Source organism: Psammomys obesus, unplaced genomic scaffold, assembly GCF_907164565.1.
Source record: "Psammomys obesus unplaced genomic scaffold, mPsaObe1.curated_primary_1811, whole genome shotgun sequence".
NCBI lineage: Eukaryota > Metazoa > Chordata > Mammalia > Rodentia > Muridae > Psammomys > Psammomys obesus.
The window spans coordinates 15,677,733-15,749,821 of NW_026592548.1; the positions used below are offsets into that span (position 1 = coordinate 15,677,733).

The 72,089-nt window shown below is 41.8% G+C and overlaps 2 protein-coding genes across 2 annotated transcripts in view; both read left to right on the forward strand.

Moving 5' to 3' along the window:
- The window catches only part of Clca2 (chloride channel accessory 2), a 25,332-nt gene extending 13,165 nt beyond the window's left edge, over positions 1-12,167 (forward strand). The window contains 6 exon segments of the mRNA XM_055614268.1: positions 724-830; positions 4,177-4,401; positions 6,557-6,827; positions 7,797-7,967; positions 10,352-10,582; positions 11,002-12,167. Of these exon segments, the coding sequence (XP_055470243.1) occupies positions 724-830; positions 4,177-4,401; positions 6,557-6,827; positions 7,797-7,967; positions 10,352-10,582; positions 11,002-11,453 (1,457 nt within the window). The 3' untranslated portion in view covers positions 11,454-12,167.
- Positions 12,168-36,020: 23,853 nt separating this feature from the next.
- Positions 36,021-59,338, forward strand: Clca1 (chloride channel accessory 1). Its single transcript, XM_055614409.1, has 14 exons — positions 36,021-36,185; positions 41,537-41,677; positions 41,856-42,003; positions 44,154-44,259; positions 45,314-45,494; positions 47,257-47,475; positions 48,209-48,436; positions 50,166-50,340; positions 52,293-52,399; positions 54,109-54,324; positions 54,865-55,126; positions 56,117-56,287; positions 57,980-58,213; positions 58,965-59,338. Exons 1-14 carry the CDS (start codon positions 36,021-36,023, stop codon positions 59,336-59,338), a joined length of 2,727 nt encoding a protein of 908 aa, XP_055470384.1.
- The last annotated feature ends 12,751 nt before the right edge of the window (positions 59,339-72,089 follow it).

Below are 72,089 nucleotides of genomic sequence, written 5' to 3' on the forward strand. Positions count from 1 at the left end.
TGGAACCCAGGATACATGTCTTAATTGGAAAAAAATAGGAAATATTTCTTTTGAAACACATAAATCACTGCTAAAATTAGCTAAAAATATTCCCAATTATTGAATGTTTTCTCTCGAGTTGAAGTTTTGTACATCTTACAAAAACAGTAATTTTATGATTTGTCAAACCAGCCTGAAGATGCATATTTATGACGCTGAAATCATATTGAGTAACTGCAACAAATTCTAGATTAGACACACAAGCAGCAATGTAAGATACACATCCACTTTTTTTCTAAATGAGGCGAAGAATAATTTATCTTAAGTTCCATAAAAATTAATGCACCAAATTGACCATTGAAAGTTAATAATTTATTGGATTATTTTTAAAATTAATGTTCTCAGAATACAAATGCAAATACACAGCAATGCAACTGCTAGCAATTAATCTAGATTATTTGGGAATTCTTTTGGATCTAAAATCTACCTGGTAAGTATTTACTGTGCTCTGCAGTAGGCAGAGTAGTAGAGCCTGAGAAAACAGCCAAGAATTAACAGTCAAAATCACCTCCTTAAGGCCCCTTGCCTCATAGTTACGTCAGATGTCATTCAAAATGAGCCAAGCACACCTCCCACTAATTCAAGACTAATGCTCCGGTGCAGACACAGATTGTCAGAAAAGATTTAATCTTTTGTTATTATTTTATCTATCTTAATGGTTGACATTCAAATCATGTGTTTCAGGTGGTTTGAAGTTCTTCATCCCAGATACATTTAATTCCAACCAACTGACTGAAGCTTTCAGTAGAATCTCTTCTGGAACGGGAGATATTTTCCAGCAAAGCTTACAGGTCAGGATGTCAGTCTCCTCCATGTCGGTGGAGGGGTGGCACCAGCACCAGTACAGTGGGCTGTGCTACCTGCATATGTCCCCCTCTGTGTGCAGAAGGCTCTACTGAGCTTCTTGGTGTCCCGAGAGCCAAGTGTCACTCTACGTCACGTCTGTGCAGCTCATTTCCAGGAGCTGTTTCTGTAATTATCACTTCAGCTTTCAAGGTTTACGAAAGACTTCTCTATGACGGAAAATACAGCTAGAAGCAGAGGATAGCAAGGTGTGTAAGGGAGGGTGGGAGGGGCAAGATCCAAAACAACAGGAAGCTGTGTTTGCTCCAGTTCCGTTACTTTCCCTCAGCCACACTGTGCTCATTCCCGCTGCTTCAAGGTCTTTACAGCTCCTTACCTTTACGGAGAATATTAATTATTTCATGAAATTCTAGAAATGTCTAGATCTCTACCCTCATTCATGGTGGTGGTGGTGGTGGTGGTGGTGTGTGTATCTTCTTTTGAGACAGGGTTCATATGGCTCAGACTGTATGCAGCCCAGACTGGCCTTCAACTCCTGGTCGTTCTGATTCTACCTTCTCACTAAAGGAATCACAGGCATAAGCCACCAGCCTCAGTTTTATATTGCCTCTTTAATTAGCACAACTTATTTGTTTGGGGACACAAAAGCTTCCTCTAATCAAGCTACCTTTAAAGGGCCCATTTTTCAGCCTAAGAACGTTAAAGAGTTTGAACATAGTTGAATCATGTTTCTAAAAGAATTTCACCTGCAGCTTCCTCACAGATGGTAAGTAAACCCACCAAGTTTTGCATGATGTTAATAGTGAACTTGCTGAATGATTGCCAGGAAACATTTAACATGCAGATTATATATGCACAGTAAAGATGGTAATAGTCCCATTACTAGGAATTAAACAAATGAGAGATAGTGTAATCAAGTTTTCAAATATCAAAAATTAAAGTGAAGCTTCATAAAAAAAAAAAAAAAGAAGAAGAAGCAAACATAACATAAGGGTTTCCCACCTTGGCAGACAGCAGACTTCTAGGCAGAAACTCTCTAGGCCTGGAGAGATAGCCAAAGTGCTAAAGGAAAACTCTGCCTGCCAATACTATTCTACTTATCAAAACTGTTCTTTAGGCTACTCCACTACCCCAGGCTAGCCTTAAACTCTCAGCAATTTTCCTGCTTAGTGGGAATACATGGACCACTGTGCTCAGTTAGCTAGTTAAATTTTCATAAATAGGTTGAGAAATGCACTAAAGAAAGAACAATCTTTTCAATAAATGTTGCTACAGAGAGTGAACAAAAGCAGACCCTGATCACTCACCGATTTCAAAGCCAAGCCAACAGATATTAAAGTCTTCCTGGTAAAACATGACATTGAAACTACTAGGAGATACTATAGTAGAAATATGTCAACTCTTTAGGATGAACAAGAATTCTTTGGGATGGGAGCAGGGGCAAGAGGGAAGATCCCCAAAGTATGGGAAATAAAGGCTAAAACTGACTCACAGGATTACATCAAACTGAAACAATGTTTAGCAAAGGAAACACTCTACCCAGCACAGACAGATCCTGTAGAAGGAGGCACAATTTGGAAACTGTAATATGATAAGCAGCCAATATCCAAAATAGGTGAGGAACTCCAACAACTCTACAGCAAAAGTCAAAATATCCCAACTTTAAAAGCTGGGCAATAAGGTAGATAGATGTTCCTTTAATCCTAAGACTGGGGAGCTAGAGGCAGGAAGATTTCTGTGATTACAAGACCAGCCTGGTCTACATAGTAAATTCCAGGACAGCCAGGGCTACACAAAGAGACCCTGGCTCAAAATAGATAGATAGATAGATAGATAGATAGATAGATAGATAGATAGATAGATAGATATTAAGAAAGAAAGAAAGAAAGAAAGAAAGAAAGAAAGAAAGAAAGAAAGAGAAAAAGAAAAAGAAAAACAAATAATAAAAACAAGGGCGGGCTGGAGAGATGGCTCAGTGGATAAGAGCATTGTTCTTCCAGAGGTCCTGAGTTCAATTCCCAGCAACCACATGGTAGCTCACAACCACCTACACTGAAATCTGAAGCCCTCTTCTGGCATGCAGGCACACATGTAGAGGGAGCACTCATATATAAAATAAATAAATAAAATCTTAAAAAAAAAAAAGACCATCTGAAAAACAATTGGGCAACCAATCGAAATGTAGACATTTTTAACAAGGAGACATACAGATAGTTAAGAGGTCAAGTAGACGTTTCCAAATAACCAACATGTGTATGAAGAGATGTTTAAAATAACTAACGTTAGAGAAATAAAAATTAAAACCACATTGAGATATCACCACATTCCAGGAAGAGTAGCTGATATCAAAAAGGTGAAAGGTGGGACACTCATGAAAACCCACACGGTCTGTGAGAAAGCAGGTGCAGCCGTTAAGGAGAAGAACGTTAAGCTTCCCCACAGAGCAATATGCCACCATCATACTATTTATTTATTTATTTATTTATTTATTTATTTATTTATTCATTTATTCATTTATTCATTTATTCATTTATTTATCTAGCTATTTTGGTTTTTAAGGCAGGGTTTCTCTGTGTAGCCTTGTCCTGGACTTGCTTTGTAGATCAGGCTGGCCTCAAACTCACAGAGATGCACCTTCCTCTGCCTCTGCCTCTCCGAGTACTAGGATTACAAGCATTCACCACCACACCCGGCTCCATCATAAAACTTTTTTAAACTCCTTTTTAAAGTTCTTACTAAAACTCATTAAAGCATCTGGATACAGCAATACAAATTAAAACCACTAAAACATATTAAGGAACAAAAATCTTCTAAGAGCTTATTATCATAATTGGGGGCATGGAGCTGTTGGGTATTTTATGAGAGAGAAAATGGGGACAGCTTAATTCCTTTTGCAGTGTAATGGAGTGAACTGAGCTTGTAGCACAATAGTAAAACATTTGGCTAGCGTGCACAAAGCTCTTGGTTTGATCCCCAGCCTTACAAGAAAACTGTCAGACAGGTAAATAGTGAAGCCAGCCACGGTTGCATGCAACTATAATCCCTGTACTTGGAGACAGGAAGATCAGAAATTGAAGGCCAACCTGCGGTACTCAAGACCTTGACGCCAGCAAACAAAAACAATAATGCATTATACTTTTGTTAACTATAAGAAGATAGTCTATAACTAGGTGTGTAATGTAAAATATTTTGCTTTGATTTATATGTGCACGTATACATCTGAATTACATGTATTTTGCTTTTGCCTATTCTCTTTTGTTGTTGTTATAGAAGTAAGGTAAAAGGAGATGTTGTACGTTTACTAGAAACTTTGACATGCATTCTCTTTAACAGCTGGAAAGCGTATGTGAAGTCGTGCAACCCCAGCACCGACTGACGAACCTTGTGACTGTGGATACTGCTGTGGGCAATGACACGATTTTTGTGGTCGCGTGGCAGACTGGTGGTCCCCCTGACATTGTTGTACTGGATCCCAGCGGAAGAAAATACAACACTAGTGACTTTGGCGTCAATCTGGCCTTTCGCACTGCTAGCCTTAGGATTCCAGCCAGGGCTAAGGTCAGTGTGCAAACCTGTCCACGACTAGCAGTGCCCAGCCAAGTGTACAGTTTGCAAATGAGGCACATGCTTAAATGTGTTACAAAAAGGAAATGTGCTGACACATCAACACTTTCTAAAACTCATTTTTGTGGATGTTAAAACTTAAGAGGAGCAGCCAAAGTATGTCTACAGCATTAAGTACTAGAGAAAATCTTGTTACACTCACAAGGGAAATCAGTGTTTCTCTATAGCATTAGTAACTTTTTGATACCTGTATCTTTCTTTACAGGTGATGTCCATATAGATATAGTTTCCTATATGTTTGGGAGCAGCTCTATATAGACTTTATAATATGACCAATAAAATATGTAAGGTGTTCCATAGCAGCTGTGTTCTGGGTCCTGTACTTAGAATAAAATGCCCTGGTTGGGAGGAGGCAACTCCCAACCAGAAGTAAGTTCTTCTAGAACAGACATGAGGATGGGAAGAGAGAAGCTCTCTAGCAATGGGGGTGTATCCTGGAAATACAGGAGACAGAGAGACCTGGAAGATGCTGTGGCCTTCTGGACAGAAGAACTAGAACACCAGCGGCTCAATGACATAGCAGGACTGTTGGTAATAAGAGGGATGAAGCAGAGAAGTGCATATTAACTGAGCATGTAAATAAGTGATGGCAGGAGAGGGGAACACTGAGGCCCAGTGGACAATCAGCAAGGGCTGTTCCAGAGAGCACAGAGAGAGTGTGGGCTGGACCCTGGAGGTTAGGGAAACACTGCAGCCAAGGAGGGTAGCCAGGAATCCCTCAGCCCTGACTGCCTCAGCCAGTGCTACCTGGATCTGTTTTAAGTCAGGGTCTTACCATGTTGCCCAGGTTGGTCTCAAACTCTCAGCCTCAAGCACTCCCACCACTTCAGCTTCCCAAGGTGCCAAGTGCTGGGACTATATTCTGTGCCTCCTGGCCTGGATTCCAAGCAGCCTCTTCACTGGATTCTGAGCTGGCAACAGAATCTACCCATCAATCCCTTCAGCGGACCCTTCCAGAGCCTGCATCCTGCTCAGAACTGGGCAGCATTGCAAGATGAAATGCTAATGGTTGTGGGTGCTACAGAGCCATTCATGTCCGGTGTCTGCCCCAGCTCAGACCCTTCTCCACAACATCTTGATCTCTGCTCCTACTGAACATTATTGGAAATTCATTGTGTTCTTCTCACATTAGGGCTGGGGGTGCTACTTCTCTTTTTCACTCTCTTGCCTGACCCCTTCCTCTGCATTAGAAACGCCACAGAGAACTTTCTTGATCTGGAGGTCCCTGCCATATGTCTGCTAGTGATACCGTTAGTTCAAAGCAAGACAGTGACAGGTGACATTGCTTGACTCAGACCTCCCTGGAAGGAAGAAAGGCTGGCCAGGGGTAGTAGCAACCACACCCTCCTGCCTGAGTCGCACCTAGATCCACTACATTTCTGCATTTCTCTTATTTCCAGGGATTAAGTAGGGCAGCAGAGGAATCCTTTAAAAAAGAGAAAGAGATGTGTATAGCTCAGTCAAAAAAAAAAAAAAAAAAAAACACTCTGTTAGACAAAAATCTTAGTCGGTTTTTTTTCAATTTTTTATTTGCATTGCTTCTTCTGGGTAGCTTTGTGAACAAGAGGGTGACATGCACCAGAATGTATTAGAATTACTCAGCACAGGCTCTGTTCAATTCTGACCTGTCTGTAACAGGAGGTCATGCTCTAGCAGGGTGGGAACTCTTTTGTCCTTTGAAGTTTCTGAGGCTTCAGAGGCAGGGAACCGAAAAAAAGATGTTGTTTTGTTAGTCCAAAGTGTCTATGGAAACCATAGTGGTCTGCTGAGTTTATATAATTTTATTATATAAAAGTTCTAAAAGTGAATTAAAGTATTTAACTTCCTTTCTGTTAAAGGAAAAGTCCTTTGATGCTGTGCACAGTTGTCATGATGTTCTAAAACTGGGAGTCAAAATGTGTCCTCACTGCTCCAAGTAAACTCAAGATGTATTTACCCTCTAAAGCTGCCTAACAGGAAAAGTAGCTGGATATCATTTAACTAAGAATACCTTTCGTAACATCTTTTCTTGTATTTAAGAGAAATGCAGCATCAACGAAGTACTGAGGATTTTGTTTTGATGCTTGACAAAAAACACCTTGTTTTGCAGCATGGACGCTGGACGTATACACTGAATAATACCCACCATTCTCCTCAAGCCCTGAAAGTGACAGTGGCCTCCCGTGCCTCCAGCCTGGCCATGTCCCCAGCCACTGTGGAGGCCTTTGTGGAAAGAGACAGCACATTTTTTCCTCAGCCTGTGATAATTTATGCAAATGTGAGGAAGGGTCTATATCCCATCATTAATGCCACTGTGGTGGCAACAGTTGAGCCAGAGGCCGGAGGTCCTGTCGAGCTGCAGCTTTTGGATGATGGAGCAGGTAACGAGGAGTGGGGTGGTGTCGCACTGTGATGAGGTTGACGAAGTGTTAATAGGCCCCAAGAAATTCCTTCAGTCTCACTGCTTTCCTAGTCAATCTTATCAGATTCCTGAGAGCTTGTTTGAAGGAGAGCCAGCTACTCATATGATCCTTGGTCAAAGGCTGGTCCTCCTCTTGTCGGGGAAAGGTCCCTTGCTTCCATGGAACATGCATCTTTGGGAAGGATGAACATGGAGTGGGGAGGGAGGAAGTGGACACTCGTCCATTTTATAGACGTGAAACCGAGATTCAGAGGCTGTGCTGGTACAGATCCATAACTTAAACCCAACTTGCCTGACTCCCTAGACAAGGCTCTGCCCTATTTCCTTCTGTAACAGTGATTAGAAAAGGTGGCCGGTGGTGGCTGTAGGATGGACAAATCCCTTCCACAATTTCTCAACAAAGACAGAACATCTAAGTGTCATTAAATGCCAAGATTTGTTTTTCTTGCCATTGACAGAATACTACTACTACTAATAATAATAATAATAATCCTCACAGGGTTAAGATGGTTACTACTTATTTTATAGAAACAGGCCTCCAGCTTTCTCATGTTTCAGAGCCTGTCAATGTAGTGGGAAAAGCTGGTTTTAGGGCACTCTAATAACAACACAGTGTCAACATTTGGAGCCTGAGGTGTTTGTAATGTGAGGACTAACATAATCTGAGGGACGCGACAAGCTTCCTGCTCAGTGTGACAAACTGCCTTGAATACATTGTTGTTCTGGGGTCCAGATCTTTCAACCCTAAGCTGTGGACTTGGCCCTGAAATGTGCTCTTCTCTGAGAATCACAGTGGAAGGAAAGGAAGCCAGAGCGAAAGAGCTCTGTGATTACTACAATAAGAGGAATAAATGTTTTAATGACTCATTGAATACTAACAACCAACCTCAATGACATATTAACACTGAATGTTTATCTTAATATCCAGGTGCTGATGTTATAAAAAATGATGGCATTTACTCCAGGTATTTTTTCTCCTTTGCTGTAAGTGGTAGATATAGCTTGACAGTACATGTCCATCACCCTCCCAGCGTAAGCACCCTAGCCCACTCTGCCCCAGGAAACCATGCTCTGTATGTACCAGGTTACATAGTGAACGGTAAGAACCATTTGCACTGAGAATGTGCATAATATTATTTCATGTATGATTTGTTGATAAGTGTGTGTATGTGATAGCCAGATGGTCATGGGAGTGGGTAAGATAAAGGAAGAAGGAGGTAGAAAGAGAAGAAAATGAGAGACAAAAAGGCAGAGTCAGGCCTGAGAGAGATAGAGAGAAGAAGGGAGAAAACTGAGAGAGACGTGGAATTTCCAAACCATACTTACATCTGTGGCTGAAACTCAGTGGTATGCAGTAAGATTCAATCTCTCTCTCTCTCTCTCTCTCTCTCTCTCTCTCTCTCTCTCTCTCACACACACACACACACACACACACACTTTTCAAGCCACTATTAATTGAATGCTTCTTCAATTCTTAGCAATCTGTGGTAGAGAGTAACAGAAAGTAGGTATTTCCTATAGGTTTGATCCTCTCATTATTTTAGTAATTTATTTTGAACCCTGTCTTGTGATTATTTGGTTGCAACAACTAACAGACAAAATGTATTGGGTCTCATATTTCCTTTACAGAGATTTAGGCAAGGGCACCAAGTTGAAAGCATGATGCATACAGCTCCAGTGACCAATACAGGAAACAAGTTCCTAAATAATGGAACTTGGAACTGGACAACTGAGCTGAGGTTTTGCTTTCCTTCATACAAAAGAGCCAAATAAATAGGAGATATACATCCTCTTCATAGAAAAATAGAATTTAGCTCCTGTTAGGAAGCAGTAGTTAAGATAAAACAGAAATCTAATGTGCCATGCTGTCTCTAAAGATAATCTTTAGGAATATTTCCAATAATTTTTATTTCTGAAAATAGAGAATGTTTGAGATAAGTGTTCTCTCGTCTTTCATGGCTTTGATTGGTTTGGTTTGGTTTGGTTTGGTTTTTGTTTGTTTGTTTGTTTTTCAGTGCTGGGAATGGTACCAAGAGATGTGTGCCTACTGGGCATGTGTTCCCTGACTAAACAGCTCCCACCTCTCAGGCTTTTCTTCTCTTCTGGAGTGACACTGGCCTGAAACCCAGATCCCCCACTTACTGCTGTGTAAGGTGGAGCAAGCTGCCTAGCTCTGCATCCCTGTTTCATCATCAGCAAATGTATGGTGCAAAAATTTCATCCTCTCCATTGCCTTGCTAGGGGAATTAAATATTTGATATAGCAAGATAGTTAAAATACCTGGCCATAGTAGAACTCAACTTACTGTAGTTCAAAAAAAATCATCAACTAGTTTCATTAATCCATATGGTTTTGATAATAGTTATGTGCCCATAACCTCCAAATTTATCGCTTTTAAATTATTGAATCTAGCTTAAACCTTTTTCATCTTAAAACCCATATCTAACTAGTTCTATTTTAGAGGAATCACAAACTTTATAACTTAATTGTTGGTCTCTGACTCCGTGGTTCTCTTTCCTATCAAAATGCACCAATTAGAAACTATTTTAGGAACTAGTTTTAAAACATTTATTTGTTTGTTGTTGTGCGTATATGCTAGAGCAAGTGTGTGGGTCTCAGAGGACAACTTGTGAAAACTGGTTCTCTTTCCTCACATGAATGTAGGCGCTTATTTTAAATCAACTTTTCCTTCACTATCCCACACTCAAATCTATCACCAACTTGTGTTGAACCACTCTTTCTTACCTCCCCCTGAAGTCAGCACTGAAAGCTGCCGCCATCTTTCCTCATGGTGACTACTGGATGGCTCTTTACAAATGGCCTCCTGCTTACTGAGGTTTGACCCATTTTCTAAGGACTTGTCAGAAAGCAAAATGATGAATCATGTCCCTCCCTGCTCCACACAGGACTGGGGTTATTCTCTACACTGGTCCTGAGGTCAGTCATTACCTGCTCTCCTGCCTCATCTCACAGTCTTCTGCATTCAGTCTGTAGTGCTGGAGACTGAATGCCAGGGCACTGTGCATGCTAGACAAATGCATTGCTTCTGAGCTGTAGCTACATCCATCTTCCTTGTTAGTTTAGTCTCTCTAATCTGCAGCTTTCTCCTTGCCCAGGATATTTCTTTCTTTGCTTCCTACCTGGCCAACTCAGCCTTTGGGGAACTTAAACATTACTTCCTTGATACCACCCTAAGCAATGTGATCTTGGGAAGCAAGCTGCATTTTTATTGTTCTACATTAGTCACAGTTTATAAATATCTATTTACTGATATGACTGCCATGGCTATAAATCTCATGAGAGAGGCTGGTCTGACTCTTAGCACAGCAATAGGCCCCCAGTGAGCATGTATGGAGGGAATAAATGGATGAATGAACACATTTTTGACTAAGCAAGCTCAGCTATTCTAATGATGTCTCAACAATCTGGAAGGCTGTTCAGGAGATTTGTAATTTGTTATTCGCCTTTTCCTTTGTGCTCCAGATAGTATTAAAATGAATGCACCCAAAAAACCGAGCCACAGACATGTGGAGGAGCAGTGGGGTTTCAATCGAGTAACCTCTGGAGGTGCCTTCTCAGTGCTGGGGGTTCCCGCTGGCCCCCATCCTGACATGTTTCCACCATGCAGAATTACTGACCTGGAAGCTGTACAAGTGGGAGAGGACGTGATGCTCTCTTGGACAGCACCTGGAGAAGACTTTGATCAGGGGCAAAGTAGGCATGCTGATTTTGTTACTTAACTACCTTCCACAGACAGCATTTCTGTGTGTGTGCGCGCGTGTGTGTGTGTGTAGTCATTTTTATTGTTTCCCATGTAAACTTTACAAAAACCTTCACCAGTTAAAGCAAGAACAGGAGACAGCTCAAATAAAACAACAAGAAATTTTCACGATTACTTGTAGGGAGGATAACATCTTGATTTTGCTGTATCTTGCTTTCAGAAAACAAGTCCCCCCAGCTCAGGTTTTAGTAGGAGTCTTTATATATTGTGACTTCATATTTAGTGTGTTTTCTCTTACATATTCCTCGATAGTTTGACTTTTTATGGCTGTTTTCATTACTAATTTTCTATAAACTAAAAAATCTTATTCACAGTAACTAAACTTTCTCTTATGTATTTTTTTTAATTTCAGGTACAAGCTATGAAATAAGAATGAGTAAAAGTCTACAGAGCATTCGAGATGACTTTAAAAATGCCATTTCAGTGGATGCATCAGAGCTAATTCCTCAGCAAGCTGGCGCTTGGGAGATATTTACATTCTCACCCAAGCTTCTCACCAGTGAACTTGAACGTGAACCTGATGAAGAAACACAAGAGACCTACAGAGTGTATGTGGCCATGAGAGCCATAGATCGAAACGCCCTCAAGTCAACTGTGTCAAACATTGCCCTGGTATCGTTTTTTCCCCAAAACTCTGTCCCTGTACATAGCAGAGATGGTCTGATACTGAAAAGAGCTTTCATAGCGGTGGGTTTGATAGCGATCATTTGCCTTATTATAGTTGTAGCACACTGTACTTTAAATAGGAAGAAGAGGGCATTAAAGAGAGAATGGAGCGAAATTTCTATGAACAAATATATATAGCACCTTCTTTCTTAGATAGGATGCCCGTGACATTTATTTAAAAAAAAAAAAGCCAACAACAGCAAATTAGCCTTAACATTTGGGCTTTTACATAATATGGTTCAGGTTTTTATATAGCACATAGATGCCTCTCCCCACCCCAAAAAATAAACTTTTAATACTCATTTTGGGGAAAGGATTAGAAAACAGTCTAAGATTCCAGTTATGGAAAAATAATGAGAAGTACTGTTCAAGAAGGCTTAAAAGGGAAGATAAGGACAAAATCAGTTCCAAGTCAAGAAAAGCTTATTTTATTGAAGTCAGAAAAAAAAAAAAATTCCGGGCCCAGAAAAGGAGGTTGGGTCTGAAGTAGGCAGTGTAACTTTCCTTGTGAAGCAATTGTGGTGCTTTGATTAATTTCTCATCTCTACTTACCTGTGCAGAGCAGGATGTGCGTTTATAACTGACAACTAAGCTGCTCTATAGACGAGGTCCCCACTGCAAGGTTCTTTAAGTCTTGTCTGTGGTTAAATACACTATGGCTCACATCCCGCTGCTAACGCTTGGAGAGATCTTTTCTCAGCATGAGTAGAGACCTTAGCATGTGACTGACTGTTGTCCTTGCTTCTTGATACTGGTCTGTAACAGAGTTTCCTGAGTTTGTTTGTAAGGTCTTAGCACCATTTAAGCAGCTTTCTAAGTTATTGCCTTGGAAATAATTGAATAAAAATGGTTACAGCTCTCATAAGGCTTCAAGTAAAGGGTAAAAGGCATTATTCTGAAATCATTTTAATGTATACACCATGTGGTTTTATGCTATTTCAAAGCGGAAGTCATGGATGGAAAGGCATTTAAAAGCAGCTAGCAAATTCTGTCCTCTAGTTAAATAAGAATTGACAATCTTTTTCTTCATTGAGGGCAGAGAAAGAAGACAGCAGAGATAATGCAGAAACAAAAACCATCTCATGTTAATTCCTCTTTTTAAAAAATGTTATTGGATAGTAATATTTCATTTCTAAATCCAAGGACTTAACATTTTATTCAATAATTATAGTAATGTAGATGAAGTCTTGATTTTTATAACCAGGATCAATTAAGAATGACTTTGTCATGTTTGGGGACATGTTGTCAGGAAAATGTGAGACCTAGAAAGAGAAGAAAGAGAGGACATGAAGTCCAGAATGAGAGATTCAACAGAGTGGGAGAAAAGCATCCAGGGATTCTCTCTTCCCAGCTGCCTCCGTAGAACTCCTGGAACTGTATGTCTGTCATTGCCATCTAAGCTTCCCAGTCCCTAGATCTTCATAAGCTGGGAGCTTGGAGGCTCTGCAGCTCGGGTCAGAGCACAGATATGAATCCTTTGCCCTGTGTGGCTGCTACACTCTATAGCCAGGATTTTGCTTCTCTGTGGTTTCAAGTTGGGCTGGTGAAGTACAGAGATGGGACCATGAATAAGAGGTTCAAGTTTCCATGTGTTTTTCTTAATTTAAAGACAGAAAGGCAGAAAACTGGAGTAGAATTCGAGGCTCTGTGCTGGAGGATATCAGAGCTGTATAAATGTAGGGTTGCGGTTACCAGCTATGCCTTCACTCTTATTTAGGATGGCATGAAGGCTGCCAGGGAATACTTAATCCACTAGCATAATCCACTAGCAGGTGAGAGTCACGTGTAGTGATGGATGCTTGAATCCCAACATTCAAGAGGCTGTGGCAGGAGGATACAGAATTGAGATCAGACTGGACGAGATAGCAAGACTCTGTCTCAGAAAACTAAAGCACAAGACAAGAAAAAGAAAGAACAAAAGAAGTTGCTTTGTTTTCTTGCTTTTCTCCCCTGTTTTGTGAGAGCAGATATAAACAGACAGATTTGACTTCAGTCTAGAAATTAGTGAAATGGCCGAGGCAAAAGCCAAGATGTAATATTAACATACATGTCAGACACAGTGATCTCATGAAGCAGGAGGACCAACAGTACTCAGTATCATGGGGGAACAAAAGCAGAGGCAACAAGAAAGACGCAGTAAACATAGGAAGCACTGAATCAGAGATCCCAGCACCTAACAGAACAGAGCTGTGGTAAAGTTGCTGTTGATTACCAATTGATGGGAAAAAAGTAGAAACAGAAAGTTGAGACAGGAAGAATGATGTGAAATGAAGCATTAATCACTGGCTGTATACCACAGGAATAATGACAGCATTAAAGATGTGACCTGAGATTATAAAACAAGGGAAGAATGCGAGCTAGACACTCAGTTACCTGCCTAGGGCAGAGAGGTCTGAGAAATGAGGTCACCCAGGCCAGCAGCATAGTCCTTAAATGTGAGAATGGCAATCGTTGCACAGTAGATAGAACTGTGCTCCAGACATGAAAGGCTTTCCACTTTCTACCCAGTTTTTAGTACTAGTAAATAAAGATTAAATTCATTCGCAAGACGAACAAAAATAATAGACTTTTTATAGACATATTGAGAGGGTATGCGCATGGCTCTGCTACTGCGTAGGCACTGTTGCGCATGCTCGGTAGTACCAGAAAACTCCACCCACCAGAAAAGGTTTATCTTCTTAGCTTCTCTGCTGTTGAAATCTGTTTATTCTAAAAATACATAAGAATTGCTTATTAAAATAATTGCTACATATAACCTAATTCTATAAACTGCCTTTTTATATAAATGGAGGACAGTGGAGACCTGAAACCAGAGCAGGTTCAAGGACTGTTTGTTAGTCCTCTCATCTTTCCAAGACCTTAGTTACATTGCTAAGACACTTACGATTTTTGTCACGTACCTGATCTCTTTGCTTATTCCTCATGAATAAAACTGGGCACTGCGAAAAAAAAATAATAATTGCTACATCATCCATTTCAAAATTTAGGTTCAATGGCATTAATAATGACGGTGCTCCTTTCAATCTAATTTTCTTGCTGGAAACAATTCAAACTATAGACAAAAATTAAAACAACATTCTTGAAGACACTGGACATTAACACAAGCAGGGAGAAGCCTGAGAATCTGAGCCACGTCGACGGGGAGGTCAGGGAGGTGGAGCTCCCTCGGAACATCCGCACTGTTTGCTTGAAGCATTAGACAACACTTGAGCAGAAAGCAGCAGTTTTATGGGGCGAGTAAACCTGGGAGACCAGTACAGTTTGGGAGAGTAGTGTAGATGGAAACTGAAACGCGAAATCTGAGAGGCAGGCGTCCTGAGGGGAAAGTTTGCAAATCTGCACCTTTTCCTTGTTTGGGTGAGTCTCGTGTTACCGAAGTTTGTGGGAGAAAAAAAAAATCTGAAAGGCAAAGAGAGCTGGATAAATATTTCGCTACTGCCTCACTCTGGGGAACCATACTGAAGGCTCAAGTGCTCTACGTGAGGAAGGTGGCGGGCAATTGGGTTTTCTCTGGCCACAGTACAGACCGTGTTACCAAACTGAACTGTACCTTGGATTTAAGGGCAAAGCTTCAATCGCTGTGAAAAAGCCTGAGACCAAGTCTCCCTGGAATCAAGAAGGTTATTAGTTAAACTACTACCAGAACAGAACACAGAGAAAAATAATACAAACAATTTTTGAATATAAAAATAATATAATTCCTGTTTGTAAAAATAATACATGCAATTCTGCATACAAAAAAAAAAAGGCAAGCATACTAGTAAGGAGCAAATCTGTTGGTAGAACTAAAACAATCATCTATCTGGAAATAGATGACAATGAGATAGTAACTGTTACACAGATGATGCACTATAGGAAAAGAAAAAGAATTCTGAGAAATTTTTCAAACTTTTAAAAATAAAATAGAGATGACCCTAAAAATTCCACCAGGGAGCACCTACAACTGATAAATATTTTTCAGAAGGTAGCTGTATACAAAACTAACTCATAAAAATTAGTAGCCTTCGTATACACAAATGGCAAATGGAATGAAAAAGAAATCAAGGAAAGAGCACCTTTCACAATATCCTCAAATAATATAAGATATCGTGGGGTAACTCTAACCAAGCATGTGAAAAACTTTTATGACTAAAAACTTTTAAGTCTTTGAAAAAGACTGTGGTGGCACGTGCCTGTAATCCCAGCACTCTGGGAGGCAGAGGCAGGTGGAGTTCTTGAGTTCTAAGACAGCCTCGTCTACACAGAGGGTTCCAGGACAGCCAGGGGCTATACAGAGACACTCTGCCTCCAAAAGAAAAAGAAAAAAAAAAAAGAAAAGGAAAAGAAATTGAAGAAGATATCAGAAGATAGAAAGATTTTCCATGCTCGTGGATCAGTAGGATTAACAGAGTAAAAGCAGGCATTCCACCAAAAGCAATCTACACATTCAATGCAATCAAAATTCTAACACAACTCCCCACAGATCTTAAAAGGACAATTCTCAGCTTCATGTGGAAACACACACACACACACACACACACACACACACACATCAAAACAAAACAGGATAGCTAGAACAATCCTGAACAATAAAAGAACTTCTGGAGGTTTCACCATCCTTGATGTCATATTGTACTACAGAGCTATAGTAATACAAAAGACACACTGAACAGCAGAATCAATTGAATACCTAGACATAAATCATCTCATCTACAGACACTTGATTTTGATAAAGTAATCAGAAATAAGCTGGGTGCAGTGGCACAAGCTTTAGTCCCAGCATTCAGGAGGCAGAGGCAGGTGGATCTCTGTGGGTTCGAGGCCAGCCTGGTGTACAGAGTGAGTTCCAGGACAACCAAAGCTACATAGAGAAACATTGTCTGTAAAGCAAACAAACAAACAAATACACACTGTGAAAAAAGCATCTTCAACAAATGGTGCTGGTCAGACTACATGTCTTCATAAAGAAAAATGCCAATAAATCTATATTTATTACCCTACACAAAACTCAAGTTCAAGTTGATCAAAGACCTCAACAGAAAACCAGATACGATGAACCTATTAAAATATTAAGTGAGTAATAGCCTTAAACTCATTGACACAGGAGACAATTTCCGAACAGAACACTGATAGCACCGGCACTAAGCTTAACAATTAACCAATGGGACCTCATGAAACTGAAAACCATTGTGAAGAACTCCATCATTCAAAGAAAGTTCAAGCCTACAGAATGGGAAAACATTTTTATGGACTCCACATTCAATGAAGAACTAATATCCAAAATATTTGAAGAACTCAAGAAACCAAATAATCCAAATTAAAAATGAAGAACAGATCTAATCAGAGAATTGTCAATAGAGGAAACTCAAATGGTTGGAAAACAATTAAAGAAATGTTCAACATCCTTACCCATTAAGGAAACATAAATCAAAACTGCTTTGAGACTGCATCTCACACCACCTGTCAGAATGGCTAAGATCAAGAGCACAAGGGTCAGTTTGTACTGATAAGGATGCAGAATAAGAAGAGCGCCGTCCATCGCTGGCAGGATGAAAACTATGAAGCCACTATAGAAATCAATGTGGCAGTTCCTCAGAAAGATGGGAATCAATCTACCTCATCTACCCTACTCCTGAGTATATACTCAAAGGACACTTGCTCAATCATGTTCATTATCGCTCTATTCATAAAAGCCATAAGTTGGAAACAACCTAGATGTCCCTCAACAGAAAAATAAATAAATGTGATATATTTACACAATAGAGTATTACTCTGCTGTTAAAAAAAATGGCATCATGAAATTTAAGGCTAATGAATAGAACTAGAAAAAAAATCCTAGTGAGTTAACCCAGACCCAGAAAGATGGATATGATACGTATTCACTTACATGTGGATCTTAGCTGTTAAGTAAACAGTAACCAAACTACAATCCACAGACCCGGACAAGTTAGCTATAGAGCAAAGGACCTGCGGGGACACAGGCACGGATATATATCCCTGGGAGGGGAAAATAGAACAGATTTTCTGGGTGAATGGGCATCCCCCCCAAGGGGGAAGGAGTGGGAGAATTAGGTGGAGAGAGGGAAGGAAGACGAGGTCAAAGGAGGAAATATGGGGGGAGACAGCTAAATTTGAGGGGTATTTGAAGGGTGCTATGGTAACCTAGTGCAACGGAAACTTCCTAAAACATATAAAGGCGATCCTAATGAAGGAGACAGAGTCCTAAACGGTCACCTCCTGTCACCAAATGAAGCATTAAAGCTCCATTGCTGACGACAACAGACACACAATTCGTTGAACATGGATAGCTATAGTTGGTGCCAACAGAGAACCATCATCCCTACATTCTAGTGACTTTGATATGGTAAGATATTCTGCAGGCTACCAAAAGAGAAACATAAACACCAACCCAACCATGTACCCTTTGATTTAGAGTGCTGTCTTGCCTACAAAACATGCTAGTGCAATGATGGCACAAAGTTTGTGGAATTAACCAACCAACATTTGGTTTGATCTAAGGCCCACTTTATCCACAAGATAAAACCCATACTGGACACTGCTTGGATGACCAGGAACCAGAGAGTAACTGGCTCAGAGACTTAGGGTAAAACTAAATACCATTAAAAAAAAAAAAAGCTGTGCAGGATCCAAGATGGCGGCAACCAGCAGGCACCTTATCTGAGAGGCAGAGGATCTGAAACTCTGAAATTGGTGAGTGGAGGGGCAGCTGAAGCCAGAACATCAACTTTGAGGTTTCCTGGGCAAGAGGGGACAGCATGTGAGCTGAGACCATTTAGATCCAGGTCACCCGAGGACTTCTCTGGGACAGAAAGTGGAGAACAGCCACCCCCTTGCACTTCCCCTTGTTGGGCGTCCTTCTCTGCAGAGCCTGCCCACAGTGCCCTGGCTCATAGCACAAAACTCCCTGCTCCATGACCGAGACAGCAGAGGTGGGGCTACTAGTTCCTCAGCGGACCAGCCTTCTGGGTCCTGGGTCTGCAAGCAGCTGTATGGGCCCTGCAGGGTCTTCCAGCCAGCAACTGGACCTGCTACGCAGTCCCTCAGTGGGGGTTAGCTGGCTGTCCAGTCCACTCAGGTAGGCCAGGCTCCTCAGATCCCCCAGGGCAGCCAGGTTCGTGGACTACTGTAGGGGCTTCCCAGGATTTCCCAGCAGGCATCTGTACCAGCCCCACAGTTCTGCTGCTGTGGTGGACTCCCAGTGGACCACTCTACAAGTCTCCAAGTTCTGCAGCTGCAGCACCACTGAGCTGATGGAGCTTCTACAGCTGCCTTTGCCCCAGCAGGCCCAAATCTGAGGGTAGAGAACAAGGGAAACCCCTGTGCTTTCCGATTAGACCTGCTAGAGAGTGAGTGTGCCTTCAAGTGAGTGCCTGCAGACCCCAGATCCAGGGTCCCTCTACGTTAGCAGCCAGACATCAGATCCCTCACACCCTCACACCCCCTGTGGGCAACACAGGGATTCTTGGGACAGCGTTCTCAACATTGAAGCCCTGTTCTGCGGTACTACCAGTGGAGTCCAGGCAAACAACTCCTGGAGCCCAGACCGAGCAGAATACCAGTGGCCTGTATTCCCTGGTATTCAGGGAATCTGTGCATGTACGTTTTGCACCCACGAACACCACCAGTGCCCACCACCACTCCTGTGCCTGCATCACTCCCTGCCCTACATTCCAGGCATCTACACTTTCTAGCACCCTATCCTTCAAGGGACACTTCCATGCACACACACATGCACACGCTTGCTCACCCACATTTGTGCTCCTATGCCTGCCGATCTTCCTCCCTTAGGTACAGCTGAAACCCCAACACACACTCTCAAACCAGCGAACTCTCTCATCTTCCTGAAGAATACTCCAGACACCAGAGAAAGACGAACCCAGTCTGAACAACAGAATCCAGGAACAAACAGTGAAGGTTATGAAGAAGCAGATGGCCAGGGATGGGTGTAAGAACACATCAAACAAAAATCAGGACCTCATGGCTTCACCAGCAACCTCCAAAATCAATGGATTCTCCAATTCATCGGAAACACAGGAAAATTATTTTAAAGCTATGTTTATGCAGTTAGTAGAGGCACATAAAAAGGAAACAAACAAAGCTCTCAAAGAAATAGCTACACAAATGGAGGCAAATAAAGAGGAAATGAACAAAGCTCTCAAAGAAATAGCTACACAAATGGAGGCAAATAAAGAGAAAATGAACAAAGCTCCCAAAGAAATACAGGCAAATACAGCCAAACAAATAGAGGCACAAGTAGAGGCAAACTTAGTGCCATCTAGAGAGGAAACAAACAAACAAACAAAAAAAATAGAGACCATCATAGAAAGACAGGAATCCACATTCAAAGAGATGAAGGAAATGTTGCAAGGCATGAAAACAGAATTAGACTCAAAGAAAACACAAACAGAGAAAACCCTGGAGCTGGAGAACTTAGACAAAAGATCAGGAACCACAAAGGTAAGCATCACCAATAGACTACAAGAGATGGAAGAGAGAATCTCAGATGCTGAAGGTATACTTGCAGAAATTGATACTTCTCTCAAAGAAAAAGTAAAATCGGAAAAGTCCCAAACACCAAATATCCAAGAAATTAAGGACTGCATGAAAAGGTGAAGTCTAAGAATAATAAGAATTGATGAAAAAGAAGATTCCAGGCTCCAAGGTCCAAAAAATATTTTCAAGAAAATCATAGAAGAAAATTTTTCCAACTTAAAGAAAGAGATGTCCATAAACATACAGGAGGTATTAGAACACCAAATAGACTAGACCAGAAAAGAAACTCCTCATGTCACATCATACTGAAAACACTAAATCTACAGAACAAAGAAAAGATGTTAAAAGCAGCAAGGGAAAAGGCCAAGGACATATAAAGGTAGACCTATCAGAATCACACCGGACTTCTCAACAGAAACTGTGAAAGCCAGAGGGCCTGGGCTGATGTCATGCAGATGCTAAGGGACCACAGATGCCAACCCAGACTACTACACCCAGCAAAGCTTTCAATCAGCATAGATGGGAAAAAACAAAATATTCCATGAAAAAACTAAATTTAAACAATATCTACACAGCCATCCAGCTCTACAGAAGATACTAGAAGGAAAATTCCAATCCAATGAAAACAACTACACCCAAGAAAACATAGGATACAGATAACTTCACAACAAAAAAATAAAAAAAAACAAGCAATGAAACACAGCAACACCACCAACTCCACAGTAAAAGAAAATAACACTCATTTTTCACTATTATCTATCAACATCAATGGACTCCATTCTCCAATGAAAAGACACAGACTAACAGAATGGTTGCAGAAACAGGATCCAACATTCTGCTGCATCCAAGAAACACACCTGTGCAACAAAGATAAACACTGCCTCAGAGTAAAGGGCTGAAAAAATGTTTTTCAAGCAAATGGACACAGAAAACAAGCTGGGGTAGCTATTCTAATATCTAATAAAATAGACTTTCAACCAAAATTAATCAAAAAAGATGAGGAGGGCATTACATTCTCATCAAAGGAAAAATCCACCAGGAGGACATCACAATTCTGAACATCTATGCCCCAAATACAAAAGCATCTACCTTTGTAAATGAAACATTATGAAAGCTAAAATCACACATTGATCCCAATATCTTAATAGTGGGAGTCTTCTCACCAAGGGATGGATCATCTAAACAGAAGCTAAATAAGGAAATAATGGCACTTACAGAGGTCCTAAATCAAATAGAACTAATAAATGTCTACAGAACTTCTCACCCAAATTCAAAAGAGTATACCTTCTTTACAGCACCTCATGGAACCTTCTCCACAATAGACCATATAGTTGGTCACAAAGCAAGCCTCAGCAGACATAAGAAGATTGAGATAATCTCTTATATCCTATCTGACCACCATGAACTAAGGCTGGACCTCAACAACAGAAATAGCAAAAAGCCTGCACATACATGGAAACTGAACAACTCGCTACTCAATGACAGCTGGGTTAGGGAAGAAATAAAGAAAGAAATTAAAGACTTCCTAGAATTCAATGAAAATGAAGGCACAACATACCAAAACTTATGGGACACAATGAACTCAGTGCTAAGAGGAAAACTCACAGCACTAAGTGCCTTCAAGAAGAAATTTGAAACATCGCATACAAGCAACTTAATGGCTTACCTGAAAGTCCTAGAAAAAAAAAAGCAGACACACCCAAGAGGAGTAGATGGCTGGAAATATTCAAGCTCAGGGCTGTAATCAATAAATTAGAAACAAAGCAATTCAAAGAATCAATGAAACCAAGAGCTGTTTCTTTGAGAAAATTAACAAGATAGAAAAACCCTTAGCCAAACTAACTTAAAAGGCAGAGAAAAACTACCCAAATCAACAAATGAAAATGAAAAGGAGGACATAACAACAGACACTGAGGGAATTCAAACAATCATTAGGTCTTACTACAAAAGCCTATATGCCACAAAATTTGAAAATCTAAATGAAATGGATAATTTTCTTGATAGATACCATTTATCAAAATTAAATCAAGATCAGGTAAATAGATTTAATAGACCTATACCCCCCACAAGGAAATAGAAGCAGTCATCAAAAGTCTCCCTTCCAAAAAAAGAAAAAAGAAAAAGAAAAAAACCAGGGCCAGAATTATACCAGACCTTTAAAGAAGAGCTAATTCCAATTCTCCTCAAACTATCCCACAAAATAGAAGGATCATTACCAAACTCATTCCATGAAGCCAAAGTCACCTTGATACCTAAACCACACAAAGACCCAACAAAAAAAGAGAACTTCAGACCTATCTCTCTTACAAACATTGATGCAAAAATGCTCAATAAAATACTTGCAAACCGAATCCAAGAACACATAAAAGATAACATCCACCATGACCAAGTAGGCTTCATCCCAGGCATGCAAAGATGGTTCAATAAATGGAAATCTATCAATGTAATCTACCCTATAACCAAAATGAAGGATAAAAACCACATGATCATCTCCTTAGATGCTGAAAAAGCATTTGATAAAATCCAATACCCATTCATGTTTAAAGTCTTGGAGAGATCAAGGATACAAAACACATACCTAAACATAGTAAGGACAGTATACAGCAAGCTTATAGCCAACATCAAACTAAATGGAAAGAAACTTAAATCAATCCCAGTCCATGGCCATCATGGGGGAAGCATGGCAGAAGGCAGGTAGGCATGGTGCTGGAGCAGTAACTGAAAGTTTATATGGTAATGAAAAGGCAAGAGACAGAGCAAGAGCGAGACTGGGTCTGGTGTGGACTTTGAAACCTCAAAAACTTAACCCCCAAGGACATACCTCCTAATCCTTCTGAAATGGTTCCACCAGCTGCAGACCAAGGATTTACATATACAGGCATGTGGGGTGCCATTCTCATTCAAAACACCACATATAGTAATCTGTCCGAAACTGTAAGCAAGTCCCTAATTAAACACACTAAGTTGTGTTGGCTGCGGAGTGTCAGCACAGCAATATAACAATAACTGGGACACTGTATGTCTGATAAGAGGTACTCTGGATTAAACATCCTCCCAAAATTATATTGAAATTTAATATCTGCTATGAAGTGCTAAGAAGTAGTAGCAGGTACAGCTACTTTTTTTTTGAGATTTGAAAATATTTTAATTTCTAAACTCTCAAGAGAAATGATGAAGCTTCTAACATAAATGTATATTGAAAGCAAAAAATAAGGGACACTGAGGAAGATTTTTATGAGGTAAGCTATTCTGTATTTCTACAGAGTCTCCACTCTGAGCCATTTTTTTAATTTATGTATTTTTTCTTAATTACAGTTTATTCATTTTTTAACTTTTATTAATTACACTTTATTCATTTTGTATCCCCCCATACACTCCTCCCCTCCTGGTCCCACCCTCCCCCCTTTCTGCATGCATGCCCCTCCCCAAGTCCACTGATAGGGGAGGTCCTCCTCTCCTTCTTTCTGATCTTAGTCTATCAGTTCTCATCAGAAGTGGCTGCATTGTCAGGGTTCTAGGTTATCTCCACGGATAGTCCTTAGTTGGAGTATGAGTCTCTGGGAAGTTCCCTGTGTTCAAATTTTCTTGTTCTGTTGCTCTCCTTGTGGAGTTCCTGTCCTCTCCAGCTCTTACTATTTCCCACTTCTTACATAAAATTCCATTCACTGTGCCCGTCAGTTGGCCATCAGGCTCAGCATCTGCTTTGATAGTCTGCACGACAGAGGCTTTCAGGGGCCCTCTGTGGCAGGTTCCGAGGTTGTTTCCTGTTTTCTTCTTCTGGCTTTCAGAGGCCCTCTGTAGCAGGTTCCTAGGTTGTTTCCTGTTTTCTTTTTCTTCTGATGTCCATCCTCTTTGCCTTTCAGGATGGGGATTGAACATTTTTAGTTAGGGTCCACTCTTTTGCTTAGTTTGTTTAGATGTACAGATTTTAGTGGGTTTATTCTATGTTGTATGTTTATAGGAGTGAGTATATACCATGTGTGTCTTTTTGCTTCTGGGACAACTCACTCAGGATGATCCTTTCCAGGTCCCACCATTTACCTGAAAATTTCATGATTTCCTTATTTTTCATTGCTGAGTAATACTCCATTGTATAGATGTACCACAATTTCTGCATCCATTCTTCAGTTCAGGGGCATCTGGGCTGTTTCCAGCTTCTGGCTATTACAAATAAAGCTGCTACAAACATGGTTGAGCAAATGTCCTTTTTGTGTACTTGAGCCTCTTTTGGGTATATGCCTAGGAGTGGTATGGCTGGATCTTGAGGAAGCGCTATTCCTAGTTGTCTGAGAAAACGCCAGATTGATTTCCAGAGTGGTTGTACAAGTTTACATTCCCACCAGCAGTGGAGAAGGGTTCCCCTTTCTCCACAACCTCTCCAGCATGTGTTGTCACTTGAGTTTTTGATCTTGGCCATTCTGATGGGTGTAAGGTGAAATCTCAGGGTTGTTTTGATTTGCATTTCCCTAATGGCTAATAAGGTTGAACATTTCTTTAAGTGCTTCTCTGCCATTCAATATTGCTATATTGAGAATTCTCTGTTTAGCTCTGTTCCCCATTTTTTAAGTGGTTTACTTGATTTGTTGCTTTTCAGCTTCTTTAGTTCTTTATATATACTGGATATGAGTCCTTTGTCAGATAAAGGGTTGGTGAAGATTCTATTCCAATCTGTAGGCAGTCGCTTTGTTTTGATGACGGTGTCCTTTGCTTTACAGAAGCTTTTCAGTTTCATGAGGTCCCATTTATTGATTGTTGCTCTTAGAGCCTGTGCTGTTGGTGTTCTGTTCAGGAAGTTGTCTCCTGTACCAATGAGTTCTAGGGTATTCCCCACTTTTTTTCTAGCCAATTTAATGTGTCTGGTTTTATGTTGAGGTCTTTGATCCACTTGGACTTTAGTTTTGTGCAGGGTGATAAGTATGGATCTATTTTCATTTTTCTACATGTAGACAATCCAGTTGGACCAGCACCATTTGTTGAAGATGCTGTCTTTTTTCCATTGTATGGTTTTGGCATCTTTGTCAAAAATCAGGTGTCCATAAGTGTGTGGGTTTATTTCTGGGTCCTCTGTTCGGTTCCATTGATCCACCATTCTGTTTCTATGCCAGTACCATGCAGTTTTTATAACTGTTGCTCTATAGTAGAGCCTGAGATCAGGGATGGAGATACCTCCAGAAGATCTTTTATTGTAGAGGATTGTTTTAGCAATTCTCGGTTTCTTGTTATTCCATATGAAGTTGAGAATTTTTCTTTCCAGGTCTGTAAAGAATTGTGTTGGCAATTTGATGGAAATTGCATTAAATCTGTAGATTGCTTTTGGTAAGATGGCCATTTTTACTATGTTAATCCTGCCAAGCCATGAGCATGGGAGATCTTTCCATCTTCTGATATCTTCTTCTAATTCTTTCTTCAGAGACTTGAAATTTTTTTCATACAAGTCTTTGACTTGCTTGGTTAGGGTTACACCAAGGTACTTTATGTCATTTGTGGCTATTGTGAAGGGTGTTGTTTCTCTAATTTCTTTCTCAGCCCTTTTGTCTTTTGTATACAGGAGTGCTACTGATTTTTTTTTGAGTTAATTTTGTATCCGGCCACTTTGCTGAAGGTGTTTATCAGCTGTAGGAGTTCCCTGGTAGAGTTTTTGGGGTCACTCATGTACACTATCATATCATCTGCAAATAGTGATAATTTGACTTCTTCCTTTCCCATCTGTATCCCCTTGATCTCCTTCAACTGTCTTATTGCTCTAGCAAGGACTTCCAGCACTATGTTGAAGAGATATGGAGACAGTGGGCAGCCTTGTCTTGTCCCTGATTTCACTGGTATTGCCTTAAGCTTCTCTCCGTTCAGTTTGATGTTGGCTATAGGCTTGCTGTATATCGCCTTTACTATATTTAGATATGTGCCTTGTATCCCTGATCTCTCAATACTTTAAACATGAATGGATGTTGGATTTTGTCAAATGCTTTTTCAGCATCTAGGGAGATTATCATGTGGTTTTTTTTCTTTCAGTTTGTTAATATGGTGGATCACATTGATGGATTTCCGCATATTGAACCACCCCTGCATACCTGGGATGAAGCCTACTTGGTCATAGTGGATAATATCTTTGATGTGTTCTTGGATTCGGTTTGCAAGTATTTTGTTAAGTATTTTTGCATCAATGTTCATAAGGAAGATTGGCCTGAAATTCTCTTTCTTTGTTGAGTCTTTGTCAGGTTTAGGTACCAAGGTGACTGTGGCTTCATAGAATGAGTTTGGTAATATTCCTTTTGTTTCTATTTTGTGGAATAGTTTGAAGAGAATTGGAGTTAGCTCTTCTTTGAAGGTCTGGTAGAATTCTGTGCTGAAGCCATCTGGTCCTGGGCTTTTTTGGATGGGAGACTTTTGATGACTGCTTCTATTTCTTTGGGGGATATAGGACTATTTAATTGATTTACCTGGTCCTGATTCAGCTTTGGTAAGTCAAATCGATCAAGAAAATTGTCCATTTCATTTAGATTTTCAAATTTTGTGGCATATAGACTTTTGAATTAAGTCCTAATGATTGTTTGGATTTCCTCAGTGTCTGTAGTTATGTCCCCCTTTTCATTTCTGATTTTGTTGATTTGGGTGGTGTCTCTCTGCCTTTTAGTTAGCTTGGCTAAGGGTTTGTCGATCTTGTTGATTTTCTCAAAGAACCAGCTCTTGGTTTCATTGATTCTTTGAATTGTTTTATTTGTTTCTAATTGATTGATTTCAGCCCTGAGTTTGATTATTTCCAGCCGTCTACTCCTTTTTGGTGTGTCTGCTTCTTCTTTTTCTAGGGTTTTTAAGTGGGCCATTAAGTTGCTTGAATGAGCTGTCTCGAATTTCTTCTTGAAGGCACTTAGTGCTATAAACTTTCCTCTTAGCACTGCTTTCATTGTGTCCCACAAGTTTGGGTATGTTGTGTCTTCATTTTCATTGAGTTCTAGGAAGACTTTAATTTCTTTCTTTATTTCTTCCCTGACCCAGCTGTCATTTAGTAACAAGTTGTTCAGTTTCCATGTGTGTGTAGGCTTTTTGCTATTTCTGTTGTTGTTGAAGTCCAGCTTTATTCCATGGTGATCAGACAAGATACAAGGGACTATTTCAATCTTCTTGTATTTGTTGAGGTTTGCTTTGTGACCAACTATATGGTCTATTTTGGAGAAGGTTCCATGAGGTGCTGAGAAGAAGGTAAATTCTGTTGTGTTTGGGTGTAAAGTTCTGTAAATGTCTGTGAGGTCCATTTGATTCATGACCTCTGTCAAAGATATTGTTTCTTTGTTTAATTTCTGTTTTGTTGACCTGTCCTTTGTTGAGAGTGGGGTGTTGAAGTCTCCCACTATTAATGTGTGGGGATCTATATGTGGTTTAAATTTTATCAATGTTTCTTTCACAAATGTGGGTGCTCTTGTATTTGGGGCATAGATGTTCAGGATTGTGATGTCTTCTTGGTGGAATTTTCCCTTGATGAGAATGAAGTGTCCTTCCCCATCTCTTTTTATTAATTTTGGTTGAAAGTCTATTTTATCAGATATTAGAATGGCTAATCCTGCTTGTTTCTTGGGTCCATTTGCTTGGAAAGTTGTCTTCCAATCTTTTACCCTCAGGTAATGTCTATCTTTGTGCCTTAGGAGTGTTTCTTGTATGCAACAGTTTGCTGGGTTTTGTTTACGTATCCATTCTTTTAATTTGTGTCTTTTTACTGGAGAGTTGAGTCCATTGATGTTGAGAGAGATTAATGACCAGTGGCTGTTAGATCCTTTGATTTTGATGTTGGCTGTGGTCATCAGGTTGTGTGCTTGGTTGCTTTTTGTTGTACTGTAGTGAGGTTAACTTTTTCCTATGTTTTCTTGACAGAAGCTAATTTTCTTGGGTTGTATTTTTTCTTCCAGTGTCTTCTGTAATGCTGGATTTGTGTGTAGGTATTGTTGAAATTTGTTTTTGTCATTGAATATCTTTTTTTCTCCATCTATGAGGACTGAGAGTTTTGCAGGGTATAGTAGCCTGGGCTGACATCTGTGTTCTCTTAGGGTCTGCATGATATCTGTCCAGGCCCTTCTGGCTTTCATAGTCTCTGTTGAAAAGTCAAGTGTGGTTCTAATGAGTTTGCCATTATATATTACTTGGCCTTTTCCCCTTGCAGCTTTTAGTATTTTTTCTTTGTTCTGAATACTTACTGTTTTGATTATTATGTGGCGGGAGGATTTTCTTTTCTGGTCAAATTTGTTGGGTGTTCTGTAGGCCTCGTGTATTCTTATTGGCTTCTCCTTTAACTTGGGGAAATTTTCTTCAATGATTTTGTTGAAAATATTTTCTGGGCCTTGGAGAAGAGAGTCTTCTTTTTCCTCTATACTTATTATTCTTAGGTTTTGTCTTTTCATATTGTCTTGGATTTCTTGGACGGTCTATGTCGGGAATTTTTTGGATTTAACATTTTCTTTGACAGATACATTGATTTCTTCCATTGTATCTTCTACACCTGAGATTCTTTCTTCTATCTCTTGTAGTCTGTTGGTTATGCTTACCTCTGTAGTTCCTGTTTTCTTCCCTAAATTCTTCCTCTCCATTATTTCCCCCATTTGTGTTTTCTTTAATTTTTTCAGTTCTATCTTCAGGTCTTGAGTTGTTTTGTTTACTTCCTTCACCTGTCTGATTGTATTTTCCTCTTTTTTCTTTTAGTTTCTTCAACTCTGTTTCTTTTATTTTTTTCAGTGATTTAATTATTTCTTCTCTGAAGGCCACAAGCTGTTTGGCTGCATCTTCCCGTATTTCTTCACGGATGGCCATAATCTGCTTGTCTTTAACTTCCTCCATTTCTTTACGGATAGCCATGATCTGTTTGGTTTTATCTTCCTCTAATTCTTTACGTATTTTATTTGTTTCCTCTATTAACCTCTTCATCAGCATAGATGTAAGGTCATCTTCTTGATTTTCTATTATGCTGCGTTGTCCAGGGCTGTTCGCCCCTGTATGGCTGGGTTCTGGAGATGCCATATTGCTCTTTCTTTTGTTGGTTGAGCTTTTACGCTGACCTCTACCCATTGGGCTGTTTTATGTGTTGGCTATTAGTTTCTGTGCTTCCTGGAGTTGAGGTAGGGAGAATCCCTTTGGCCGGAAGATGATTTTTCCTGAAGGAGTCCTCCTCTGCTTTTTGGTTATGGTCACTGTATGGCCAGTGTTTCTCAGGAATTGTCACTGCTCACCTCAGGTGTATAGCCCTGAGTAGTGGCTGTGGTCTTTGTTAGGCAGAAGGGGTTCTCCTCTTACCCATAGAAGTTCTCAAGACAGCTGCCCCACTGCTGGGTTTCTCGTTATAAATTTAGTGAGCTGCTGCTGTTGTTACAGTTTTCCAGGTATAGTCCTCTTGAAGAACCTGCTGATTCCCTAGCTGTGGGGTTTTCTCCCAACAGGGAAACTCAGTCTGTTATCCTGGGGCACACAGTTCTGTCTGGGAAAGTGAAAGGAGCGCCCAGCAAGTCTCTGGGCCAGAGGCTGAGTGCTCCACTCTGGGCCTGGAGAATGTGCACCTAGGTTGAGTTGGCGCCTCGGGGCGCCTCTCTGGTCTAGAGGCTGGGTGCCTCACTCTGGACCAGAAGCTGTGTCCCTGTCTGGGATGGCGGCTGCAGGCACTGCTCTGGTCCAGACGCTGTGGGTGCAGCCCTCTTGAAGGACCAGGGATTCCCACAGTTTTGTCAGTCTAGCTAGGGATAACTGGTTGATCCTTGGCACAGTATCTGAGGGCTGCTGTAATGGCTCTCTGGCTTTTGTAGGTCTGAGGATGCAGCTGTGTGTCCCAGTGCCCTAGGGGAACTCAATAATGGCGGCTGAGCACAGCGCTTCTGCCTGCATTAGAAAGCTAGAGCCTAGAGTCTGTGTGAATCCAGGAAGTCTTTTGGTGCTGGGTGTCCTGAGCGTTAGACCTGATGATCACCCCGCTGGGGGTTTCCTCCTGCCAGAGACACCCAGTCTTTGCTTTGGGGACCGCTGTTCTGTCTGGGGTGGCAAGTAGAACCCACAGGCACAGACGCCCGCCCGTGGCTCCACCTTTCTGGCCTTTGGGAGCCCGGGCGTCTGCATAAACTGGATAATTTTCCCGAGACCTTTTCGGGGTGGGGGTGTCTCTGAGTGCTCTGAGATCAGACCAGGTGAGCCAGGAAGACCTAGAAGAAATAAAACAAAAGAGGTCACAAAGAAAATGATGGCAGAGATGTTCTTAGGGACTGGAACAAATATGCATAGACAAGACTCCAGTTTATCCCTAGGAAATAAAATAAATTCCTTCTCCATTAAAGCCTGGTTCCTTTGCATTGGAATGCTCTGACCAGGAAGACATTCCTGGGAAGGGTGGAGAGGGACCCAGATGGTTGCTAATTTTACTTCCTTCTTCCAGCTACAGTCTGTTGAGTCTTACCAGGAAGTCGCTTTGCAAGAACAATTGACAGTAGAGCATAAAACATAACAGGGCAGTCAGTTTAGTGGTAAACCACTTTTTATGTTCCTGGTTCTGTGAAACAGATGCAATACAAAGGAACAAAGCTCCATGAGAAATTGGCATGACCTTAGTTTTCCCTGGGAAGAAGAGCATACAGAAAATTACAGATGACGAATGTAAGATGTAGAATAAATAAAATGGAAGACCAGAGCTACTCTCACATCTATTCTTCCAAAACCAAGTTATGGCTAAATTGAAGTAAATGAATGGTATAAAGACAGTTTTTTATTGAATTAACTGAAGATAGCAGGTATTGTGCTAGCTATGTTATATTTGTTTTGATTTTTAAATCTTTCAGTATTAAAAATAATTATGAATATAAATAACATAAAAAATAGTGGGAGTAGAGTTATTATAAATAAAAACATATATCATGGAAATGATTATGTAATACTATTAAATTGGTATGCAAAACCTAACATGAAGGGACAGAGACAGGAAAATCTGCAATTATAAGTTGGTTTTGTTTTTCAACTCTTCTCTCCCATTAACTAAAAGAGCAGGTGGACAACAATAACAACAAAAAAAAAAACCCAGAAGATTTGATTAGTATGATCCTGGCTTAACTGACATATACAGAAAAATATACCCAGCAATTGCATAATACACTTTTTTTTTTCAAATGCATATGAAACATTTTACCAGAATAGACCATGAGCAGATGGAAAATTCAAGTCTCAACAAATTTTAAAAGATTTAAATCTCCATCTGTGGGCTGGAGAGAACAACGATCAGTAAAGGGCTCACCATGCAAACGTGAAGACCAGAGCATGGATTCCCACACAACACCACAGTGGATCATGCTTCTAATCCCAGCACTATATATGTGCGCTGGAGGAACATTGGGATGCTGGGAGATTGCTGCCTAGCCAATCTAGCCAACCTGTAAGCTTCAGATTCAGAAACAGACCCTGCCTCAAAAAACAAAGTGGGCACAATCAAGGAAGACACTCGATGGCAACCTCTGACATCCATATGCACATGAACACACGCAGGCCACAGGTTCATATACACACCTGACAATACACATACATTGACAAACCAATTAAAAAAGCATGTTTTTCAACTATAGTGAAATTAGATTACAAATCAACAAGAGATCAGTTAAAGAAGTCCTGAATGCCTGAAAATTTAAGCAGCACACTTCTATTTAATTCAAAGGCTAAAAATAATTCAAACTTTAAATTAGAAAATATGTGGAAATAAATGATAATTAAAATATGTGATTTCAGAACATGGACATTGAAGGTACAAGAACACCCTGACTGAAACTTACTGAACTAGAAACAGTCATGCAAACTATTCCAGCGAATAGAAGAATAATCATGACTTCTCGAGATATTTGTGGAGTGGGAGCAAGCTTGGTGTTACTAGGTGTTCAGGGCATTGCAGGAAAGAAGAAGCACATGGCAGACTCTCCCTTGAACACTAACGCAAAGATTCTTAATAAAATATTAGTAAGTTTAAGAGGTTACTACATCATGATCAAGTAGAATTTATTCTAAGATGCAAGAGCAGTTTAACACTCAAAAACCAATTAGTGTAAGTCTGTATAACTAGAATAAAGAGGGAAATGATGTCATCATCTTAGTAGACATTTAAAAATATGTGATAGCATTCAGGACATATTCATGGCCCTGTTTTCTTGGTTGGTGGTGGCCCTGTAGCCCAGGCTATCTTGGAACTCATTATGTTGTAAGTCTAGGCTTGTTCAGGTATGGCTAACTACCAAATATTTCTGTTAGCATACCATGTGTGCTTATGATAATGTATGGAATAATTTCTTAGTGCTCACCCTGAGATTGGGCAAAGCAACAAAAAAAAATATTAGTTCTTTCTATACATCTTAATCATTACACTGGAGGTTCTTGCTAGTGCATGAAAATGAAATATCAAGTGATACAAGATTTTAAAATAACTAAACATGTGAGCACTCACCAATGACTTGATCATACACATATTCACCCACAAGAGGTCCATAAATTGCTAGAAACAAGTGAACTTGTCAAGATCCCCAAGTTTGAGGCCAATATATAGAATTGATTATATTTTTGTATAGCAGCAATACGCAATTCTAAAATGAAACTGTAAAAATATCATTGATAATTCCCTCCCCCTGAGACATCCTGGAAATAAAGATTTAAGATGCCATGAGGGGGTGTGTCAATTCATGCAGCCTCCATTTCAACAGAGTGTAGCTCCGAAAAAGAGAGATTATACTTAACCGCTGCTCCAGGAAGGACAAGTAGAGATTTAAAACCAAGGAACAGAGTGAGGACAGTGGATGAACAATGACTAAGAAGAAGCATAAAAGATAAGGAGTTTCTGTTCAAACTGACTTGTCAGGATTACTGCTGAACGCTGGCCAGGGAGATAAGGTATTGGGGCTAACAGCATGCCAAGTAGGAGATCTTCCCAAAACTATCTTTGCTATAGATACACAAGGAACAACCCCTGATCAAAAAGGCTGAAGATTCTGGCTAGAGTGTTGGCTTAAAGGAGAGTTTGGCACTAGATATATTTCACCCTAAGGCTCAGCAGTTCAGATTCTAGAAGGACAGCAATGCTTCTGTGACAATTTCAGTCACATGAGGCCCAGCTGGAGACAAGACAAAAGCTCAGTAACAACAGATAGACACTCAATAACAACAGGAGGACAATGAACTGGGGCACATTTTTACAAAGAATAAGAGAACACATTACTGTCACTTAAAATAACATGGAGAATTTCACATAGAACATGTTGTGTCACAGTAGACAGGCACAAAATCTCGTATTGTAAATTCATGCTCATGAGACGTTCAAAGCCAGGCAAGGTTAACCAATATGGCAATAAAGGTCAGAACAGTGATTATCATATGGTGCTTTTTCCTCAGAGAGGAGAGTCCTGGGAGGCTGCCAATGTCTTTGGAAAAGCATTATCCCCCAGAATGCTAACTCCCTGCACTTGTGATCTGTGCTGTTTGACTCATAGGGCTGGCTTGGAAAGCCAGATCCCAGGTTCTATGTTATAGCTTTTTATCTGAGCTGAGGCCTGTATGCATGGGTACCGCAGAGACTAGGAGAGTAGCCACAGTCCATGTAGTGGTGGCCATGCCAGGTCAGGCCATTTACCTGAGGGAAGCTAAGAAAAGCCTGCTGTGTGTCATAGGTGAGAGAGTTGTGGCAGGAGCCAGCTGTAAGGTCAAGTCAATCTGTGAAGACAAGAGTGAGGTCATCCCACAGAAATGACTTCATCAGCAAATGCAGCAAGGACAGTGTAGCTAAAGGGTCCACCATATCAGAAAAACCAGACCCATGAACTTATTGTGTGTTTCAGATGAACAAGATGCAACATCCTCACCTAAATCCCATAAAATGAGGGACACTGCGATGGTGATCTAACCATTGACCTGCCATCTGATCACCTGGGGCATGTATTAAGGGCCAGATAGGCAGAGAACTCCTGACTATTCCCAAGCAGTTTCAGCTCAGCAATCCCCACTGTTTGACAAGACCCACTTTAATTGCCATCTGTCTATTCATCCATCATTCATTCATCATTCATCAATGCATCACCCACCCATTCATCCATACATCATTCATCCATCCATCCCCCATCCATCATCTATCACCCATCCACCCATCATCCATCCATCTGTCCATCCATCCATCATTCATTCATCATTCATCCATGTATCACCCACCCATTCATCATCCATCATCCATCCATCCATCTATCCATCCGTTTATGCTCTTACACCCAGTCCTGTGATTCACCTCAAACGTCCTCTATTTCATTGTCTCGATCTACAAGCTCATTGCTGGGGTTTGTTAACATCTTGTCTAAGCATCTTCAGTGACTCAGACTCTGTAGCAGCTTTCCAACACTGCCTTGATGTGACTATTTTGTTCTCTGTGTGGCTTCTTTAAACCATTGGGAGCCACTCTGAAATTCATAGCTATGGGTATTTTACTATATGAAAGGCAGCATGTGATCTGAGAGAATCATTCATAATTAAGAGGGACATTACAGAGCTTGTGACTGTTGACAGCCATAGTCTCAAGAAAAATCCAGACAGCTTGATAAATTGTATCCAGTGGAACACTGTAGCCTGTCAATCTAACTCTGATATGTAACTTTTGACATTTCAAAAAGACACAGGAGTATCTGTCTATAGCACACTTAAAACATTCTCCTATTGTAGGAAATTCTGTTAGTCATCAACTTGAGATTCTATGAACAACTGAACTTGCCCTTTCTCTCATCTTGTACATACACATACACACATACACACCTGTAACTTCTTTATTATAGTATTAGAACAAGATATGATGAGAGTGATTAATCCTCAGAGAGACCCTAAACTTACCTTGGGACCTGTTTTCTAGGGAAAATAGGCAAACCTATAGCATGGAGACAGATATTCTAGAATCTATGTTTCCGTGTCTGTGTATGTGTGTGAGAGAGAGAGATGCATGCATGTGCTATGCATGTAGACATGAAAGGATCACTTGCATCAGTCTTTGTTTGTTCTTTCACCACAGGAGTTCCAGGGATCAAACTCAGAGCGTCGGGCTCCACAGCAAGTGCCTGTCTTTACGCACATTCACCTCTCTGGTCGAGACTCTCAACTCTGTACTTGTATGTATGATACATGCATTCATCTTTCCATATGAGCATGTGCTTTGGATCATCCCAACAAGTGCTTTAAACCTCCACTTTAATTCATTTTTTTCATTGTTTAATTTTGTGTTAGCACTAAATACTGACTTAATTGTTATGAGCCAAAGGTCAGAGAGAATGGAAAGAAAAGGTAAAATTGATGTTTTTATCTATGTGAAGACCAAACTAAGTTTGGATAAAAGCTGCTCCTGAGTGATGTGAAGTCAGGAGCATGATGGGCCAGTTTGAACTTTCGCCTGAAGTTTGGTGAGCTTGAAGACTCTATGTGGTAGCCAATCCTTCATAAATTATGTTTCAGGGTGACATTTAATTTCAGCAAAATAAGTTCATGTTGTTGGTTTAAACTTTACTGACTGGTAGAAGATGTCGGATACAGAAGTAAAGGAAGCTTGTTTTGCAAAATAAGATAAAAGCTTTACCTTTTCTCTCCAGTGTGAACTACTTGGTAACATCGGAGTTACTTAGTGCCGCTTTGGGAGTATATGAGTGTGTATGGAGCATGCCAAGGGATGCTGGGCTTGCCCCATTACTGCTGAGGATAACAGTGCCGTTCACCAGGAGGGAGATGTGCTCAGGTGTCTCACAGGGAAACAGAAGCTTACTTAAATGCATCAAAGTCAAGCTGGGAAGGTGGGGTTCAGGGGTGGAGGCGGGTGGGTCAGTGTTCCTGACTAGACAAATATTTGTAAGTAAACAGGTCTTCCAATGGCCAACCTGCTTTTCTGTCATAAGTGTTTCTGGGGAACCGGATGTAGGGTCCTCCACCCTTGCTCAAGGATCTGGCACAGCCCAAGGCAAGCCCAACACTCCTTTTAAATGGAAACACTTAAAAGCACACAGCTTGGCTTTAAACAATAGTTACTTTTTATGTTCTAGACAAATGAGCTTAAGAACCAATTGTGGTCAAGAGGTTAAAGACCTATAATAAATCACCATTAATAAGTTAAGACCTATAATAAATCACCATTGATAACTGTCTTTATCATATATATATATACACTAGAATAAGGACACTTCTGCCACCAACCCTTTGCAGAGGGAAATCTGCATGATGGGATCATTGAAGAATCTGGTCTTCCTCTTGATCTTCCACCTTCTGGAAGGAGTTCTGAGCAGTTCCCTCATCCAGCTGAACAAGAATGGCTACGAACACATTGTCATCACCATTGACCACAATGTGCCAGAAGATGAAGCCCTCATTCAACAGATAAAGGTACATTCTAAGAGGCAATTTAATTACCTGTGCTGTGGCAATTCCTAGCTATTAAATCCTCCATAAGCATAATGTTTTGATAAGGAGAACAAGATTTGTCTTGCTCCGGTTGCTTGGCTTGGAAAGACATTTTTATGTCTGAATCTCAGATTCTTTATCTGTAAAAGAAAACAACAGCTCTTTACCCACTAGGATTTTTACAAGAAACAAGGTGAATGTGACGTGTATAACTCTTGAGTTAGCTCTACTGTTATCACTTAACAAATGGTGTCGGTATTTACTGGCTGTAGGTTGTCACTGAAAAGTATTTTGCTCTATTTAGTGGCAGATTCAGCAGTATTCAGATACTGGTAACTGCACACAGCAGGTAATTCCTTTGCAGGATGCTACCACCAGAAGACCTTAGACCCTCTTTTTATTCTACTTGTAACTAACCCCTGATGCTAAATAGCTATTTAGCAAGTTAGCAAGCTCTAACTTAAAATTCTTCCAAGGGGCAGAGACTGGGGGGGCGGGGGGAATTAGCATCTTTCAACCTGGAAGCAAGGGGTCAGCTCTGGGCTGCCACAGATGTGGGGGAGTGGGAAGGGGCTCACATTGTTACTTCTTCTTATCCTGGAAGAGCTGAAAGAGTCTTCCAAACTGTCATCAGGAAGAGGAATGAGAGGAGGGCCTCCACGACAGTACAGGACTAAAAATAAGGCGGAAACACTTTCTAACAGACCACCCTGGGGTCTTCAGTCTGCCCACTGCACACCCCGGGTCAGCACTGTGGAAGGGGCGAGGGTCCTGCTCTTTTACAAGCAACCCTTTCACAAGAGCCTTGGGAGGAGCACATGAAAAACGCACAACAGCACCCAGGACATGGTAGGAGCTTAATAAACTGTAACTGTTGTCAACGGGTTCCAGTTACCTTTTTGTTTGTATTTGCTTTAGCAAAACTTTTGCTTTACTGTATTTTAAATTTTTATGTTTTTACCGGTTCTCTCTTTCATACATTAGTTTCATTTTCCTTGTTGCATTTCATTACCAGGCAATATGTCCTCTTTAGTTTTTTTATCATTTCTAAAATTAAAATTTTCTTCTTTGACAGTTTCCTCACATAGCTGAGTAGAAGCGATCCCCACTCTCCCTTCTCTCCCCTCCCCATCAGCAACATCCTTTCCCAGATTCATGACTTGTAGTGTTGTTTCTTGTGACACATTTAGTGACTATCTGTTCGACAATTGAACGTAAACTATTCATGGGGCCCTGGTGAGGTCACCAGTGAGCACACAACTGAAGGCAGTGACTCTTCTCTCTCCCCCACCCCCACCCCACCTCCAAATCTATCTAGTAAACAGTGAGGATTAGGGCAGCCAGAACCCCTCCTCCTTCAGTCACTTTCTTATTGTTATAAATTAAAAATAGAAGCAGGGGGACAGCCAGCAATGCTCTATGCTTGTCCTCAGGGAATGCTGGACCCTTCCAATAATCAACGCCCCCACACACACCCTTCCCTCAGGAAGAGTTTAAATGTATGTGTGAATATGATGTCATGCTCTCAGAATGCAGAACAAACGGCCCATGCCACCATTAAATCATGTAGACAAGAGCATTTTTTAATGCTACTTTCACTTCCTCCTGGAAGGCATTAAATAGTCACATTTCATGAGTGGAATCAGAGTAAAGTATTCAAACTTAGGCTTGTAGTTCTCTGCTGCCACGCCCCATCCGCCGCCCCCCAAAGAGCTGCCAGTGCAGTCACTAACAGCATGCGCAAAGCTTGAAACTGTGTGCTGCCAGGGCTGTCAGAGCCCCTCCTTCCCCAGGAGCAGGCAAAATGCCCAGAGCTGTCCATGGTGACCTCTCCTGCTTCCGCCTACTGCCCTCCTGGGAGCTGTGCACAGTGACAGCTCTCTCCTGTCTCTGTCAGGCACGCATTCTGCAGGGAGGGGCTTCCTTGTCGTGGACTCCCTTTATAAACTCAGTAAACGTTAGATGCTTGGTCAATCCTCAAGGCAGAAAGGTGGCCAGACCCCTGTCTGAGGAAGCTCCAACAGCCAGGCCCCCTCCCACAGACCTCTGTAATGGCTGCAAAGGTCATTTCTGGCCCCTCGATAGGACCCATCCCAGATTATGCTACTTTGAGGAGAATAGTCTAGGAAAAAAAAAAATCCCTGAGTTTTCCACAAAAATCCACCAATCCCTGAGCCCTGTAAGCTCAGGACTTGAAATCCCATCAGTTCTCACTCTGGAAATGTCTGCCCTGGAAAACGCCTCCCACTGGGAAATCCTACCTAAAGGCTGTGTCTGCCCAGTTCCCTGCTGCCTCCTCCAGGGAGCAGAGGCAGCCACTCTTGGATCCATCCCTCCTCTCCTGGATTCATCCCTCTAATAAATCTCTTTTAAAAGATTCAGTCCCTGGTCTCTCATCAGAAGAAGAAAAAAAGCAATGCAAAGAAAAAGAGAAGTAGAACAAGTGGAGGCTCCTGAGCGCCTTTGCTCAGCCTGGGGATACCTTCCCTTTGGAGCTGCAATGCTCAGAGCTGTGTGGTTCCTGGGCTCCCATGTCCCAGGATGCCCTTGCAATTATCAGGAAGGCCAGCAACAAGGTTTCTATCAATCGTCAAGTACTTGCTGATTTTATTTATTTGGAAGAATGATATTATGTTAAATCATTCCAGTGACTGTTAAAATCTGGGCTTTCGGGGTAGAAATGTAAAGACTAAACATCTGTTCTCAGTTGCCCAGGAGTCATTGTTGCCACCATCTGAAATGGGGGTGGGGGGCAGCTTGAAGAACAATGAATGAATACCCCAAGTTTATTCTCTGAGAAGGGTATCATTAGCTGAGTAAGGCTTCCCGCACCATGATGGGCTGTCCTCCTCCCATGTCTCTCCGAATGGGCAGTCTCCTCACGAGACTTGCCCCCGCAGCAAGACCTCTTTTTCTTTTTCCATTTCCCACTAGGACCTACACATTCTAATAGTTCCTGTTAAAACAAACAGAACCTGCACCCATTTCCCCGTTCCACTTTAACTTAAATGTCTCTCGTTTGCTTTAATTAATTTATTTAATCACTTCACATCCTAATCTCAGTGCACCCTCTCCTCCAAGTCACCTCCTGCTTTCCCCTCATCTTCTCAGAGAAGGGGAGGCCACCCCCTGGGTACCAACCCACCCTGGTACCCCAAAACACTGTAGGGCTAAATGCATCCTCTCCCACTGAGGCCAGACAAAGGAGCTCAGCTAGGGAGAGGGATCTAGAGGCAAGCGACAGAGTCAGAGACAGCCCCTACTCCAGTTGTTAGGGGACCCACGTGAAAAACAAGCTGCACATCTGCTACATGTGTGTAGGGGGCCTATGTCCAGCCTGTGCTTGCTTGTTGGTGGTTCAGTCTCTGTGAGCCCCCATGGCCCTAAGTTAGTTGGCTCTGTAGGTCTTCTTGTGGTGTTCTTGCTCCCTCTCACTCCCTCTGTCCTTCCTCCCACAAGACTCCCTGAACTCTACCTAATGTTTGGCTGTGGGTCTCTGCATCTGTTTCCATCAGCTGCTGGGTGAAGTCTCTCAGAAGACAGTTATGCTAAGCTTCCATCTGCAAGCAGAGTATCACTAATAGTAGTGTCAGGGTTGGCTCTCTCCCATGGAGTGGGTCTCAATCATCCTTCCTTGGACCCTTCTTGTTACTTAGCTTCTTTGGGTCAGTCGATTGTAATACCCACTTATAAGTGAGTACATACCATCCGTGTCATTCTGGGTCTGGGTTACCTCACTCAGGATGATAATTTCTAGTTCCAACCATTCGCCTGCAAATTTCATGATGTCTTTGTTTTTAAAACAAAAAACTATCCCATTGTGTAAACATACCACAAGTTCTGAATCCATTCTTCAGTTGAGGGACATCTAGGTTGTTTCCAGATTCTGGCTATTACAAATGAAGCTACTATGAACATAGTTGGGCAAATGTCCTTGTGGTATAGTGGGTCATCTTTTGGGTGTATGCTCAGGAGTAGTATAGCTGGGTCTTGAGGTAGATCTATTCCCAATTTTCTGAGAAAATGCCAGATTGATTTCCACAGTGGCTGTGCAAGTTTGCATTCCCACCAGCAATGGAGAAGTGTTTCCCTTGTTCTACGTCCTTTCCAGCATGAGCTGTCACTTGACTTTCTAATTTTAGCCATTCTGACAGGGGAAATAGGGGATAGCAGAGTCACTTTGATTTGCATTTCTCTGATGACTAAGGACATTGAGTATTTCTTTAAGTGCTTCTTGGCCATTAGAGATCCCTCGGTTGAGAATTTTTGTTTAGCCCTGTACCCCGTTTTTAATTGGATTATTTGGTTTGTTGGTGTTTAACTTCTTGAGTTCTTTATATATTCTGGATATTAGCCCTCTGTTAGATGTAGGGTTGGTGAAGATCTTTTCCCAAATAAACGTTTCTTAACCTGCTGTCTGTAGTTACCGTTTCTGGTCTCTCACCTCTCACCCCTCTGCCTCCACTCCCTCAGCACTGCTGTCTCCATTCTGCAGACATGGCTCACCTGTATTGCACACTTGCCAGCCTTCATCCCATTGCTTCTGATTTCCTTCCCATCCACTGATTCTTACCCCCTGGCCACCTCAGAACAGCAGACTTCTCTTCTTTCCTGTCAGCACTGATTCTCCATCCTCGCTGACACACTGGCTTCTTTCTGCAGCATTATCTGAACACTCTCTATGCTCCCTTGGTACAGTGCACCTCAGGGAGCCTGCAGGCACACTAGCTGCTGCTGCTCCCTCACCTCTTAGAAATAAAGCTATGCACAATTTGCAACTACTAAATGATGCTCTTTCCTTAAATCTAACTCTTAATACTATCCTTAAATGAACGCATCCAGTATCAGATCTCACATTCTCTCCAGTGCTGTGTGCTGTGAGACCTGGAGAATTATACCTCAGTCCTCAGTTTTCCTCTCTGAATTTTATTTATGGTCAAGGGATGAAATGTAATGAAGGCATGAAATAACAGCGAATAAATGTTAGTGCTAAGAAAACGTCTTCTTCCGAGGGTCACACGTGTGATGTCATTTGTGAGGTAGTCCTAACAACATCTCCCTTGCTGCAAGTGGTGAGATCAGAGCTTAGAATCGGAGAGTGCCTAATGTCCCACAAGAAGTGGCCGAGCCCGGATTAGCATCTGCCTTCATACAGACAGTGTGTGTTGCTCGGCATTGCTCTGTGGTGTGGCCCACACTCAGGAAGATCCACTGTTACTAAGAAGCAGTGCGCCCTGCCCAGTTGGGCCTTCGAAAGGAGAATACAGAGGCTGTTGAAATGACTCATAGCTCAGTGTGTTTTCAGTGATGTTACACATGTTCTCTCCTGCCAGGACATGGTGACTCAGGCCTCTCCATACCTGTTCAAAGCTACAGGGAAAAGATTTTACTTCAAAAACGTTGCCATTTTGATTCCTGAAAACTGGAAGAGGAAACCAGACTATAAGAGGCCAAAGCTCGAAACCTTCAAAAATGTGAGAACAAGTTCCTTTTGACATCTATTTTCTTCTGTGAGCCAGTGTCTGTCTGGTTGGTTGGTTGGTTGATTGGGGCATTTTGGCACAATTTATTTTCATGCTACACTATTTCCCCTGAAACAACCGGTACTCACTTGTTTGCTGAAATGCTGTGATCATCTTTTTTTTTCCCCAGGCTGATGTCCTCGTGTCAGCAGCTAGCCCTGCAGGTAATGACAAGCCCTACACTGAGCATGTAGGAGCGTGTGGAGAAAAGGGAATCAGGATTCACCTGACGCCCGACTTCTTAGCAGGAAAGAAGCGGCCTCTGTATGGACCACAAGGTATGCACTCAGCTAAAGCACTCAAGAAAATTACACATAATGTACCAACTGAATATTAACTATGCTAGTCTCTTTCTAAGTAAGCCTACAGATGACAAGCTAGAAATGAAGCTAAGGAAATATGGTTTTTCTTTTAAAACAAGGAGTCGGAGAGGTGTGTTTCTGCGCTATAATTTAGCATTTGTTTGTGTTTCTGTATAGGCGTGGCATATTAACTTTATAAACTATTATAGTTCCCGGTGAATACATTAAAATTGTTTGGCACGAAGCATCAGACTTCTAGGATCTACAGGCTTCGCCTGACTCTATTAAATCTCCTTCCTGCAGTTCATATAATGGCCACCACCAGATGGTGAAAGTGTGCTTGGGCGCATCTGAGTTGAGTTCCTGATTCAGCAGGATTTGGTTCCTGATTCTGTAGAATTCGGGAGAGGCTTGGGCGCTGCATTTTTAAACAGGCTTTTAGGTGATGCCGCACCACCACTCTGTGGGTAACAGATGGAGTCATCTCGCTGTCATCTCGCCTAAGCCTGTCACTGCTGTGTGGGGCATACCAGTCATCCCAGTCCGGTACAGCCGAGACAGAAGGATCCTGAGATCAGCCTGGACTACACAGGGAGACCCTGTTACAAAATTAAACTCTATCATGTCAATATGAGCTATGCAGAGCGATCTTTAGATGAAATAGTAAAAGCACACGCATGTGCTTTATACATAAACACAAATGTGGTTAGTTGTTGACTAACTGGTGTTCTTGAATAACTAGTGTTCAAAAATCAATTCCTAAAAAAGACTAGAATTCTCCAGAATTAGTTTGGTTTTCTTAACTTAGGCAAGGCAGAAGAAAAAGGCAAGCCCTGGTGTTGTATGCCCCACCCACACACAGATTAGAAAGGTCTGAACCTTGCCTCTGTGCTGTACAATATTCCATTTCACTTCTATGACCAGAAGACTCTTAACCTATGACTCAATACATATATGTTGAATTAATTGATCGATCTGCACTGTCCCAGTCCTGAGCTCACTGTAGCCACCACAGCTGGATATCACCTTAAATGATTCCTTTATAACCACGACCCCAGTCCTTTGCCCTCCAGATCATCTGGTACCTTTGACAGATAGTCGTTGCCTTTTCAGCACTTGAAAGAAAATTCAGTGCAAATCCTCAGTGAGGGCCCTCTCGCCTAGCTCTCTGAACTCAGCCCACCTTGAACTATAATTCAGAACCACAAGATGTGCATAAGTCACTAAGTCATCCAAATATTACAGATACTTGTTGGGTGCCTAGTAGTATCTAGATATGATATGCCCAGATACAACAGGAGAGAACTCACATTGCCTAACTTCATAGAGGTAAGTATGATGACAGCAAATATTGCAAGGTGCCAAATAATGAAACTGCAGGAGGAGCGCCTAGTCTGCTCTGAGCATGTTAGGGTGTCAGCTGGGTGGATCAAAGCTTGATTCTATTTCTCCCATAATGCTTTGGAGACAGGATTTCAAAAAACAAAAATGTTGTCAAGGCTGGCTTTGAACTAATGATCCTTCTGCTTCAGCCTCTTGAATATCTGGGATTGCAGACACTGACCGCCAGGCCTAGATGGAAGCATTTGAGAGAGGAGCAGTAATTACCACTGCAGACAGTGAGAGATGCCAACAAGAGAAAGTATGTGAAAAAAGAACCAGAGGTGAAAAAGAGCGTGATGCGGCCTACCGCAAAATACTCAGAAAGTTGTGATTACAGAGCCCAGAAGGTGAAGAGCAGGAAGAGGGCTGGAGTTAGCAGGCACTCCCACACTGTGCTAAGGAGTTGAACTTAACTCTTGTTAAGGCATTTTCTCTCTCTGATCCTGCTTGTCTTCCACAAGATCAAGTAGTTGGTGGGGAGGCAGCCGCCTGACCAGTGTGTTTACAGCCTCCTGGCTCTAAGTCATCAGTCCATGAACACATGATAAACCAAAATAAATACGTGTATCCTACAGAACTGCATACTTGTCATTTAAGGCCATGCTCAGGAAATCAAGCTTCTAATTTTACTATTCAGAAATCTATCCTAAAGCAAAGCCAAATAAGCACGGAGAAGAATTTTCTTTCTAGTGTGAGGTTATTTCACATTAAGTATCTTCAGCTGCTTGACTTTTTTCTCACAGAGAGGGTATTTGTCCATTTGTGGGCTACTCTCCGATGGGGCGTCTTCAATGAATACAACAATGAGCAGAAATTCTACTTATCCGAAGGGAAACCCAAAGCAGTGCGGTATGTGTATTTTGACTTCCCTTCACCAAACAATTTTAAAATGTAACCTTTCCTTGAATTGCTTCTAAAACACCAGTTTTCTGTCTTATTTTCTATTTCTAAGGCATTCTTTTTTCACGTTACTACAAAATGACCAATGTTTCTCAGTTCTGTGAACTGAGTTTCCCGCTTTGTAAATCACTGCCAGGCAGTCTGACAGGTGTCTCTGCTTTGTGGCCTCTGTGCCACATAGAGTACATCCTCGACTCATCTTGCTGACCTGACCACATGCTGGTTAGACTTTTCAAATCTCAGCCAGTGGACACTATTCCAACCCTGCTGTCTGTCTCTACTACGTCTCTTTCCTAAGCTTCACACACACACACACACACACACACACGATATTGTGTCCTCCCCTAAGAGAAAAGCTGTTTCATACTCATCGATTTCTAAGATCTAGAGTGTCTGGTCAGCGCCTTCTCCCTCCCACAGCTCTGGTGCACTTTAGGCAACATGACTACCATGGCCAAGATAGGAGAGCTCTGTTATCGTGGGCTTTCTAGGAGGAACACTCATCTGTGTAAGCATTTCCTCTCTTCCCCTCTGGGAGATTTATTTTGTACCACCTCAGTTTTGTGTGTTACTGAATAAACTGAGACAACTGTGATCATGACAGCCACCTTGTCTTCTTGCTGAGACTGCCCCTAGCATGTCTCTATTAAATATGGCACTGACTATTAGATTGCATAGATACTCTACGATACATGAGGAGAATAACTTCTGGACTGCTATCATTTTTTTAATACTTTTGGGCTTACAAATACTTTAAAGACTGTTTTGAAAGACAAAGGATAATAAGTAGTGTGTGTGTGTGTGTTGATACTGTTTCTCTTTAGGGACCACGGTGGTCACGTTGTCTGAATTTAGTGTTTTTGTTATATGATGGTATGTACGTTCTTCTTGGTTTAATGGGGGGGAAAGTCATGCAAAAGGCCAGCAGTCAGAAAGTTCAGGTGAGTGACTGCCCTGTAGAGATGATCACATTGCCTAACACCTAACCTTTATGTGCTTTCAGATGTTCAGCAGCAATTACTGGTAAAAATCAAGTTCGTCGGTGTCAGGGAGGCAGTTGTATCGCTGGCGGAAGGTGCATGATTGACAGATTAACAGGACTGTATAGAAAAGATTGTGCTTTCATACCAGATCCACAACAGACTGTAACAGCATCCATAATGTACAGTCAAAGTATTGATTCTGTAAGTGCCTTGTTGTTCTCCGCATGCCCGTATACATTTAGGGAGGTCAGTTTGGTTTTGGGTTTGCCCAAGCACTCTAAGGGAAGATCAAATTTTAAAAACACTACCTACCAGCTTTAGGGGGAAAGTCAGCAGCTGAATCTCTTTGAGATAAGCTAGTTTGCAGAAACCAAGCATATAGAACTCTTGCCATGTGTCACACTGGGCCAAATCTTGAGGAAGCGGTTTAGTGTGACATTGTCTGTCAGGGTGGCAAAGGACTCTTTTGTGCATTGCACTCTAAGACCACAGAGGAGCGAGTAGACATCTGAATGGACATCCCTCTCTAGGAGAAGGATAGAAAATGAGGAAAATATTTGGGAAGTGGATGAAGACAGGTTTACAAAGCAGGCGGTGGAGAATGAATTCCCTGGTGAAGACACACGAGCAAAGGGAGGGGGTGAAGAAGCCTGGCAGGCCTGAGAACCAACAGGCTAGACTAGAAGACATTACAGACTTGGACCACACAGCCCAGAGGAAGGTGGGGAGTGAAGGGAAAATCTCCAGCTCGTGACTGCTGTTTGCTGGACAAGCCACAAGGCTTGTAGAATGTGGGTCCTCACTAACCACACATAGGGTCTTGTAGGACTAAGGTTCCCATGGTAAAGTGCCTGCTGGCCAAACACAGACCTGAGCTCAGATCCCCAGAACCTATGCAAAAAGCCAGCACTGAGAGAGAGATGGGGCTAGGTTGATGGCTGAAGGTCAATGGCAGCCAGTTTCATCAAATAGATGGATTTCAGACACACTGGGAAAGCCTGTCTCAAAACAAAACAAAACAAAACAAAACAAAACAAAACAAAACAAAAAAACTGAAGATGGGGAGGGAAAAAGGATACCTAACACTGACCTCAGCCCTCCATGTGAACACGCTTGCATGAGGACTGGCACACATACCTGTGCACACAACACACACAGAGCATGCATACAATATAAACACTAAAAGCCTTATTATGAAAGTAAAAGGAAAGTGTTCTCAAACAGCTGTGGGGTGAACAAACTGGAGAAACAGCAGTGCGGAAAAGTCGGATAAGTCATGAGTGACTACAGTCTGAAGGAAGGACCACGAGGACTCAGATGATGGAGAGTTTCTTGGCATGGAGGGGGCGGGTGTGGACTGTAATCAGGAAGGAATGTCTACATCCTGATTGTTTTGGAGAGGAGGGAGAACAGAAACTTCCCTATTTCTTGAGCTGGGTGACTAGGGGCTTAGTGTTGACACCAAATCAGAAATGTACTCGGAGGGAGAAGCTGATGCAGGAAAGCGATGCACTCATTATGAAGACGTGGATGGAGCTGGAGGAAACAAGTTTCCAGATGAATTTTAGAGAGGCCTGGAATGATGCATGTTCAAGGTTGAACGCAGTATGTTGGTTAATGGGGGTTCAGAAAGTGAAGTAGTGGAGTTTGGTGGTGAGGATGGAGAGACAGGATTGCACACTGAGAGGAATACTGGAGTGTGGTGTGAAGAAGGGTGACATCTGGAGAGGAAAGGGAGCCACCTTAGAGCAGGTAGGTTGTTAACTGCAGAACAGTCCAATGAGGCTGAAGACAAGGACCGAGACAGGACTGTAGACTATCATTTTCCCAGTAGTGGTGAGACTGTGAGACTGAGCCATGGTTATAAGCGAGCAGAGGAGCCTGGGAATGGGGAGATGGGGGGGGGGTTCTGCTAAATAGTTTAACAGATATAGTATATGTATTGTTATATTGGCAATTTCAGGTGGTTGAGTTCTGTACAGAAAAAAATCACAATAAAGAAGCCCCAAATGCCCAAAACCAACGATGCAACCTCCGAAGCACATGGGAAGTCATCCAGGAATCTGAGGACTTTAAGCAAACCACTCCCATGACCACTCAGCCACCCACACCCACCTTCTCCTTGCTGCAAGCAGGACAAAGAATTGTGTGTTTAGTTCTCGATAAGTCTGGGAGCATGATGGTATGTTCACTGAGCACCTTTGGGGCTTGGATTGCAGGTGTGTGTGTGTGTGTGTGTGTGTGCGTGTGTGTGTGTGTGTGTGTAACAATCTGGACTGTACTCTGGACTTGGTAGAGAATAAAGACAACAGGAGGACCAGACCACAACAGAAGCTTTGTCATTAGAAATGTTCATCTTGGGATGGAGAGATAGCTCTGCTGTTGAAGTGCTTGTCTTGCAAGCATAAGGGCATGAGTTCAAGGCACAGAACTAGCTTTTGATTCCAGCGCTGGGTAGAGACAGGCAAATCTCAGTGGCTTCTTCACCAGCAAACTCCAGGAGATAAGAAGGATGTGAGCGCGCGATGTTCACATTGCCTCATTCCACAGACTCAGCATCAACTGCCCCTCATGAGCAAAGATCTGATGAATTATACAAGCTTCATATTGTGTGCGTGTTGCTAGCATAACTGGCCTAGAGTTCCATGTAAGCCTTATTTAGGCCTATTACTGATGCACTGGGTTCCCGTGATTATGGAATATAGCTTTTTGCTTTTTGCCATTTATGCAAAAGCTCTACAATTTTACCCAGAGCGGATGCCAAGTCCTAATGGAAAATATCACCCATAAAAGGGCACAGCGTAAGTATACACCTGCTTCGAGGCAGCCCCTTCTAAGTACCTGTTAGCCTGTTACCCTGATACCCTGTTTATTTCAGGGCCAACTTGACTGCTTCTGTCTGTCCACCCTTTCAGGCTGATAACCGTCTTAACCGGCTGAATCAGGCAAGCAAGCTTTTCCTGCTGCAGACCGTGGAGAAGGGAGCCTGGGTCGGCCTGGTGACGTTCGACAGTGCGGCCTACATCCAAAGTGAGCTCACCCAGATAAAGGGTGGTGCTGACAGAAATTCGCTGACTAAGCGCTTGCCCTCGGTCGCTTCTGGAGGAACATCCATATGCTCTGGCCTTCAAGCAGCATTTAGAGTAAGGCGTGGTCCACTGTTGTCATTTGCAATTGTTTGTGAGTTTTGCTCCTATGAAATTTTCATTTCTAGAGTTTCCATACATGGCTGGTGTCAGACTGAATCATATGACCGGGGACAAAGTGACAGGCAGAAGGTACAAAGACACAGGCCTCCAGAGCTATTACTAATTTACTTCTTCATATTCACTCCTTCATGCTCTGTCCTCTTCTGCACCTAGGCATTCAGGCTTTTCTGCATGCATGCCTGCACTGAAAATATGTCTCATGTGCCTCCTCCACCCAGCTCTACAAGGTTACACATTCTTAGACTCAGTGGCAGGGTCATCTGATCTCATCTGATGACACAACTCAGTTACCTTTTGTCTCCCTGAGGGAAACATGGAAACCCCAGCCTAGACTCCATGACACACAGCAATTATTAGAAATTTGACAAAGGGATCCAATCTGGGCCATAGTTTTTACTTCCAAGGCCCTGAAGCACCTTGGTTAGACCAAGGCTGTGACCACAGACCCCGAAGCCCTGGTTCTTTCCCATGTCCATCATCTCAGTCCACTCGGTCAACTCTCTTCTGACATCATCAAGGTCGCCTTATGTTGTGCTCCCCCGTCCGCACTCAAACAGAGAATGCAGTCGGGGGAAGTCTCCTGCCTCCCTCCCCCTCCAGCCTTCTGGCTGTACCATCTGATTCTGACATCTTCACGCAGAGAGCAGAGGCTGCAGGACTTGCTCTTGACTCTGCCCTGGATGTTGATCTCTTTCCATCATTTCAGTGATGTGTGCAGTCTGGTTTTCCTGAATGGATCACATAGGCCTTTATTTCATTGTCTTTTCATCATAATCTCATTTACCATTGGCAGATGTGCACTGTCCTCTATGCTCTGTTAAAAGTGTAACTAGGTATACAACTGGACATAAGAGTGGGAGAGTCAGAAGGTCGGGGTCTTCCTTGTCTACACAGGGAGTTTGATGCCTGTGTAGGCTACATGATACACTGTTTCAAAAAACAAACATCAAAGGTGTGTGTGTGTGTGTGTGTGTGTGTGTGTGTGTGTTTGTGTGTGTGTGGTGTATGTGTGTGTATGTGTATGTGGTATGTGTGTGGGGTGTGTGTGTGTGTGTGTGGTATGTGTATGGTATATGTGTGTGTGTGTGTATGTGGTCGGTGTGTGGGGTGTGGGGGAGGGTGTGTGTGTGTGTGTGTGTGTGTGTGTGTGTGTGTGTGTGTAAAGGAACAAAGTAATACCTTGCTAATCAGAAGGGTATTAGAAGGGAACAATGTCCAGTCAGAATCTATGGTACCAACTTAAAGTTGATATCGCCAGATAGCAAAAAGCTAAAGCTAAGACCTCCTCTGGGTCCGCTATCCCTCAGCTGGTTCCTGGTGTTTTCTGATAGCATCTTGGAACTTCTCAAAGCTTCTCAGGGAGAGAGCAAATGAAGGAAACTCCAAACCCCTGTGTCCTATCCCAGAACTGGCTGTCCCTAGGACTACCCTGCATTGCTCAGCATCCATGCTGGGGCAGGCTAACAACAAAAAAAGATCACTGTTGAGTTCCGTGACAGAAGTGCTACAGCGGTGTCACTGCAAGCCAGGTGCTCCTCCAACGTCCCCAGACATGTGCTTGGTCCCCCCACAGTTGCTCCTTCCTGTCCCATGTGAATTCAGTTTCCACAAACACCCTGGCCACCTCAAAACTGACAGCTGCTGCTCTCGATCGTGTCCTCAGGTGATAAAGAAGAAGTACCCAACGGATGGGTCTGAGATCGTGCTGCTGACAGATGGGGAGGACAATACCATCAGCTCCTGCTTTGACATGGTGAGGAAGAGTGGGGCCATCATCCACACGGTGGCCCTGGGACCGACTGTTGCTAAAGAGCTGGAGCAGCTGTCCAAAATGACAGGTGAGGGACGGCCTGTAGAGGCCATTGTTTCTACCAATGGACCCCATGCTGCGGTCGGTCACCTGGGGAGTCAGGAAAAACGGGGTAAGGAGAGAGGGAGTAATGTCAGCCAAGGAGCTACACTTCTCCCAAAGACCATTACCACTGACTCTACCCATTCTCCTGAAGGTCTTGGCTCCAGGACCAGGCCAGATCACAGAAGATGACACTGTGCTACACCTTAGTGACAACTCGGGGAGCCCTTCCCGGGTACCTTATAAGTGTTTAACTTTACCTGGGAAAGGCAGGAGGGAGACACGGGGGAAAGGTGAAGAGCCTGATGAACAATGCAGAGGCTGCTTCAGTCAAGCAGTATACAGCAGCTTCTCCGCAGAAGCCCAGTGTGCTGTGAATCTAAGTCACACACACACACACACACACACACAGAGAGAGAGAGAGAGAGAGAGAGAGAGAGAGAGAGAGTTCTGAACCTCAGCTTTTGTAGCAGAATATGTGAACATTTCCTTTTACTTAGGGATAATATTAGAAATATAAACTATTACCATTGGAGCCTAATGTATCCACCCATGGATAGTACACATGATTAGAGAAGGTTAGCTCCCAAAAGAAAAGAAATGAAGGGCAGACGGAGCAAAGGGTGGAGGCAGATTTACACACTAGCCTCAGTCTGGCCAAGGGACTTGTAGACTGGAAACACAATACAAACTTGGTCCTCCCTTGGGACGAGAGGGCTCCCTTCTGTACCGCTGCACCCTTCCGCCAACGGGCATTTATTGTCGAAGCAGAGCAGGGTAAGAGCCATTTTTCTGTGAAGAATGGCTCTTTTGGGGTAAGGCCATCCTCTAGAGAACAAGGCAGCCATTAGTCGCTGGTAGCCAACACTTGACACAAAGCACACTTCTCCTTACCTGTAAGAGTCTTAAAACAAGTGGGATGAAGGCAGAACTGCAGAGACCCCGCCCCCAGCTTTGGGTGTGATTTAATACCCAAGGTACTCCAAGGTGCTTTCCACCAAGCTCACAACCCGAGTTCTGTCCCTGGAACCTACGCTGTGTAAAGAGAGAGGCAGCTGCCACACCTCGTCCTTTGCCCTTCACACTGTGACACACACACACACACACACACACACACACACATAATGAATACAAAGAAGATAGTTAAGAGTGACTTCCTCTTTGCTTCTTCAGTTATACTCATTCTCGATACCCAAGCTTCCAGGCCTGCTGTATTCATCTTTCTCTTACTACACACCCCAGTTCTCTGCAAGAGTCCCTTCGTCCACTGTTATTTCTTGATGTCACACACGTATCTCTCTTGGCTTGAGATACAACTTTAAAACCCAGTTTGTTAGATCGGCATTTAAATAAGAGCAAGCCAATCTGTGCAGACTGTGCTTTAATAGACTTTCTCGTGCGGAGACACATGAGGTCTAAAACACAGATGCTCTGGGGGTTTGTGCAGATAGTTTAAATAGCTTCATGACAGCATTTCTGAAGCTATCCACTAACAGAACTGAAAAATCAGTGTCAATGGGACATGATGGTGTAAACCTGTAAGCACATTAGGTAGGGTAGAGGCAGGAAGATCTGGAGTAAAGGTCATCCTTGGATAAATAGAAGTCTTGAAGCTGGCCTGAACTATAGAAGACTCTGTCACAAACATGAATATATACATATATATATATATATATATATGTATATATACATATATATATACTCACAAGCTGATACTGATACATATATATGTAGAGATATATGATATATATGATATCTATATCAATATATATATAAGATATATTGATATCTATATCTGAGTAAGTGTACATGTATGTTTGCTATTCATTTATATTGTTATTCAATTATATTGTGTATCCTGCTATCTTAGCTATAACTAAAATGTTGTAAATGCTTGCTTTCTGGAAAATAACTTCTGATGACGTACTTGCATTTTAGGAGGTTTGCAGACATATGCTTCTGACGAGGCTCAGAACAATGGCCTCGTTGACGCTTTCGCTGCCCTTTCATCAGGAAATGGAGCTATCTCTCAGAATTCCATCCAGGTGGGGGTTCTTACTATTTGGTTTCTCACATTTACTTATAATCACAGACTAAACTGTCGAATGCTTTGTATTCTACATTCCTTTGTGTATTAAAATTTCCAGTCTTCAGCTTGACATCAAACATTATTTTCCAAATGCAGTCTTCCTTACTAAAATGAGGCTGTTGGCATTTACCTATTTTCTAAGAAAATGAAGTGACTTACAAAGACCAGCAACATGAAACATAATGTGTACTAATCTTTTGTAAGCATTTGCTAACACGCACTCATTGCAATATGATTGACTCACATAGTCTTCAAAACAGATCATTTATACATTCTCAAGGACAAATGTTCAAACATGATTTGCATTATTTTTCCATTGCCTCGAGCCCTGAGTCCTTAAGATTTGCCATGATTTTCCTGTAGCAGAGAGACAGCGCTTTACCCTGTGCAAACCCCGTGAAGTCCACTCAGACTCCTAAATCTTGAATCTGAATCTGCCATTAGCTGATGTTGGGAAAAGACCCTCACCTCTCTAAGCATGGGGAGAAAGCTTCTGCAGACTGTCTGGTTCTAAAATGCCAAGAAACTCAAATTATCTTTCAAATATCTTGGGACTGTTTTTGAGAAGGACAAATAGATTTCAAAGTGCTCTGGTAGAATAATTGCAGAAACTGTGTGTGGAATTTTCTCTTTTCTTTCTTTCTTTCTTTCTTTCTTTCTTTCTTTCTTTCTTTCTTTCTTTCTTTCTTTCTTTCTTTCTTCTCTCATACATTACATCCCAACTGCAGGTTCTCCTACATCCCCTGTCTCCCCTCCCTCCCCTCCCTCTTCCTCCTCTTAGAAAAGAGCAGGCCTCCCAGGGATATCAACTAAATATGGCATAACACACTACAATAAGACCTGGCACATACCATCACCTCAAGGCTGGACAAGGCAACCCAGAAGGAGAACAGTGTGAAGCTCAATCTTTCACAGTCAAAGTTTGAGTAAATGTGGAGAAATGGCGGCACATCAAAGCCTGGATAACAGCTTTCTAAACAATAGGCTTTGGGGCTGGCTGATGTCCCCTATTTCCAGTCTAAGGAGATAGCAATGGCTCCTATGTTGGTTGTCCTGCACGAAATTTAATTTAAAACTACACTCAAGGGCCTTGTTTTTTCAAAGAAAGGAATGCACCCCAAAAAGGTAATTCAGCATGGAAAGGTGAGCAGGACTCATTTACTAACCTACCATAAGAACAAGAGGTTCTGTCCTGGGAGGTACTATAATTAGAGATACACTAGCAAAGCACAGGGTGATGTTCATCAAAGGACAGCCACGGAGAAAACTCCATCAAAGCCCACAGGAAGGAGATGATTCATACATCCTAAAAGATAGACATCAGTGAAGGCTTCATGAAGAATGTGACATTTGCACCAAATTCTGGAGGACCAGAAAGGCTCAGACAAGCAGAGGGGAAGTAATGCTGTCTAGGAGAAACAGACAGTGTGAAGTTCGGGATTCATAAATCCTGAGAGGGAGGTGGTCTTTTGGGTGGAGAAAGAAATATCATGGAAACTTGAAGCTGAAATAGTAACTTAGAATTGAATACTAAATGACTCTAAATACCAAACAAAGGACTCAACAACACCTGCAGACCTTTTAGTTTGGGGCTTGGCAGTCAGGTGGTAAGCCCTGAGATGTATACTTCCTGTCTAGGGAGTAAAGTGTTGGTCTTCTCAACAGCTGGAGAGCAGGGGCGCTAGTCTGCAGAATAGCCAGTGGATGAACGGCTCAGTCATCGTGGACAGCACCGTGGGGAAGGACACCTTGTTTCTTGTCACCTGGACAAAAGCTCTTCCCAAGATTCTTCTCTGGGATCCCAGTGGAAAAAGACAAAATGGTTTCAAAACAGACACAGACACCAAGATGGCCTACCTCCAAGTCCCAGGCACTGCCAAGGTACAGAGTCAGCTTTCTTGCAGGCTAGGCAAAATTATTTTTAACAAATAATAGTAGATTTAAAAAAGAAAAAAAAAAAAGAGAGAGAGAGAGAGTGAGTATGACATCAGGAGAAAACAATGACAACTTTGTTCATTGAAGTCAGCCAGCCAGTTAGGACAATAGGTAATTTTATGTCCCCAAATGAAAGGGGAAAAAAATTGATGTATATAGGAGTTGGGAAGACAATGATTCTTGTTGCTTCAGGATAATGAAAACCTGTTTTCCTGTCCCTGAAAACTCATGCCTTGGAAACTCCAGGTAGTGGTCAATAAGGAGACAGCTTTCAGGCCTCATTATCCCGAACTAGGTTGGTCTTGACAGTGGGAGCCATGTAGTTAGTCTAAACACACTCACTGTTGCCTCGACTGAGAGTCAAGGACATCCACATCTTCTTAGACATGCTTATAATGTGCTTTAGTCACATAGGCATTTGTTGTATGTGACAGTGAAGTTAGGCCTTTGTCACTAACTGGAAATACCTGCATCTGTTTTGGTCAGGTTGGCGTTTGGAAATACAGCCTGCAAGCGAGCTTGCAAACCGTCACATTGACCGTCACCTCCCGAGCCTCAAGTGCTAAGCTGCCTCCTATTACATTGACCCCAATAGTGGGCAAAGACACAGGGAAATTCCCCAGCCCTGTGCCAGTGTATACAACCATTCGCCAAGGAGCATCACCCATTCTCAAGGCCAATGTCACAGCCCTGATTGAATCTGTGAACGGAAAAACAGTAACCCTGGAATTACTGGATAATGGAGCAGGTGACGATCAAAGAAACTATAAATTAGGTCTTCTTCTCAGTCACCACCAAGGAATGGCAATGGGCACGGTCTGGGGCAGACCATCGGCTGCAGGGAACCTGGCACTGGGATTGAAAGGGCTATCTGCATCCCTGTACATGGCAGATTCCAAAATGCTGGGAAACATGAGGAAGGGTCCAGGCTCAGCCTCTACAAAGCCAAATTACATTACTGTTTGAGTGCAATAGGGTTAGAGGCTACACAGAACTGTCTGCCTACCAAACTAAGGGAAGGGAATAACAGAGATTTTCTGTTAGGCCCAATGACTACTCAACATGTATGCACATACAGACACACATATCTTCATTTTTATGTTCACCGCACACGTTTAGACACTACTATCCCCGCATTACTGGCGAAGAAACACTGTCACACTTCAAACAACAGAACTGAATTCCAGCACAGGTCTCGATGATTGCTCTCCCCAAGTGAAAAATTCTGCCCATTTTTCCTGAATTTAAAAAATCTGTAAGGAAGTAATGCGAGTCTGTATTTCTTCTGTAGAGGTATCTGTTTACTGTGACAGAGGTATATTTATTAGAATGAATTTTATAAGTGAATTCCAATCACAAACATCTCCTAGGGAAAAATTATGGATTTTTCCTCCCTAATTGTGTACATGGGGCAATCTGATTTGACTTGACAGATAAAGAGTGAGCTGATAGCTCATGACAGCAGTCATGACAGAGACATGTGAAATGACCTCTGATTTAAAAAAAAAAAAAAAAAGGACAGTTCAGGGAGAAAAGACTTACACAGACATACATATGCATTTACATACATATGCATAAACGTCAGGCCTTGGTCTGTACATAATCAAGCCTCATGAGGGTCTCTTGTAGATAATGCTCAGTTTCTCTTTTTGCAAAATGTTGACCCACATACAGATTGGAAATACAGGTTTTCAGTTGCCTTTCCAGTATTCATAAATTCCTTCATCTCCTTGTCAAGGTGCCGATGCTACCAAGAACGACGGTGTGTACTCAAGGTTTTTTACAGCTTTCGATACAAATGGTAGATACAGCATAAAAATACGGGCTCATGGAGGAAATGCTGCAGAGAGACAGAACTCGGCACCTCAGAAGAATGCAGCCATGTACATAGATGGCTGGATTGAGAATGGTGAGTGACCTGGAGAGTTGACTGAAAGACTTGAGTCCAGAAGAACCACTAAGTCTGTGAGGCAGAACGATGCAAGACAACTCTTGGTTTCTGAGTCTTACCTCTGCCTTATTATTGTTTGGAGCTAGGTGACCCTTTGTGCTGAGTTCACTCTCGTGTCCTACAGGCTCCTGCTGTGTCGCTGAAATCCATCCACTAGATGCCAGGAACAGCCCCACCCCCAAGTTATGGCATCCAAAAATGTCCCTAATCATCCCCTGTTTTCCTGTAAGAGGGCAAAATACCCCATCTGAAAACCAACCAGGTCTACGGCCATACCACCCTGAACATGCCCGATCTCATCCGAAAACCAACCAGGCAGATGATAGCTTTTAACCACTTTGATTCCAAACCACATCATCTACAAGATAAAATATATCTCTATTGCTTCACTTTTTCCCACTTCAAAATCATAGTGGTCTTTGAGGTAAACAAATGGGAAAATATGTCTTAAGAAATAAGACATTCCACCCCACTCTGGGTTTACAACACTTGTCTGAGATCAGAGCGAGATTGAGAGCAACAGAGTCTAGAGGATCTCAGGACTTGCTTTGGGAAATTAAAACCACCAAAATATTGTTTTAAAGAAGCAGACTTTATGAGAAATCAAATTCTGAACAATGCCATATCATGAGCAGAACACTGCTATTAAAGACAGGTTCTGAAAGCTCAGATGGCTGAGCGAACCACAGTAGTTTTTGAAGCACCTAATTAGTTTACATAAGAGTGTGACTCAAATTCGGAAACTGCTACATGAATAAATTCCCAGGTGTTGACAGACAGTTGGGCTGGGTGTGGGTGTCACACATCTGCAATCATAGCACTTTGGGGACACACGCAGGAAGACAGTGACACTATCTTCCAAGAGGCCGACTTGGACTACACCGTCAGACACTGTCTCACACTAAAAAGAGACAGGATTGGGATTCTTTCAGGAGCATAAAGGAACATAACATTTACAATTTCCTGAGAAATTGGAGTCAAGTAAGAAAGACAGAACACAAATACAGAAAATGTGAAAACTGCGTAAATTAAACAATCAAGGAAATTCTCGAAAGCCAAGGAGATTAAGTACCAAGTAGGTGGGAGAGAGTATGGCACGCACAATATTATCAAAATGATGCGAGACTTCTTCAGGTGATATCATGCTTAAACAGAGATGGTGTTTAAACTGACACGGTGGAAGACGGGAAAAAACGAGGGGCCAGTGAGATGGCTCAGTAGGTAAGGTGCTTGCTGATGACTCACGGCTAAGCCTAACAGTCCTGGGGTAATTTGCCCTGTGACCTCCACATGCTTTCCTTCAACACAAATAACTAAATAAATAATTTTTAAAATTAAAGACAAAAACAAAAAGAAGAAATACAATTTCAGAAAAAAAATATTAGTTAATTCTAGAGTTTTCTTTTTCCTTTTACAACCAGGAGACACCTGTTAGGTAAAGAAATGTGGGCCTCCCTTTGCTCATTTTCTTCTTATGCAACCCAATTTGGGGGTCTTGTCACCAAACTTTAAGGTGAATTTTATTGGTGAAAGGAGAGGAGAAAAGAAGAGTGGGAAGATCCAGAAAAAAAAAAAAAAAAAAAAAAAAGGGTGGGTAGGCTAGCCCTTCAGTGGTGTTGCTTTTCATACTTTGAATAAATTCTAACACAGGTGAAATAAAAATGAATCCTCCACGTCCTGAAACTAGTTATGTTCAGAAAGAGCAACTGAGCTTCAGCAGGACATCTTCGGGGGGATCGTTTGTGGCCACTAATGTCCCCAAGGCTCCCGTGCCTGACCTCTTTCCACCTTGCCAAATCACCGACCTGAAGGCCAGCATCCAAGGTCACAACCTTGTGACTCTGACTTGGACGGCCCCCGGGGATGACTATGACCAGGGGAGAGGTAAGGCCTTTACGGTGAAGACTATATAAGGAGCAACCAACCAAGCAGGGGCACAGGAGGGGTTTGCAGGTGTGTTGGGTGGAGGAAACCGAAGGCAGGGAGTGAATTAAAGGTGCATATTTTAAAAGACCTTCTTAAGGAATAAGACATCTTATCTAGGGAAAGAAAACTCCAGGAGTTTGTGTTTTGTTTTGAGGTTTGTTGTCATTCCCCCCACCCCCTTGATAAATGAGGCTTTGTAGTGTTTCTAGAGAAACTATGAATAGAGGGTCAATATCTTTGAAAGAAATTTCCCATCCGATTAGAATTTGGCTCTCAAATACAAAAATAAGATCTGGGGTGCAGCCTAAGGTTCTCTGTTTCTTGCACGTGTTTATGAAATGTGTGGGCAGCAGGCTGACCTAGTAAACTAGAACCTGCATTTTAAGATTCTCTGAGCAAGCTAATGTTTGAGCACCAACCCCCCCTCCAAATAATGAAATAATAAGCCGTGATACCCTCCTTCCTCAGCCAAGCCCTACACTCAGAAACTCTGACCAAGGCGTCAAGCCACCATTGAACCAAGTTTATGTTCACTCTGTTAAGAATAACAAGCGCATACAGTAGCTAACAGCTCCTGTGATAAGCAGTTCCCTTTACTCACTGTAGTTCCTGAGATGATGATGTAGTCCCTAGCCGACTTTTTAAAGTTTAATATTTGAGAACTACAAGTCACATTCTCCCTCACTCTTCTTTTTATCTTCTATTCTAGCCTCCAAGTACATCATCAGAATGAGTACCAGTATCGCCGATCTTAGAGACAAGTTCAATACCTCAGTCCAAGTGAGCACTATCGACCTCATCCCCAAAGAAGCCAACTCTCAGGAGACCTTTGAGTTTGAGCTGCAAAACAACGCTTTTGAAAATGGCACTGACATCTTCCTTGCTATCCAGGCTGTGGATAAATCCAATCTAAAATCAGAAATCTCTAACATTGCCCGGGCATCTGTGTTTATCCCCACTCCTGAAGACACATCTTTTCCTTGTCCTGATGTTAGTATCAACAGCACCATTCCTGGCGTCTATGTGTTAAAAATAATGTGGAAGTGGATCAGGGAAATTCAGGTGAAGCTAGGTTTGCACTGAACTTTCAGGCAATGAATAGATCATTCCTTTCATTGTAGAATTTTCTAAAAATGCATTTTAGACTTCCTGTAGGGGGCGATATAGTAATATGGGAAAAACTGATCCAGATGTATTAAAAAATTATCTGTTCAAATTCAAAAGTGTGAATATTCATTGATCAGTCTTTGAATGGTAAGCTTGAATGCTTGCGAGTGTTGCTTGTGCCGAGTAGATTTTAATCTGTCCTAAGGAACTTTGCCAGCTAAAAATAGGACTCAATTGCAGTTAGTCGATCTACTAACTATTAAAACATCAGAAATGCCTAACCCAACTATTTAAATACAAAAGGGCTGGTTTCTTATTTAGGGCCCCAGCCTAGCCTGAGCAAGAATGTGTCTTCTGTTCTCTAGATCTGAATGAGGATGGCACAGTTAGAGAAGGGAGTCTACTTTAGAAAGAAATCCCACACTGGGGCTTCCATGGGAGTAGAAATGCATACCATGTGCCTGAACCTACAAGAGTCAGTGATACTTAAAGCCACAGTGCTATCCAATGAGGAGGAGTAGGAAGATCCAGGCCAAGTGATACAGAAATTTAAAAATTTATTTAATAATTATTTTACAAATTCCTATTAACAGCTGTCCCAGTTACTTTCCTATTGCTGTGAAGAGACATCAAGACCAAGGCAGCTTACAAAAGAAAGTATCTAACTGAGGGCTTGTTTGTAGTCAGAGAGTGAGTCCATAGGCATCATGATAGGGAGTGTGGCTGTAGGCTGGCAAGGAGGTACTGGAGCAGTCGCTCAAGACTTACGTCTTATACACAAGTTGGAAGCACAGAGAGACAGAGACAGAGAAAGAGAGAGATGGGGAGGGGACTGGGCCTGGAAACCTGACATCTCACCCCCAGCGAAACACCTCTTTCAAAAAGGCTGCACCTAATCTGCCCCAAAACAGTTCTACCAACAAGGGACCAAGCCTTCAAGCATGTGAGCCCATGGGCCACTCTTATTCAAACCACTACAACAGCTTACCAACCTAAGCTCCTTTGGTGGTACTCAGTTAAACCCATGGATGTTGTTTGGCTGCTGATACAGTAGGCCATTATTTCTACATCCATCCAAAATGTATTTCTTTACTTTCAGACCTTCCTTATTACAAATTTGAAGTTAAGAACAAGTTAAGATAATTAAAGACACAAGCAATAGTGGGAAGCAGAGAATGGAGATTTATTCAAAGTGGACATATTAGCAAGCAAAAAAAGTCTAGGGATCCCACCCACTCCATATTCAGAGTGAGGTTTCATTTAAATAGAAGACAAGAGGTATGCATAATTAAGCCATCTGGGTCAAGGTATGGCCCTGTCCATCAGTGACCCAGGATTGTCACTCATGCAAAGTGGTCTACAAGTTGTCAAAGCTGGGTTCTAGCAGACAGGTCCTTCTTCTGGCTGGAACCAGGACCCCCGCCTTTTCCTTTTCCAATTCTTTGAAGAGTGTCTTAGTTAGGATTACTATTGCTGTGATGAAACATGACCAAAAAGCAAATTGTGGAGGAAAGGGCTTACATCTCTTACACTTCCTCAGCAGTGCCGTCATCTGAGGAAGTCATAACAGGAACTCAAACAGGGGAGGAACCTGGAGGCAGGAGCTGATGCAGAGGCTATGGAGAGAATGTTGCTCACTCGCTTACTCCTCATAGCTGGCTCAGCCTGCTTTCTTATAGAACCCAGGACCACCAGAGCAGGGATGGCCCCACCCACAATGGGCCAGGCCCTCACACATCATTCACTAAGAAAATGCCTTACAGGCTTGTCTGCAGATGGGTTTTCTGGAGGCGTGTACTCAGTTCAGGCTCCTTCCTCTTCAATGACCATAGCTTGTGTCAAGTTGACATAAAATAGCCAGCACAGGAATCAGTTTCATAGTATACTGGCCAAAGAGAGTAAGGTAGCCAGAAGAATGCAGATGTCTCTTTAAATAACTTGGTTCATGCCAGGATGATTACACTAGACATTCGTATCATCTCTTAAGGGTAATTGCAATTGCTTTGCCAACTCAATGAGCAGAAAGTCAGGAGGCAATTCTCTTGAGCAAAACACAAATACACACCAAGCCACATGCCTGGTGAGAGGGCTGCCTTATGTCCTGGTGAACAAATGAGTCTGAGCTCCCAGGAGAAAAATGGCTGTAATAAGTTTTGCCTGGGAAATTTCTAAGAGATCACTCATGGTGAAATGTTAGCTATCATCCCATGCAGCAACACGGATCCATTTTGCAACAAGCTGCCCAATGATTCAGAGTTCGTAAGAATGGTTTTCTTTTGCTGGGCTCTACTTTCTATCTTATCTGTTTGCTGACATTCATCCCCTTTCTCCTCAGAAGTCAGTTCTCACCTGTCTATGAGGACCCTCACTATTCCACATGGCATTCTCCCAAGAGGCAAATTAAACTCCCAGTGAGTGGCATTTATAAGGAACACTGTATTCTTCCAAATAACAGGATTTTCAAATAAAAGCCTTTGTCCCACCTAGGCTATGTCCTTTAGGACTGTGACTATCTCACCTCTCCTCTGCAATCACTCTCTCCCCTCTTCACTGGCCTCAACTTTCATCAAAAGGGTCCTTCCCTCAGCTGAGTATGGTGGTGCACAGCCTGTGATTCGAGCAGTAGGGGAAGCAGAGGCAGGCAGATCTCTGTGTGTTCAAGGCCAGCCTGCTCTACAGAGTCCAGGGCAGCCAAGGCTACACAGAGAAACCTTGCCCCCACCCCCCAAAAATAAGCAGTTGGATTGGATATTGTTCTATTTAGAGCTGTAGTTAATCTCTGTAAAAAGTCAGTGAAAGATTCATTTGAACCCTGGGTTATCTTTGTAAGTGATTCAGCAGGTCCCTGTTGTTCAACCTTGTCCCAAGCATGTAAGCCTACTGTATGACATTTTTCAAGGACAGTGTCATCAAGGGTGACTCCCATTTCAGAATATGGTCCTTCATCTAGTAATTGATTCCTGACAATATCAATGTCTCAAGTCCGCTTTTATTACTCCATAATTGAAGCTTCTTCTTTCCACCTTGTTAACCATTGTCCTAATTGAGGGTGAGGCTTTAAGATGGCTGTCTTCAAATCTCTCCAGTCTTTTGAAATTATATGATTTTGCGTGGCCTGGTTATTAAATATCTGTTTGACATGGTGAATGTAAGCTATGGGTTGTTACTGGTTCCTTAAATCTTTTTAAATCTTGTGTCTCTATAGGTTGCCACCAGTATTCATGATAACCCTATGGATTTCCCTCATTTCCCTCTAATTCCCTAATCAAGGCTGGAAAAATCATTTTAGGTATTTTTAACAGATAAAAAACCAGTTTGTACCAGACTGCCCTTTTGCAGTCTTGGTACAAGGTGATGCTATAGGTTTTGACCTTCTTTCCTATCTCTGCCTTAGTCTCTCCTCAATTTTATTTATAATTTTTAAATTTTTCTCTTCTAAGTCCATTTTTCATTTTTCTCTCCTTTTTTGTATCTCTGATACCTTAACATTTTCTTCACTCTGATTTATCCTGCCTATTTTCTTCTGTTCTCTCTTAAAGAGAATATATAATATTGTAATCATTACTGAAAAAGTAATTATTCGTATGCTGATAAGTGAAATACAATCTTACGGGATCCAGATGCACTGTGTCACTGTATTTTCCATTTTTTAACACAGAAAATAGTTTTTTGTTTTAATCTCTAACTCTCACCTTAAGGACTTCACTTTACTACTTTTAAACTATTTGTTCTGTGACTGTCTATACCAGTTTCCTTCCTTTCTTTGGCACCTAAGTACATTTTCAAGCATACTGTACCTGTTCAGAGGTTTTCTTTGTCTGGATGTGGCTTTTTGCACTGCCTGCAGTCCTTCTCTGACGTGGTAAGCAAAGCCTTAGAGGGTCAGGCCCTGTGTTTCCCCGAATTTTGCCACCCTCCGCTGAACCAGCTGCTCATAGGCCCCACTCAGGTTCTCAGCTGTGCAGCCCGGCCTCTTTTTTTTTTTTTTTTTTTTTTGGTTGTTGTTATCTTTTATTCACTTTATAGCCTAATCTCAGCTTCCTCCCTCCTCTCCTCTTGGTCTCATCCTCCCTCCCTCTTCCCCCATCTCTCCTCCCCTATTCCTTAAAAAATGGGGTGGAGGTTAGAGGTGGGGAGTGATCAAAAAAGCAGGCAACAGAGCCCTGGCCCCAGTTACCAGGGGACCCACATGAACCCTGAGTTGTCCATCTGCTACATCTGTATGGTGGGCCTAGGTCCAGTGAAGGAGCCTCACCTCTGTGTTCTAGGAGCGCTAGCCAAGAGCCATGCCTACCTGCCCCATCTCTGGCAAGTACCAGCTGAGGCAGATCTTTCTACTTAGCTTCCAGTGGAGTAGCACATGGCTTCTCGGTTGCTAGGAAACCAAGTCCTGCTCTGTGTACCAGAGTTTTTGGTGTAATGCCCAATCTAGTGTCTAAGCTTTGATTCTGAGTAAGTTCTTGCCCCACATTTGGTGGAATAATTGAAAACATGTTATATTTTGGTGTGCCTTTTCTATTCACCACTCTAGCTCTCAAATAAATGACACAGAGACTTATTATATTTATTAATAAGCTCTAGGCACCATAACTGGGCAGATATCCATTTGTACTAATCCTCATTGCTAATCTTGCTGTTTCCCAGCCCCAAGTTACTTGTCATGTTGGTCCTGCCTGGGCCGTTTCTGTTCCATCAGGTCAATTCTTAATCGCCACTCATCCTTTCTCTACCTCTTCTTCCTTCTTCTTCCCCTCCCTCATGGGACCTGAGCCCCAAGACCAGGAACGAAAGCTCCGTCTACCTATCTCCTCTGCCTAGTAACTGGCTGTCAGTTTTCTTAACTAATCAGAGGTAATTGGGGAGCAAAGTTCACACAACATTGATCATTGACTAGACTGCAACCAGATTCTCGGGACCCAGAATTTAGCATCTGAATACACAGAGCACCAGAACAACCCCCAACAGATCTAATGTTGGTTTGGTGGTTTTCTTGCTGTTTTTTTTTCCTAGATTTGTTTGTTCATTTCTTCATTTGTTTGTCTTGATTTGAGACAGGGTCTGACTAACCCAGCTTCTCCTCAGACCTGTGCTGATCCTCCACCATCAATCTCCAGCATGCTGGAGGTACAGCCTGTGCCTCTACTTTCAGCTAGGGGTAGGATTCTCATTTACCTTAAGTTAAACTGGAGATCTGAAAGTCAGTGGAAGCAATAAATGAAACAGAGAGAGAGAAAAAAAAAAGAAGCAAGGAGAAACTCTTTTTAAACTCATATGTTAATAAACTAACTGACATGGGGTCTCAAAATAACTCTGAATGGGTTCAGACTTTAGAAGAAACACTAAAATCTCCCTAAGGAATGAGCCTTCTAAACAAGTCAACAGGAGTTATATGAGTCTTAGAGCAAAATTTCACATGAAAAGTCAAAGAGAACAAGTGCTTAAAGAGCTAGATAATGTAGACAAGAAATTCATTAAATTAGAACAAGTGAGAACTGCACAGTCACTGCATGAGTCAAGCCTACTGAACCCAGGTCCCAGAACCCAGCACTCAGCAGAAACCCATTAAATGGTTGTTGCTCTGTCAATCCCCACTAGAGAGAGGACCTTCACCAATTTCCAAAGCAATTCCAGGTCAGCATGGAAAAGGAAACTCTACCAATGATTACAGTCAGCACTAGTTAAAATGTCTCTATTTGTGTCTCATCAAAGATGTAGAATGACCTGGAAAGCCATGTTCCAATGTAAAAGCATCTTACTGTCATACTGGCACATGGCAGCTCAGAACAAGATGGGCCACAGTGCTTGCTCTTTCTCCCAATCCTTCTCCAATGCATTCTCCAAGTGGGGGCTTCGTGGGGGAGGTTGATTTTGGTTTTGGTTTTGAGACATACTAAGTAAGATGGCCTTGAACCCATGGGAATCCCCCTGCCTTATTCTCTTACTGGAATGAACCACCATGCCCAGAGTCAACGACAATACTGAATATAGTTTTTAATATCAGTTTTATTTATTTATTCTTTAAATTTTCCCCTATTTTTACACTGTATTTTTATCATATCCATCCGTCACTACTTCCCTCCTGCTTCCTCTAGTGCCCTACTGCACATCCATCTTCACATCCTCTAGATTTTTTTGTTATTAATAAGTCCCGAGTGCAAGTAGTGCTTCCCATATGCACATGGATGTGAAGCCACAGCCATGTTCCAAGAGGTGAGAGTGTCTAATGTGTAGGCAAACAATGTGTATTTTGTAGCTCATCCATGCATGTGTACCTTGGCCAGAACAATAAAAACATTGTACAAAACTGACTTAAGTGTTTTTATTTATCTTCATGTGTTAGATCTTTGCCATTATGACAGTACATGGGGGTTTCAGAACATTGTTTTGGGGAGCACATGAGAGAATAAAGTAGATCACATCATGGTGGCAGAACAGAGACATGAATGGCCAAGGCAAAATGTGTCCTTCAAAGATGCCACGAGTTATGTACTTCCTCTAACCAGGCTCCATCGCCATCTATAAACATCTATTCAACTTTTGAACCCACTGATTAGATCAGAGTCCTCATGATCATATGTCTGGAAATTGCTTCGCAGTCACACCTAGGAAAGTGCTTAGAGCTAATCTCCTGGGCTTCTTCACATCCAGTGACGTTGACAGTCAGATTAAGCAGCACCCTTTAGATGAAGACATTCTACCAACATTCTCCCCCTTTGTCCTACTGAGAAATAAGGTCAAGAAAGAGCAGTATGGGTCTTTCCGTCCACCCTTCTGTATGCTAGTTTCCATGAAGTAGTTGAATGATACATAGAGCTAAACAAATAAAAAGGAAGGTACAAGTCCTTAGTTGTTCCATTTTGTGTCTTAAAATGCCATCTCATTGTTTCTGTGTTTGAAGTTCTGGCTTGAACTGGAAGTGTGGCTTCTCTGACTGTCAGGGCATCTGTTTACCTGCTTCCTGGCTCTAGACACAACACATTTGTCTTTGAGTCCCTCAACTCCCACACATTTTAGGTCCATGTGAATTCTGTGCAAATGAGCATCATGAACCTATGTATAAATGATAAGGCAAAGAACAACATACGCATACACACACTATCAGACATTCATGCACTCACATGTTCACAAACAAGCACACAAACACACACAGCAGAGGGAAAGAGGAAGAGAGAGAGACTATTCTCTCTTCTTAAGCACATTCTCCATGGCCCTATTAGATACAAATTAAGAGGTAAAACTGTTTTTAAAAATTCAAGAAAACTACAGCAGAGCATTAAAATGGTAGATCCTTGTGAGGACAGGAGTACATGTTGTTGGGTCTGGGGTGGAAGCCGAGAAAATTCACACCAGATATAAAAGCTTAAAATGAAAGCTTTATTTTCTGAGCTCAGGAATGTGGTCAATTTGGGATCTGAACTAAGTCCCCAAGATGAAACTGTATTGCATGTTTAAAGGTGAAAACTGCAATTAGCTTACATGGGGTGGATGGAGAGAGGACACAGCAGAACAGGGTAGTTACCTCTGACTCAAGTTATTTTTTTTTTGCTATCTAGTCAAGCAGTCCTAGCTGACCTTTAGTTTGATTGGTCCAAGTAATGTTTATGGTTAGGGCCAGCTGCACTTATGGTTGGAAAATTTCTGGGAATAACAAGGCCATAGAGTATGCGAAACATAAACGTTGTTTTTGGTCAACCTGACCTTGTACAGAGATTCTTTTTTTTTTTTTCCTATATCAGCAACAAGCTGAGATAGACCTCTGTTAGCCTTGAAACAGAAATGGCTATAGTTATGTTACCCAAAAGGAACAAGCCCCATCAATGTGACTGCACCAGACTGATGCTCAGGAATTCAGCCCCAAGAAAGCACAGCCCAGGAAGGCCAGAAATGGAGCCATGCATAGGAAAAAATGTCCTTCCAAGGCTGCTTCTGTGAGAAACAGGGATTTAGAATTAAACACACTGCTTGCAATCTCCATTGAGTAGAGACAAAGCCACATCTGTCTTGATGTTAGTTGACTCTGGAGACCAGACACTTAAATTAGTTTACTCCTCCATCTCTCTGGAATCAGAAAGCTAATCACAGGCTTGGACTAACCATAAAGATGCCTCAGTTTTTCAGGTATTCTATTCCTTTCAGCCAAGCAGCATTTTTCAGTTAATTCATTGACAAGGTAGTACAGAAACAGACAGTTACACAGGTGCCATTCATGAAATTGAGCTTACTGAAGAGGAATTACTTTCTTTAGTAGTCATGATTATTTGAAAAAGAATCATAATTATTTTCACTTAGATACAGTAATCAGGATAGCTAGTCTTTGCTAGACACTGCCCAAGGCTTCTACTAAGATACGCCATTTTCCTTTACAGAAGCTTGATGAGGTGCCCAGTATCATTGCCCAAGTTTGAAAAATCAGGAAATGGAAACCAAGAGTGATTCAACAGATGGGCTGAGGTCATACAGCTCATCAGCATATTGAACCAGACAGTTCTACTACTTTAAACATCTCTGTCTTTATCTAGATCCATCTCTATGATTGCAACATTTGCATTCAGGCAGGTGGGACTTGTCACTGGCCAGAAAGCTGAAAGCTATTTCTAGAATAACGGTATAGGGAACTTTAATGTATCTGACATTAATAAAAATGCAAGTTATAGCTGACATTTATTATAGTTTTCTTTCTAGAAAAAAAAATTTTAAATACTATTGTTATAGATACCATTTTTGTCAGCCAAGTTTCCAAAGGTGGGGCTCTTGCAGGTGCAGGAAACATTTTATCTTAATGTTTCCATATACAAGAAACATTTGATGGAGTTCCACTTGAAGAAAAAATTTGCAGTAACCTGAATCTCCTGTATATTTTTATAAGTCTACATTTATGAACAGGTACAGGAAGATAAACCAAAAACCTCACTGACTCACAGAAGGAAACATCCCTGCATGCCTGTTGACTTCAGCATTATGTAGCAAACAAATTACTAGCAATGTTCAGAGTTCATTGTCTCGCTTGTTTGTTTTGCCATCTGTTTTGAAGCTAGGTAACATACCGAGGAAGTTTGCTGGCTAACATAGTTGCCAGACTCAGTCCTTTGTCTCTTCCACTGTTTTTCTCCTGGATTGGGTCAGGTCTACATGGAAACACATGTACCAAATATGTATGGGTAGTAGTGAATCAATAGCCCTGAATAATAAGCAGGAAGTTCCAGAGGTAACCAGGAATAACACACAGAAGGTCCCAAGCACCGGAACTGGTTCATTACTGTCCACATCTGATAATGGGAGGAAAGCTTAAGGTCCTAACTGTCTGTGAGCTGTGAGCAGTCACAACTATTGGTAACAGCAACAGCATCAAAATCCATGTTATCAAATTAAACAATGATTGTTTACTCTTCACACCAACAAAGTGTCTTTAAAGTTTCATACTAGTAAGTGCAATGAAATGTATGTTATTATCTGCTAATGGACAACAGATAAGCAACCATCTTTCTAGAAAGCAGCTGATCATATTAAAGTTCATAAAAGTCTTTAGCCCTGGACATATCAATTTATGTCCAGATATGTATCATAAGTAACTAAAATTATATTAATGTTCATAGAAACAGTATCTAAAAGATCTCAAATGTGCTCAGTCTTAACATTTAACAATAATAATGATTTATAACTTACTCATATGATAAAATTCTTCATTTAAAATTGTATTTATTAAATATTTTACAGGCATAATAAAATTACTTAAATGTGTATCTAGTTGCTCATTATGTACATCAGGAAGATACATTTCTGTATTTAACTTACTTGCTGGTCACAGAGGAAGCACTAAGCCAGTTTCAATGTTTCATCATCTCCTTATCCTCTGCATTCTCATTCCAAAGAAGTCTCTCTCTGAATTGCTCTTATTTACATTAGTTGTTGGTATTAAACGGTGTTTAGATGTTTGGATCCATACCTTTGTCTTGATATTTTAAAGAAAAACGGAAGGGGGAAGAATAGTAATAGCCAATTGAACTTTTCTAAACCTTGGGTATTCCAAACTAAACCAACAAACATGCATAGCTTATTATCCAAACAGATGTTTGTACACCTAACAAGGAAATCGTCTATGTAATGTAAAAGCCAAAATATGCTAAGAAAAAAAAAATCATATTCTAAAGCAATATCTCGTTTATAGAAAGATACTCATTAATGTAGTATAAACGAAAACTTTAGGCTAACCTAAACTTCACTTATCCAGAAAATCTCAGCAACATTTTTTTTTTTACTCTCAAACCATTTTTTTTTTCTTTTTAGTTACATTTTGTTAACTCTGTGTCCCAGCTGTATCCCGCTCCCTCATTCCCTCCCCAACCCCACACTCCCTCCCTGGTCTCCTCCCTGCCCCTTTCCAAGTCCCCTGATAGGGGAGGACCTCCTCCCCTTTCATCTGTCCCTGTTTTATCAGGTATCTTCAGGGCTGGCTGCAAAGTCCTCCTCTGTGGCCTAACAGACTGCTCCTCCCCTGGGGGGGGGGTGTCAAACAGCCTGCCCTTGAGATCCTGTTAGAAATAGTCCGTGTTCCCCTTACTTTGGAAAACTACTTGGTTACTGAGCTACCACAGGCCACATCCAAGCAGAAGTTCTAGGTTATATCCATAGATGGTCCTTGGTTGAGTGTCAGTCTCAGAAAAGACCCTGTGCCCAGATATATTTGGTCCTTGTAGAGCTCCTATCCTTTCCATATCATACTAACTTCCCTTCTTTCATATGATTCCCTGCACTCTGCCGAGGGTTTGGTTGTGAGTCTTAGTGTCTGCTTTGAAATACTGCTAGGTAGAGTCTTTCAGATGCCTTTTGTGGTAGACTCCTGTCATAAGTTCAATGCACATCCCATTTGTCTTTCTAAATGAGGATTAATCACCTTCACCTGTGTCCACTTTCTTGATTATCTTCTTTAGGTGTGTAGATTTCATTATGTTTATCATGTCTTGTAGGTCTATATAAGCGAGTTTATACCAAGTTTGTCTTTCTCCTTCTGGGATACTTCACTCAGAATGATCTTTTCTAGATCCCACCACTTGCCTGCAAATTTCATGATTTCCTCCTTTTTGATTGCTGAGTAGTATTCCATTGTGTAAAAATACCACAATTTCTGTATCCATTCCTCCGTTGATGGACATCTGGGTTGTTTCCAAGTTCTGGCTATTACAAATAAAGCTGCTACGAACATGGTTGAACAAATGTCCTTGTTGTGTACTTGAGCAAATTTTGGGTATATACCTAGGAGTGGTATAGCTAGCTGGGTCTTGAGGTAGCACTACTCCTAGTTGTCTGAGAAAGCGCCAGATTGACTTCCAGAGTGGTTGAACCAGTTTACATTCCCACCAGCAATGGAGGAGGGTTCCCTTTTCTCCACAACCTCTCCAGCATGTGCTATCACTTGAGTTTTTCATCTTGGCCATTCTGATGGGTGTAAGGTGAAATCTCAGGGTCGTTTTGATTTGCATTTCCCTAATGGCTAATGAGGTTGAGCATTTCTTTAAGTGTTTCTCTGCCATTCGATGTTCCTCTTTCGAGAATTCTCTGTTTAGCTCTGTTCCCCATTTTTTAAGTGGATTACTTGGTTTGTTGCTTTTCTGCTTCTTTAGTTCTTTATATATACTTGATATTAGCCCTCTGTCAGATAAAGGGTTGGTGAAGATTCTTTCCCAATCTGTAGGCTGTCTATTTGTTTTGATGACAGTGTCTTTTGCTTTACAGAAGCTTTTCAGTTTCATGAGGTCCCATTTATTGATTGTTGCTCTTAGAGCCTGTGCTGTTGGTGTTCTGTTCAGGAAGTTGTCTCCTGTGCCAATGAGTTCTAGGCTGTTTCCCACTTTTTTTTCCAGCTGATTTAGAGTATCTGGTTTTATGTTGAGGTCCTTGATCCACTTGGACTTTAGTTTTGTGCAGGGTGATAAATATGGATCTATTTTCATTTTTCTGCATGTAGACATCCAGTTGGTCCAGCACCATTTGTTGAAGATGCTGTCTTTTTTCCATTGAATGGATTTGGCTTCTTTGTCAAATATTGAGTATTCATAGGTGTGTGGGTTTATTTCTGGGTCTTCTATCAGCAACATTATTATATAAATCAGAGGACTCCTAATTGTGCCGGACGATGGAGCTGCCACATACTCACACAAACAGCAACCTGGAGTCACAGCTCAGCTGGAGCATGTTCTCTTGGAACTGCCTGTGTGAATGGTCCTTCCACCTGGTCTGTGTAGCAGCGGGAGGCTTGAGGACCAGCGTGTTCTTTTCTGGACCATCTCCCTCTCCCAGAAAAATCCAAAAATACCTTCCAAGCAAGACTTAATTTGTTTACACATAGAAACAAGCTCTGTAAAGAGTCTTCCGTTAAAATTAACCTAGTTATGTCTCTTCTCAAATGTGTGTATGTATACGTATATATGTATATGTACTTGAAGAGAAGATTTTGCAAATACAGAAAACCTGTATTAACTACAAGTGTATGTTTCCCTCTATCCTTTCCAGAAACAGCTTTTACATCATCATGTAGAGGCCATGGTACAGAGGACCCAGTGTCTTACCCTGGATGACTGGCTGACATAGGTCACTCGGATACTGAAGGGCTACTGATACCTCTAAAGGACCACCCTGGGGCTCATCACAGTCAATGTTCAACAAGGAAAGTGCAATCATATGGGACACAGTAAGAGTATCCCCAGGAGGATGCCCATGACTGGTAAGAACA

Bases quoted from the DNA above. Each gene is read 5' to 3' on its own strand.
- Clca1 (XM_055614409.1), top strand. From the start codon at position 36,021: ATGATGGGATCATTGAAGAATCTGGTCTTCCTCTTGATCTTCCACCTT. The intron at 50,341-52,292 runs GTGAGGGACGGC...CTTGCATTTTAG, and splicing joins GCAGCTGTCCAAAATGACAG to GAGGTTTGCAGACATATGCT. The intron at 55,127-56,116 runs GTGACGATCAAA...CTCCTTGTCAAG, and splicing joins ATTACTGGATAATGGAGCAG to GTGCCGATGCTACCAAGAAC.